We start from the raw sequence: 72,089 nt of genomic DNA, 5'->3' as shown, positions 1-72,089 counted from the left end.
ACAATTGCAGAAATATTTTAAATAACAATTACAGGTCTACATATATACATATATATTAAATCCTGTTTACTACTTTCTATTCCACGCAAGCACCTACATGGAAGTCTTGTGAAACAGAGATTTCTATTAAATAGTGATTTGTGTCATGACTGGACATACAGTAGACTGCTAATAAACATCACCATAAATCATCACTGCCGCATTTTGCTATAATTGGCACGCGACACTTCAGGAACTCAGATAGCAAATAGTTCCATTTTAGTAAAATTTCTTTAAGGATTTACATGTATCAAGCACTTGTTTATGAATATTTATCAGATTGTGCTTGATTCAAGCAGAACACTGAAAAAAAAGCGTTTGAAATGAGAATATGATTGACAGTACTTTGACAGACATCCTCTCCACATCTGACATTAGTTTTACTTTTGGTATATAAAGAAACTAAAACTACTATTTGTACAGATTAGATAAGTCTAACTGATTATATATAGATAAAGGCGTGATGTAGTGCTTCTACAGTTAACCAATGTTAGTCATGATTATTATATATTAAAAACTTTCATGTGGACTCCCACCTAACTCACACTCACTGTTTTATGTGTGCAGATTAATTATTACTGAGAGCATCATGCTTTTTTAGAGTGATTACTATTGCAACACTATTGCAATAATACTCTCTAAATGTCAATCTATGTAATAACACAACATTATTAAATAATATGGTGCATTCAATGAGAATCCAATTGAAAATAGAGGCTTAATAAACCTAAATAAAACAGCTCCCAAAGCGCCACTCCTACCACACTATTCGCAATGCACAATGCATTTATCTTGTTAGCCTTTCTTTTTCCACCAAAGTTCCTTTGATAGGAGTAGAGTGCAGATAGCATAGGAGCAGTTTGAGCAAGATTTTTACTCCCCACTAGTTCGTGTTTAATAATTTTTTTTTATTAAGTACTCACTGGGTCAATACTCGATCTTCCAATGTATTGTATTATAGAATTTGGTCGGTTATTGAAGCTAACGCGTCATTATAACATCGACATATCATTAGATCCATTTTCAAAATATTTATATCAAATTTGCAATAGAAAGACATACTTATTATACAGCTAGTCAATAAAATATAGATTTTTTATTCATATCATAGACTTATCAACTATACATGAATACATATAGTTAAAAGATCTTCGATCAACATGCAAACTGGGAATTGTATCAGCATTTTAGCTTTATAGAGCCTTATTCACTAAATCCGGAGATTCCCAGAGCAAACTAAGGCATCATATTCCAAGCTGTCACCATGGATGTAGTTATTATTCCAGTAATTAAACAGGTTTCTGTCTTAGCCCCTAGAGGAGTTGTTCATCCATGTTTCTAAGTATGAAAAATGTAGCACAACTCTTATACCGGATCTACACTGCAGTTAGCGGCTAAGCATCTTTTTCATGTAAAGCAAAAAGTTCATACTGATTAAGTGACAAGCACTTTACCTGCAAATCAGAGCTGGTTCCAACTAAGAGCACTAACGCACTTGATCAGTTGATGAGAGTATGAAAACGAAAAATAACGACAACAATTCTGCGTTTTTGAGAAATGACCTACATGTGATACAAACTTTACCTCCAAAATAAATTGTTAGTTGCACCTTTTTGGAATCGTGCTCCCTCCAATTTATTTTATATTGTCTCGAACAACTTTCATTTACACTAAAATTTGTCAATTCCTGCTGGCAACTATTTTTTCAATAACCAGCAAGTACTCTTTCTTTTTTCATTATCACTTTGGTCATGGGCTCTATGACAGGGGAATTTCTAATTGTATTGTGCAAAGTTTAGTGCATCTTATAAAACTTGTTATGAGTTCTGACATATCATAGAAAATACATTAATCAACTGATCATTGATTTTTTTTAAAGATGAATATTAGGCAACCCTAGAATGTCTGAGTAATTAATACCATTACATTAATAACATATTTTATATAATCTAAAAGCACCTCAATTATTTATTATCCTCTGAAAGCTCATACATGGAAGTCTTGCGTAACAGTGGCAACCTTGTTTGTTGTATTATTAGTTAGGTTAGGGTTAGATATGATGAAGAAAACTGCAAAGTCAGAGTGACAACTAAAGGTTTACAACAAACCACCAGTACTGTATTTGACTATGATACAAAGGGTATCATTTAGTCATTCGTGTAATTAACTTTTGGAACTGACATAGTTATTTTATAAACTGCATCTGTGAATATGTATCTGCGTCTGTCTTTGAATCTGTGTCTGCATCTGTATTTGCGTATGGATCTTGATAAATATTTATATTTGTGTATGGGTGTGTATCTGCATTGGTAGATGTATATGTGTATCTTTATATCTACTTGTCTGTGTATATACATACATATACTTATACGTGCACATATACATATCTACATATACATGTATGTACATATACATCTCTCTCTACATATATAGTATAAACATGAGCTATTGGAAATAAATACATTTGCAAAGTTTGTGTGTGTTTCTGTGTGTGCGAGCGTATGTCCAGCTATAGCTATTCAAATGTTGAGTTAAAAGCTTGCTTTTGCGGTATATGAACTCACTGGGATTACAACCGCAATCTTCTAATCCACCCGCTTAACCAATGAGCTATACAGACCTTACAAATGTGATGCACTTACCATATAGTGTATACTGGACATACACACATACAGTGTAAATGTGCATGCCAAATGTGCATTTTTGATTATTAGCAAATATCACTTTTTGCATTTGTTATTTCCTGAAATTGTTTAAAAACTAAGTTTTTGCTACCATTACTAATTTTTATAGTTTGTATTTTTAAATATTTCGTTTCATTTTCAAATGTGGGTTACACTTCTATTTCTGGTATTTTGTAAGGTTGGTTGCTAAATCAGTAAAGAGAAATAGTTTTCACGCGGAAATCGTATTATCTCGAGAAGCAATAGGAAAATTCTCTCTCTGTTTGGTCAGATAAAGTACCAGACAAAGACAATGCGACAGCTTATATTTATATTTATACCAGTATTGAGAGGTACTAGTATAATCATCTTGTATTGTAATTGTAGCAAACAGACCTAATTTAGCTATTACTTGCTAATTATTTCACATTTACATTTAAACACTTTTATAGTTGTTTAATGTTGTTTCTTAATTTAATTAATCTGCACAAAAAGATTTTCTCATGATAGAAAGTTTAAAAGTTACAGTTGTTTGACAAAGTTCGAAAACTTTCACAGTTATTTTATTTTGTCTTCTAATTTATTTAAACTGCACAAAACACCTTTCTCATGATATGAAGTTTGAAAGTTAGAATGACTATCAGACAAAAAGAGACACCTGTTCAACTGACTAAGCTTTCAAAGAGATAGTTAATGCTCTTGCACCTTTGGGAGGCATGTTGCAAGTGAAAAGAATCTACTGTAACATATTCCTAAATCAAGAACGATTTAAGAATTAAGAGCTTTAGCACTCTATTTAATAAAGTGTCAAGTTGATCTGATAGATTAATGAATATTAGATGATTTTGGTATGTCTGAATCATGAAGACCATTATAGAAGAGTCTTAAATAACAATCACAAGTCTACATACCTAGATATATAGAGATATCTTAAACTCCGCTAAATGCTTTCTGTTCCGATCAAGCGCCTACACGGAAGTCTTGCGAAACAGTTATCTTTATTGAATAGTCATTTCTGTCATGACTATGAATAGTTATAATATGCAGTAGACTGTCTATAAATCTTGCTATAAATCATCATTGTCACATTTTGCTACATATAATTGGCACACGACTGAAGGAGCTTATATGTTAAATAGTACCATTTTTAGTAAAACCTCTTTAGACAAGTTGTACCAAGGACTTGTTTTTGAATATCTATCAGGTTTTGCTTGAATCAAGCAGAAGGCTATAGGAAAGTGCGTTTGAAATAAAAACAACATTGATAGAGCTGATCACATTCGGCATTAGTTTTACTTTTTACAAATAATCTTAAACTACTATTTGCATAGATTAGATAAGTTAAATTGATTATATGTAGATAAAGGCATGATGTCTGAAATACAAAACTACTACCGCAGTTAACCAATTATTATTTGTCATGATGAGTATATACAAATACACATATGTGGATTCCTAACTACTATTTCAGAATATCTATTCAATAATCTGATAAATATTATATATTATTAGGAATAATAATTCTTTTTTATCTCATTAGTAAAAGTAGCTGGTTTATACCTTAGCTTTGAAATACATATTAGTTGTCTGCTCAATATAATGTGCTAAGATTATACATCATAAGAGTGTCAAATGTCCGTCAACTGGTTCATAAATAATATCCCCGTATCAAGGCAGAACTATTTAACAACTTGTTTAAGCCTATCTGACAGTCAGTTGGCCAAAGTAATGTGAGTCTAAAAGATTGAATCAGCCAGTTTATATAAAGACCATCTCGCACAAGATCACCAACCAGAGAATATTATTGTTATATTCAAACATTTTTAGGCCAGTGAAGTTTTATGTCCTTTTACCATCGCTGCTGAAAATATAAATATAATTCTACATCTCACTGCAACCATGTAACAGTTGTTTTGAAAGACATTTAGTATCATAAGCATGGTAGGCTATGTAATAAATAAAACAAGATAACAATGAGTTGAAAAAAATGTAGAACAATATGTAATACCTCAGGGCATGATTTAGTGCATGACCAGTAATTAAAAGGTATCGATAACGGTATAAACTGAATAGTTTGTTACTTTAGCAACTCATATGGTGAGAGAAATATTAAATTGCTTGTACATGTGATAGTTTATTTAGAGAGTTAAGTAGTCTCTGTTTATTGCCCATTCTGTAACAGGTCCTGAATACAAATATTACACCACTTTGCCAGTAAAATCAATTCATTCAACCTTGCTAGTTGGAATTTTTGTGTGGTGGATCAGCAAAATACAAAAATGGCAATAGTTAGTTAAGAACAGGGATAGCCAAATAATTGTGGTCATGATCCGCTACAACCAAATCAAACAAATTAAAGATCCACAACGAGCTGCAGATGTGCCTTTTTCGTTTTTACCATACATAAACATGCAAATATTTGTGTACATTTTAAAACAAAGCATCAAGTATGATATGTAATCAAATTTGTATATACATAATGTGACTAAAAATCAGTGAATGAATGTGATGTAATAAATATGCCTGATATCAGTGAGAAAAATGGTGAGCGGGCTTTGACTTTACAATTCTATCAGAATGCAGTTTCTTGCTACTTACAGCGACTCTTAAAGTTCACGAAGAGTAGTATTTGTGAGTCATGTTCTATGATTGTTTTTCACAAAATTCATTCCTGAAAACAAAGAATTTACAAAAACTCTAAGAAAAGTGTGCAAAAAATTTTCTAAAACCAAATTAAAAAGATACATTAAAAATATTTTTTGACAGCCAAATTTAACAATCCACAAAAAAACTACACAAAGCTGCATCCGGATCTAAATCCGGCATTTGGCAATAGCTGGTGTAAAGCATCTGTCCTTGCAATAGTATAACCATTATGTTTTCTCATGACTTTTGGTCATATATATGGATTAAAATGATGCATGAGAGATTACGAATATCTTCGTGCTACTTGCAAGCATCTGGAATGTTTAACCACAAAGTTGTCAATCTAAATCACTAAATGATTGTCATGGCTCATATATACTTCTATAATCTTTCAATAACTTATTAGATGAGATTCTAGAGCTTGATTAGCAATAACTGGACCTTTCCTAAAGTTACATTTTTCAAGAACTTTTAAACTCTTTGAGACAGTGATTCAGAGTATTTTATATCCGATGATAAAGCTAGAAGTTTAGTTGTCATTATTTGTAAAACAGGGCACATGACTGAAATAGATCTTATATATAGATAATCTATGATATTCATCAAATATATAGATCTGACCTGTCTTCATAAAGATGCCTAAGTTGGTTTACTGGGTTGAAATTACCCAAAATGTTCAAGAACTTTGCGATGAAGAAGATGACCTGCCTAATATTTTCATAGGTTGTTTTAGATTATAGCACAGCAACTTGAGCTACATTTAAGTACCACATCATAGAAATAGTGTCTTAAAGGTTTTAAGTATGACTTAAGCTATGACACATTCTTTTTTCATTCATTTTGACCTGACTTGTACTTACATGTACCAGAATAAGTCACCTGGAAATATTAGACCTTTTATGAAAACCTTAAACATAAGGTCTTTATTTTATTAAGTCTCATTAAGATCTTTTATTAGTGTAACATATGGTATACTTTTGGTTAACTTCATTATTATATATATTTACAATAATCTTCTGTAATAATTTTTACAATTATTACAGAAAATTTTCAAAGTTTTAATTAATTACATCGACAGGATATTTAATATTTTGGACTTACAGTAATGCCGTTACCGGTTACTATACACAGTTCTGAAACATATTTTACAATTTCACCTAAAGTTTGTTTTTAAATTCATCAAATTTTAGAACTAAACACAGAAACTAAAAAAACAAAGTTCATATTTCGATTTAATAACTCATTTGTTATTTAGTTGATTTAAAACTGCCTTTGTTATTTTAGATAGATCTTAGTTTTGAGCTGAGAAAGGAGCTTCGATAATACCTAAAACTCTGTTGAGATTTTATAAACTCAAGTAATAATCAGCACCACTATAGTCATTCGTATCTGACAAGGCAGGTAAAACTCTAGTTTTTATCATTAGTATAACAGGGTTATGAACAGAAGCTTTATGAAGAAGTCTATGTCAATTTTCTTGGTTGTAAATGCTCCAAAAGTTCTTAAACATTGCTGTAAAAAGGAAGACCTGCTTAAAATGTTCATAGGTTTATATAGAAGAGCAGGACAGCAGAGTAAGCTACATTCAAGGGACACAACCAAGAGCTAGTGTGTTAAAGATGTGACCCAACTTGTATTTACCATAATATGTCATCTGGTAATATGGAGACATTTATAAAGACTTTAAGTATTATATCGTCATGTTATTAAGACTTATTAAGATTTTTCAATTGGTTAACATTGTTATTATATATATTCAAAGTACTTTTGACACACCAACCCTCAGGTACAAACTTATACTAGCTAGTTTTACTTTCAACTTTATTCCAAAAACTTTGTGAAGTTTTGGTCAGCTGCATAAAGATATTTGTTATCATTTTACAATCAGCACAACTCAACAACTCACTACATATCTTGAACACCCCGATATAAATGTTTTCAAGTTTATTTAGATTGATGACTTCACTGATTGTTTATCAGAAAATTGGGTTTAAAAACACAGTCATGATTTTGTGCATTCAAGCATGATTAATGAGAGTTTATTTATATAAATAGAGGCTCATCAGTCTCAGAAATCAGTTCATCTTCAACAGCCGAAGTATCTGTAAGTAATATATAATTTAATATACTACTTCTATTCATTTCATGCATTTACATGTGATTAATGAGAGTTTATTTGTATAAATAGAGGCTCATCAGTCTCAGAAATCAGTTCATCTTCAACAGCACAAGTATTTGTGAGTATATAATTCAATACGCTGCTAATTTTCCTGAGGCTGTGATACTCGCGAGTAAAAGTTTTGCAATATCAATAATGTATTAATAATTGTAGCCGCCAGAGATAAACTTAGACTAACATAGTGTAGCAGTCGTACCATTCTGCATTATCAATTAAATAACAAATTAGTTATTAAATCAAAATATGAACTTTGTTTTTAGTTTCTGTGTTTAGTTCTAAAGTTGGATGAATTTAAAAACAAACTACAGGTGAAAATGTCAAATATGTTTCAGAACGGTGTGGTAACCAATAACGGCGTTACTATAAGTTCAAAATATTAAATATCCTCTCAACTTAATTAAAACTTGGAAAATTTAAATAAAGGAGTTTTTATTTTATACAGTACATTTTCTAAAGTTATTTGAATTAAACTAAAAGTAGCAATCGGACTTTAAACTGATGATGATCATTCAGCTTAGTGTTAAAGTGAAAATTGATAACTGCAGCATTTTCTGAATACTACAATGTTAGTTTCTAATAGCATTAATCAATAAATAATATTTAAAAAGTGGTATATTCTTTTAGACTATCACTGTCCAATAAACCAATCACATTATATTCAATATAAAAATTATGGTTCTGTAAGTAGCTGAAGCCTGGCATTAAGAAGAGGCATTGAGTTATTGTGCCATGTTTTAAATACTTATTCACATTTTAGACATATACACAACACTGCTAACCATCAATATGAAGTTCTTGGTAATCCTTGTGGCTCTCTGTCTTGCTATCCACCAAACCGTCGCATCTGGCTTCGGGTATGTTTTTTACTGATTCTCATCACATAAAAAGAAAGAGTTAATATTAAAATGTTGTAACATTAAAATAATACCATTTCTTATAAGATTTATTTATAATCTATTTCAGAGGCGGGTTTAGTAGAGGAATTGGTGGATTTGGGGGAGGTTTTGGAGGTGGATTTGGAAGAGGCTTTGGCGGTGGATTTGGACGAGGTTTCCGAGGTGGCTTTGGAAGAGGATTTCGAGGTGGATTTGGCGGTGGATTTGGCAGGGGATTTGGCAGGGGATTTGGAGGATGTGAGTATAAATAATAGTTATTTTCTCTTAAAATATGAATAAACTTTTTTATACTCTCCAATGTTGCTTACAGTAAGCTTAATACCAACTGTAAGGATTAAAATAGATGCTGTATAAACAATTTTAAAATATATATCGTATTATGAAAGTGCGCAATGTTCTTTATAACTTAATAACACTTATGAAAAATATATAAACTTAAATTGGTTAACATCAAAAGATAGGATTTCTGATTCCACAATACAGATTGGTTACTATAATAATACGCATACTGTTACAGATTAGACACATGGACCCCCAACATTCTTCAAAAGTATCTATCTTCTGGAGAAGCCAGCCTTGAGTGAAGGATTCTGACAAACCTCTGTCTGGAGTTTTACAAAAACATTTGGATGATGCATTTATTTGTGTGCCTAATTAAAGCAAAACTATCTTATTTATCTTTTTTAAAGTTTGTTAAGTTTAAAACTTTGTTCTGAATAATTAATATTGGTATAAATATAATTTATATTAAATATTAAACCCAACATGCCTGCTCGGTCCAGTATACATGCCTGTTTTGCCAACAACATTAAACAATGATTTCTCAAAAAGCACAAGCTCTGAAAAAGTATTGAACATGCGCACTTTAAGAATTAGCTACTTTTGAGTACCAAGCATGACAGCAATCATTGAAGTACACAACAAAGGCATTTTTAAAAAAGTTAAAAAAAACAACACAACCTCAACTGAAAGTACTTGCATCAGCAGAAAAAAAACAAATATCTTTGAGATGGTGATTGAAGGATAAAGAAAATAAGATATCAAGCAACAGTGACTTAGTAATTAGGACAACTACATAAATGAAACGTGTAGCACCCTGTGAAACTGATTTTAAGGTAAGTACAACCACAAAGCATCATGGAACCACACAAGTAAAAATAACCAGACCAAACTTACCAACCGCATTTGGAGACAAAAAAGACCAAAAGGTAGCCTACATAGCTAAATTAAAAAGCTAAGCGATTTACAGCCTTCTCAAAGACAAGCAAAGTAAGCAATATTTCCCTTTTTGTGATAAGTTCATGAATAGCTGCCATCTAGAACAGCACACATTAAAGAAATGCGAGAACACCTCAATTAGTTATCATTGATTGATGGTAATTTCACATTGACCAATGAGGTATGATCGATGATTTATTCTCATACTCAGTGGTGGCCAGCTTGAATCCAATCATCCTGAAGTTATCACCCGATGAAAGCAGATCTATATCTGCTTGAAACAAATTTGTAGCTATTGCATAACGGTTAAGTGTTCTTTATACTCTGCTCTATAACTCATGCGGCATTTACTACATACCTTGATTGCTTCCTGCTTATCATTCATAAAAAAGTTTGTATTTTCTGTTCTGAGACTAATTAATTGATGACTACTGTAACAGCTGTTTAATCTACAGCAGGCGGAATAACACCAAATGTGTGAAAACAAAATTTGTTGAAATGGGATTTTGCAATGTTTAACGCTTGTGCTTCAAACCTGTATATGACTCTGTAAATATAACCTGTATATGTTCACTCAGCATGTGTTTGTTTCTATTACCACTATTACTACCTCTTAAACTTTGTTTTTGTTCTAACTCACAAGCTACGTGTACGTTGGCTCATCTATACACACGCACACGCGCATACGCACATCGGCTCACACACATGCGCACATACACACTTACAGACACAACCACACATGCAAACAAGTGCACACATACACCAATGTCAGTAACACTGCCATGAGCAAAACTTCAAAACCGTAGTTTATCATAGCTTTTTAATTAATGTACTCTATAAGAAAAACACCATATTTTGTGACTAATCCAGCTTCCAAGCAAGAATGTCTAAACTCTGCTACGAGTTTTTTTTGTGTAGAAAGAATAGGTAATGACAACTTCTGCCATGTTTATGACATGTATTTTCAACAGTTTCTTTATTAGTTTTTTTGTGTCTGCTACATGTGTCTTAGTAAAGTTAGTTATTATTATTATCAATCCCTATATATTTATTTGTTCCAAACTAGTTTCTCTGGTTCTTCGTTTCTCAAAGAAATTTAAATCTATCATCAAATTTTTGACTCCAGCTTGTCATGGTCTTGTTGTGAAGTACCAAACAATTACAAATTGGTACTAACAACCAACATATCTCCTTAAGGTAATTTTCCAAACAGTGTGCAAAATTTCGGCTCTCTATGTCCATTTTGAGCGAAAATAGGTTTTAAGGTACAAAATGACCTTAATTAATATACTTTATTAGGTTTGGTATTATGTCATCTTTACTCTTGATTGCTTGAAAGTACTTTTCATATTTAAGGAGAATATGATTAGCCAAGCCTTTTTGCTCAAAATCGTTTACAAATTATTCCGTGCTTCTTTCAAAATATTAAATTAAACCATAAGATTTATTTGATATTTTCAGGAATTTTGATTTCTTACTTTAATTATACATGTAGCTAACTAAAAGTCATACCCTGCTTATAAGGGTACCAATTAGCCAGTACAAAGAGTTTCATAATTTATCTTAGAAGAAACTATGATTCCATCTATTAATAAAGAAAATGAATCACATCATTGAGAGCAAAGGGCTGATAGCTTTAAAGAAGCTCAGAGTGCACAACTCCTACTACAGTATTTACAGTTTATTTTGCCGGCCTCTTTTTTCCACTAAAGTTATTTCAATAGGAGTGCAGTGCAGACAGCATAAGAACAAGTTGAGCATAGCTTTACTCCCCACTAGTGCTTGTTTAATCAATTTTCAAATTCAATACTCACTCACTGGGTCAATACTTTACTTTCTAAAGTACTATATTAAGAAAATTGTCAGATTTTTTAACAAACACTTCATTATGACATCGTCATATTAACATTATTCTATTATTAGAATATTTATGTCAAATATCCAACATAAAACATACTCAATCGACTAGTCAAAAAATTCAAATTCTCCATCCTTGTGCCAGGTTGGGCTGTATAAGAATGTTAGAATCAGAAAGAGAATTCTTTCATCATATGTCAGTTTTGGTAGATTCAACTGAAGCACTATATCTCAAGTTGTAGGCATAAATGTAAATGAAGGAGTTGAATGAGTTGCTGTTGAAGGAGTTGCTCACCCATGCTGCAAAAAAAGGAGCAAAACTCTTATATCAGTTTTCCACAGCAGTTAACTGCTACGGTTTTTCTTGTCTACAATAAGCAAAACGTTAATATTGACAAAGAGACCAACACTTAGCCTGCAAGTTAGAGTTGTTTCTCCCTAACAGCACCAAAGCATTCAATCAGTTTAGGAGAACTAACAAAGGAAAGGAATAATAACAACTTGGTCTGCTCTGGAGAAATGGCCTACATAGGGTAAAAATCTACAATTGGTTTGTTTAAAATTGCATACGGCTTACCAATCAAGTCAAGTTTCAGCATATCATAGGAGATAAAATGATCAATTGGTCTGGTCATTAGTATAGTTTTATAGACAAATATTAGGTGACCCTGAAATGTCTAAGTCAATAGTACCATTACAGTAATAAAACATTTCATATAATCTGAAAACACCTCAATTATATATTATCATCTTACAACACCTACATGAAAGTCTTGCATAACAGTGACAACCTTGTTTGTTGTATTATTAGTTAGGTCAAAGCTAATTTTGATGGAAAAAACTGCAAAATTAAAGTGACAACTATAGATTCACAACAAATCATCAGTGCTGTATTTGACTACAATCATTAGAGGATCCTCTAGCGATAATTAACCCTTGGGATGAAAATAGTTATTTTGTCAATTGTAGCTGTTTAGACATGTATTTTTTATTGCTATTAGTGTATCTGTATTTGTGCATATGTATCTGTATCTATATATGTATCTGTGTAGGTATCTGTCTCTCTCTCTGTATTTTCGTCTGTGTATGTACATGTATCTGCATCTGTGTAACTGTATATGTGTATGTATCTGTATATGTGGTTGTTGTTGTATCTGTACCTGTACATCCATCTTTGATTCTATATGTATGTGCATTGTACATGCATGTCTCTCTGTCTGTATTTGTGTCTGTGACTGTATATGTATATGCAGTGGTTTTTGTATCTGTGTCTGTACATGTATATCTATCTCTATATGTATTTGTATCTGTACATTCGTATCTGTATAAGTATTTGTATCAAACTATGTATTTTCTCAACATTCTTACAAACTGCTAACATATCTTGTCCCATGCGGCAAATTCTCAGCTGGTAGGTTTCATGTGCATGTTACACTGAACTGAAGAGTAACTATATTGAATAATATTTCTACCTCGGACAACTACATGTACTTCAAACATGTTTACATACCAAAGGTGAACTCAAATAATACTGATTGGATAGCTTGATTGGCAGCCATAAATTAACTACTCATCAGCGTATATCAAATATTCTTCTAATACTCTTCATAGATGGTCACATCTGCTGAATTGCCACAGTGTTTTGCGAAAACTTAAAATACTATATGCAGAGGTATTCAAAATAGGCTCAAAACCCAAAATACACTTAAAAGGACAATACCATGATTAGTGTACATTAGTATATAAGCACAGATGGTCATCCCTCCTTGATGACTTACATTAGAGTCAGTTTAACGAGTCTGAATTATCCTCTCTTTGCAGATACGTGGCACCTGATGAACTGAAGCAAGCTTTGAAAGAGATACTTAATGTTTAGGTATCCTTGGGAAACATATACTATTTAGATGGCATCCACTACAACATAGTCTAAAATCAAAAACAATGCAAATGTCATGTCATTAGTTTTGGCATGCAATAGGGATTAAAGTGATAAATTGGTCCTTTTATAGATACATAAGTATTAGAGGACTTTGGAATGGCTGAATCATAGAGACTATTACGAAAGCGTTTTAAACAGCAATTAGAGGGCTACAAATATAGATATATAGAGATATCTTAAAACCTGTTAACTTCTTTCTGCTCCAATCAAGCAACTATACGAAATTCTTGCGGAACAGTAATTTCTATTAAATAGCCATTTGTGTCATGACTGGATATATAGGAGAGTGCTAATAAATATCATTATAAATCACTACTGCCACATTTTGCTATAATTGGCACGCGACACTGAAGGAGTATATATATTAAATAGTACCATTTTAGCAAATATATTTACATATTAAATTATTTTGGGATGTTTGAATCATGGAAACCATCACGAAAGTGTCTAAAATAACAATTGCAGGTCTACAAGTACATATATAAATATATAGATATATCACAACTACTGTCTGTTCTATTCAATAACCTACATGGAAGCCTTGTTGAACTGTATTTTCCATTAAATAGTAATTTGTGTCATGAATGGACATAGAAAAAAACCACTAATAAATATTGCTATAAATCACAACTGCTGCATTTTGCTGTAATTGGCACGCGACACTGAATGAGTCCATATGTTAAATAGTATCGTTTTCAGCAAATTTTTTTAAGCTGGCAGTACAAAGGACTTGTCTAGGAATATTTATGAGATTGTGCTTGATTCAATCAGAACACTAAAAGAAAATGTGTTTAAGATCAGGGCAACATTGATAGTTTGTTGACAACTTTGCTCGTCAAATCTAAAACTAGATCTATGTTTTTATGAGCTATAAAATATAAAGTAAATATATATAGAAATTAAAACTACTATTTGCCCAAACTGGCTAAGCCAGACTGATTATGCATTTATCAGGGAAAAATTAAATCAAGACAGTTCTCCAACCGCTTGTAGTGAGTGAGTCATGATGATTATAACTACAGATGAGTCATGGTGATTATACATAACAACAGGTATGATGTACAGCTGATCCTCTAATACTATTCTAGAATATGTATCTAATACTCTGGCATATGTTATATATTACTCAAAAAAAAGAATCTTTATAATCCGACTAGTACATTTAGCTGGCATAAACTATGTTGACTCTAAAATGCGTATGAGTTGTCTGCTCAATATTAACAGCTAAGATTATATATCTTAAGAATATCAAGTGTCATTCAATTAACCTATCAATAGTATTACAGCTGCAAGGCAAAACCCTTAACAATTTATTCATGACTATCTGACAGTCAAACAGATATGAGGTCAATGATGTGAGCCAGTCTATATAAAGATTGTCTCATGTGTGTCAAGAAAAGAAAATGATTGATGAAACCAAAATTCCTTAAAGTGAGTTGAATTTGTTATGTCTATTTGACAGGGCTGTTGATAATACAGACATATTTATACATGATTTGGTGTAGTGATAAACAATTTAAGTTAAGGTGTATTCAGCATGATAAGTATGCTACAGAATAAGACAGAAGGTAACTGCAGGAGATAACAGGAGTTATGAAAGCTTCAAATCTAAAAAGTTTTGGTTCATGACAGCATGATTTGAGGCATGAGCAACCATTAAAAAATCATTGAAAAGAATTGATGTGTGAAAAGAAAGAATTTGTTACATTGGTAGCTCACGTAGTAAAGGAAATATCAAATTGTTTGTGAATGTGATGGTTGATTGATTGGTTTAAGGCATTTATTATAAGACACATCATTTCATAGTTGTGCATTCAATTGACAGAAGGAAAAATAGATGTAGATTTAGAAAGAAATGAAAGAAGACGAAAAAGTAAAAAGATGAAGATGCAGAAAATAAAGAGACAGAAGAATAAACCAGTAAAAAGATAGAGATATAAAAAGACAGAGAGATAGGGAGATATAGCGCTATCGAGAAGTAGAGAGATAAAGAGAGAGAGAAACAGAGATAGAGAGATAGAGAAATAAAGAGATAGAGAGATAGAGAGGTAGAGAGGTAGAGAGGTAGAGAGGTAGAGAGGTAGAAATGTAGGGAGATAGAGAGATAGAGAGATGAAGAGATGGAGAGATAGAGAGATAGAGAGATAGAGAGATAGAGAGATATAGATATATAGATATATAGATATATAAATATAGAGAGATAGAGAGATAGAGCGATAGAGAGATAGACAGATAGAGAGATAGAGAGATAGAAAGATAGAGAGATAGAGAGATAGAGAGATAGATAGATAGAGAGATAGAAAGATAGAGAGATAGAGAGATAGAGAGATAGAGAGATAGGGAGATAGAGAGATAGAGAGATAGAGGGATAGAGATAGAGATAGAGAGATAGAGAGATAGAGAGATAGAGAGATAGAGAGATAGAGAGATAGAGAGATAGACAGATAGAGAGATAGAGAGATAGAAAGATAGATAGATAGAGAGATAGAGAGATAGATAGATAGAGAGATAGAGAGATAGAGAGATAGAGAGATAGAGAGATAGAGAGATAGAGAGATAGAGAGATAGAGAGATAGAGAGATAGAGAGATAGAGAGATAGAGAGGTAGACAAATAGAGAGATATGCTGCTTCATGGTGCTTATCAATTATGTGGGTTAGAATGTTCCATGAGAGATTACAAATTTTTTGTGTTCCGTTGCAAACATCTGAAATGTTTTATCCACAAAGGAGTTTGTGTAACTCATTAAATGACTGTCTCACCCTATATATACCATTATAATCTTGCGATAACTTATCAAATGGGATTCTAGAGATCCACCAGCAATAACAGGGCACTTCCTAAAGATGAATTGTTAGAACTTTCAAACTTTTCAAAACAGTGACCCAAGAGTCATTCGTATCTGACAATGCTGGTGAAAGTCTAGTTGTCATAATTTGTGTACCAGGGTTATTAACAGAAACTTTATGAAGAAGTCTATGTCAATTTTCTAGGTTGTAAATACTCAAAAGGTTCTTGAACATTGGTGTAAAAAGGATGACCTCCCTAAAATTTTTATATGTTTATCTGGAAGGGCAGCACAGCAGCGTAAGCTACATTCAAGTGACACAACTCAGGCTAAGCTATGACACGTACTTTTCATATTTACCTTGACCTAACTTGTTTTTATCATAATATGTCATCTGGTAATATTCAGACATTTATAAAGACCTTAAATATTATATCGTTATTTTATTGAGATTTATTAAGATCTTTTATTTGGTTAACATTGTTATTATATACATTCAAAATACTATCAATACATTAATACTCAGGTGTTAATTTATACTAGCTAGTTTTACTTTCAACCTTTTTACAATTATTCCAAAGACTTTGTAAAGTTTTGGTTGACTGCCAAAGGATATTTATTATTTTGGTTTGTAATAGTAAGAGGTGTTACTAATTATTCAACAACTCTGAATACATTTCACACTCTTACTTGATGTTTCGTTTTTAAATGTATCAATTTCTAGAACTAATAATTAAACCAAAAAAGAAACAAATTTCATATTTCAATTGAATAACTCATTTGTTCTTAAAATTTGCATTTAAAAATTTCTTTATTATGTTATAGATAGCTTGGTTCTGAAGTCAGAAAGAAGTTTTTCATAGCACCTAAACTTTGATTAGAACTTTTATAAGTTGAAGTAACATTCAACACCACAATAAAAACTTTATAGATTATTTATTTATTATTATTTATTTCAGATATTTTTGTTTGAGTCGCTTACTGTGCTGTATTGAGTAGGCTGTTCAATCAGCATAACTCAACAATTCATTATATATCTTAAACGCCCGGATATAAATGTTGTCAAGTTGATTTAGATTGATGACTTCCCTGATTGGTTATCAGAAATAACGGTTTAAAGACGGGATCATGGTTTTATGCATTTACGTATGATTAATGAGACTTTATTTGTATAAATAGAGGCTTCATCAGTTTCAGAATTCAGTTCATCTTCCACAGCAGAAGGATCTGTAAGTATATAATTGCATACACTCATTTTATTCATTAAACTGAGGACCTCAACAGTAAAAACTTTACAATGGCAATAATTTATAAATATTCTTAAACATTAGAGAAAAGCCTATATTAACATGGTCTATCAGTTTTACTGTTGTGCATTTTATAACTAAAAAAGTGTTGATTTTAGGCAGCAAAAGGTTTTTGCTATCATCTGATTTAAACTAAAAATAGCAATCAAGTTTTAAACTGTCATTCAGCTTAGTTTTATAGTAAAATTTGATGTGTGACATTTTCTAAACATTAAACTGTTTGTTTTTGTAACATTCATTCACTAAACAATATTTAATAAGTTGTATATACTTTTGGACTGTCACTATCCAGTAGGCCAATCCCATAACATTATTAAAATAAAAATTTTTGGTTCTGTAAGTGGTGTAGCTCACAATTAAGCCAAAACATGTAACTCATCCTGGAATGTGTTTAAGACTTATTCACATTTTAGATATAAACACAACACTACCAACAATCAATATGAAGTTCTTGGTAATCCTTGTGGCTCTCTGTCTTGCTTTCCACCAAACCGTCGCATCTGGCTTCGGGTATGTACTATTACTGTTTCTCATTACATAAGAAGAAAGATTTAAGCTTTCGTAACAATAAAACAATGCCCTTTATTTTATAAGATTTATTTATAATCTATTTCAGAGGCGGGTTTGGTAGAGGAATTAGTGGATTTGGAGGTGGTTTTGGTGGTGGATTTGGAAGAGGCTTTGGCGGTGGATTTGGACGAGGTTTTAAAGGTGGATTTGGACGGGGTTTTGGTGGTGGCTTTGGAAGAGGATTTGGAAGTGGATTTGGAGGTGGATTCGGCCGAGGGTTTGGAGGATGTAAGTATAAATATTTTTTATTTCTTCTTAAAATACATACAAAACATTGTTATACTCCTAAATGCTGCTCACATAAAAGTTAATGCAAAGTGTAATGATAAGAATCCATGTTGTATAAAACAATGAATAAATATATATCATTGTATGAAAGTGTGCAATGTTCTTCATAACTTAATACCACCTATAAAACTGTGCAAACTTGAATTAGTTAATACTAATAGATAAAGTTTCGGATTCCAAAATGCAAAATACATGTATTGATTATGATTATACTCATACTGTTACAGATTAGACACACAGACAAATGAAATTCTTCACTTTCTCATCCTTTACAATTCTCCACCTTCTCACAGTTCAAACCTTGAGTGAAGGATTCTGATAAACTTCTGTCAAGACTTTCACGAAAACATGTTGATGATGCATGTATTTTTGTGCTTGATTAAACTGAAATTATCATATTTACCTTTTTCAAAGTTTGTTAAGTTTAAAATTTTGTTTCCTTTTTTTAATATTTGTGTAAATATAATTTACCGGTATACCAAAAAACCCAACATATATGTTCTGTTCAAAACATGCACATTTTACCAACCACGTTAAACAATGATTTGCTACGAAGCACAAGCTCTGCATAATATTGAACACACACACTTTAGGACTTAGCTATTTTTGAATGCCATGCATGACAGCAATAATTGAAGTACACAACAAAAGCGTATTCAATAAAGCCAAAAAATAATACAACCACAATCAAGGTATTCAATTGTGAATACCTACTTGATGGTGATTGCAGGGTAAAGAGAATAAGGTATCGAGCAACAGTGAAGTAGTCATCAAAACAACAAAGTAAATGAAACATGTAGCACCCTGTGAAACTGGATTTAAGGTAAGTACAACAACAAAGCATCATTGAATCACACAAGTAAAAACAGGAAGACCAAACTTAGCAACTGCATTTGGAGACTAAAAGACCAAAAGGTAACCTACACAGCTAAATAAAAAAGCTAAGCAATTTACAGCCTTCCAAAACACAAGTAAAAATTGCAATCTTTGCCTTTGTGAAAAGTTCATGAATATCTGCAATCCAGACCAGTGTACATTAAGTAAAAGAAATGAAGAAACACCCCAAATTGTTCTCATTGATTGATGGTGATTTCACATTGAACGATGAGGTATGATCAATGAGTTATATGTATCTCACCCCCAGTGGTGGCCAGCTGAGGTAGCCATCCTGAAGTTATTACTCGATGAGAGCAAATCTATATCTGCTTGAAACAAATTTGTAGCAAATGACCAAAAGCTAAGTGCTCTTTGTATTCCATATGATTATGTTATATATTAGACTCATGCGGCACTTAGTACATATATTGAGTGCTTTCTTTCTATTACTTTTTAAAAAATTTTGTATTTCCTGTTCTGGGGCTAATTAGTTGACGACTACAACTGTTTAACCTACAACAGGCAGAATAACGCCATATCTGGGAAAGCAGAAGTTTTTCACATGGTGTGTTTAATGCTTGTTCTTAAAACGTGAGTATGAACAAAATATGTTCACTCAGCATGTGTTTGTTTCTATTACCACTATTACTAGCTCTTAAACTTTGCTTATATTTTAACTCACAAGCTACGTGTACTTTGGCTCATTTATACATCTGAGCTCAACACCAGTAACTTCTTACAATGCACACGCACACACGCACCTGCAAGCTCTGGCTTACATGCCTGTGTGCGCATGGGCGCATGAGCGCAGGTGTGTGTGTGCGTGAGTGAGTATGTGCGTGCATATGTGCGTATGTGTGCGTGCGTGCGTGCGTGTGCGTGTGTGTGTGCGTGTGTGTGTGTGTGAGTGCTCACGCACACACATGCACATGTGCTTACACAGACACACATACACCCATGTGCACATACGCACAGATGAACAGACATCCACACATGCAAACAAGCGTACACATGCACCAACATCACTAACACTGGCATGAATAAAATTTTAGAGCCATAGTTTATCATAGCGTTTTAATTACTCTATAAGAAAAACACCTCATTTTGTGACTAATCCAGTTCACAAACAAGAATGTTTAAACTCTATTATGAGTAATTGTTGTTTTTTGTCTACAGCGAGAATATGTGACGACCACTTCTGCCATGTTTATGACATGTATCTTTAACAGTTTCTTTATTAGTGTCACTGTGTCCACTACATGTGTTTTGGTAAAGTTAGTTATTATTATTACCATTGCCAATATATTTATTTGTTCCAAACTATTTTTTTTGGCTCTTCATTTCTCAGAGAAATAGAAATTTATCTTAAAATTTTTAGCTTTAGCTTGTCATGTTTTTTGGTAAAGTATGAAACATGCAGTCACGAATTGGCACTAACAACCATCATATATCTTTAATATACTTTATTAGGTCTGGTATTATGTCATCTTTACTCTTGATTGCTTGGAAGAATTTTTCATTTTCAGGTAAAAATGATTAGCCAAGCCTTTTTGCTCAAAATTGTTTACAAATTATTTCATGCGTTTTTCAAAGTATTAACTTAAACCATAAGTTTTATTTGATATTTTCAAAAATTTTGATTTATGTTACCATAGCTAACTAAAACTCATATCGTGTTTATAAAGATGCAGAGTAGCCAGTACAGAAAGTATCATAATTTATCTAGGAAGAAAGTATGATTACATCTATGAACAAAGAAATTGTACCACATTATTGAAAGCAGAAGGATGATAGCTCTAAAGCAGCTCAGAGTGCACAATTCCTAATACAATATTTACAATTTATTTTGCCAGCTCTCTTTTTCCACTAAAATTATGATAATAGGAGTGCAGTGCATATAGCATAAGAGCAGGTTGAGCTTAGTTTTTCTCCGCCCTAGTGCTTGTTTAATCAATTTTCAAATTCATTACTCACCCACTGGATCAATACTTTATTTTCTAAACTACTGTATTAAGAAATTGGTTAAGTTTTTGAAAGAACACTTCATTATGACATCGTCATATCAACAGATCCATTATTACATTATTTATATCAAACATCCAACAAAAAATACAAATCAACTAGTCAAAAAAGTTAAAATTCTTCATTCTGGTGCACAGTCGGGCTGTATAAACATGTTAGAATCAGAAAGAGAACTCTTTCATCATATGTCAGGTGTGGCAAATTCAACTGAAGCATCATATCCCAAGTTGTAGGCATAAATGTAGTTATTAGCCTTGGAGTTAAACAAGCTGCTAAAAAAGTTTTAGCTGCTGATAGAGTTGCTCACCCATGCTGTAAAAAAGCAATTAAGAAGCACAACTCTATATCAGTTTTCCACTGAAGTTAGGTGGTATGCTTTTTTTTGTCTACAATAAGCAAAACGTTAATATTGACGAAGCTCTTGGCCCTTAGCCTGCAAGTCGGAGTTGTTTCCCCCTAACAACACTAAAGCATTCAATCAGCTGAGGTTAGCAAACAAAGGAAATAAATAATAACAAGTTGGTTTGCTCTTGAGAAATGACCTACATAGGGTAAAAATCTACGATTGGTTTGTCTAAAATTGCATACGCCTTACCAATCAAGTCAAGTTTTAGCATATCATAGGGGATCAAATGATCAATTGGTCTGGTCATTGATATAGTTTTATAGATAAAAATTAGGTGACCCTGAAATATCTAAGCCAATAGTACCATTACAGCAATAAAACATTTCATATAATCTGAAAGCGCCTCAATTATACATGTATATTATCCTCTAAAAGATCATACATGGAAGTCTTGCATAACAGTGACAACCTTGTTTGTTGTATTATTAGTTAGGTCAAGATTAGATATGATGAAAAAACTGCAAAGTTATAGTGACAACTATAGATTCACAACATATCATCAGTGCTGTATTTGACTTGCGTCAAAAGAGGATCATTTAGCTATAATTAACCTTTGGGACGGAAATAGTTATTTTGTCAATTGTAGCGGTTTATAAATGTATTGTTATTGCTATTGGTGTATCTGTATTTGTTCATATGCATCTGTATCTACATATGTATCTGTGTCTGTGTAGGTATCTATCTCTCTCTGTACTTTTGTATGTGTATGTACATGTATCTGCATCTGTGTAACTGTATATGTGTCTGTATCTGTATATGTGGTTGTTGTTGTATCTGTATCTGTACATGCATCTTTGAATCTATATGAATGTGCACTGTACATGAATGTCTCTCTGTCTGTATTTGTGTCTGTGACTTTATATGTATATGCGGTGGTTTTCTGTATATGTGTCTGTACATGTATCTTTATCTCTATAATATAAATCTGTATCCGTACATTTGTATCTGTATACGTATTTGTATCAAACTATGTATTCTCTCAACACGCTTACAAACTGCTAACATCTAGTCCCGTGCTGCAAATTCTCAGTTGGTAGGTTTTAAGTGCGTGTAACACTGAACTAAAAGTTGCTAAATTGAATACTAATTCTACCTCTGACAATTATTGCTTTACAAATTTTTACATACCAAAAGTGAACTCAAATAATACTGATTGGATAGCTTGATTGGCAGCCATAAATTAACTACTCATCAGCGTATATCAAATATTATTTTAATACTCTTCATAGATTGTCACATCTGCTGAATTGCTACAGTTTTTATGGGAACACTTGAAATATTATACGCAGAGGTATCCAAAATAGGCTCAAAACCAAAAGTATGTTGATAAGAACAATACCCTTAGTGTACATTAGTAAATAAGCACAGAAGGTCATCCCTACTTGATGACTAGCATTAGAGTCTGTTTAACGAGTCTGAATTATTTTCACTTTGCAGAAATCTGGCACCTGATGAACTGAAGAAAGCTTTGAAAGAGATACTTAATGCTTGGGTATCCTTGGGAAACATATAGCATTTAGATGGCATCTACTACAACACAGTCTAAAATCAGGAACAACTCAAATGTCATGTCATTAGTTTTGGCATGCAATAGGGATTAAAGTGATAAATTGGTCCTTTTATAGATAAGTATTAGAAGACTTTGGAATGGCTGAATCATGGAAACTATTACAAAATTGTTTTAAACAACAATTAAAGGTCTAAATATATAGATACATAGAGATATCTTAAAACCCGTTAACTTCTTTCTGCTCCAATCAAGCTTCTATACAAAAGTCTTGCGGAACAGTAATTTCTATTAAATAGCCATTTGTGTCATGACTGGATATACAGTAGAGTGCTAATAAATATCCCTATAAATCACTACTGTCACATTTTGCTACATGTATAAGCGGCATGCGACACTGAAAAAGTATATATATATTAAATAGTACCATTTTTAGCAAATACCTTTACATATTAGATTATTTTGGTATGTTTGAATTATGGAAACCATTGTTAAAGTGTCTAAAATAACAATTGCGGGTCTACATGTACATGTACATATATAAGTATATAGAGATATCACAACTACTGTCTGTTCTATTCAATAACCTACATGGAAGCCTTGTTGAACTGTAGTTTCCATTAAATAGTAATTTGTGTCATGACTGGACATAGACAAAACCACTAATAAATATTGCTATAAATCACAACTGCTGCATTTTACTGTAATTGGCACGTGACACTGAAGGAGTTCATATGTTAAATAGTATCGTTTTCAGCAAACTTTTTAAAACTGGATGTACGAAGGACTTGTTTAGGAATATTTATGAGATTGTGCTTGATTCAATCAGAACACTAGAAAAAAGAAAATGTGTTTAAGATAAGGGCAACATTGATAGTTTGTTGACAATTTTGCTCATCAAATCTAAAACTAAATCTATGCTTTTATGAGCTATAAAATATAAAGTAAATATACATGTATATAGAAACTAAAACTACTATTTGCCCAAATTGGCTAAGCCAGACTGATTATGCATGTATCAGTGAAAAATTAAATCAAGACAGTTATCCAACCGTTTGTAGTGAGTGAGTCATGATGATTATACATGTAACTACAGATGAGTCATGGTGATTATCCATAACAACATGTATGATGTACAGCTGATCCTCTAATACTGTTCTAGAATATGTATCTAATACTCTGGCATATATTATATATTACTCGAAAAAAATAGTCTTTATAATCTGGCTAGTACATTTAGCTGGTATACACTATGCTGGCTCTAAAATGCGTATGAGTTGTCTGCTCAATATTAAGTGCTAAGATTATATAACATAAGAATATCAAGTATCATTCAATTAACCTATCGATAGTAACACAACTGCTAAGCAAAACCCTTAACAATTTATTTATGACTGTCTGACAGTCAGCTGGCCAAAGAGATACAAGTTCAAGGAGAGATAGTGCGATAGAGAAGTAGAGCAATAAAGAGAGAGAGAAAGAGAGAGAGAAATAGAGAGATACGCTGCTTCATGGTGCTTGATCAATTATGTTGGTTAGAATGTTCCACGAGAGATTACGATTATTTTGGGTTCCGTTGCAAACATCTGAAATGTTCTACCCACAAAGGAGTTCGTGTAACTCATTAAATTACTGTCTCAGCCTATATATACCATCATAATCTTGCGATAATTTATTAAATGAGATTCCAGACATCCACCAGCAATAATCTATTATTGCTGGTGTGTACTTAGTGTTGATTAGTTATGTACATAGTGTTGACAGAAAATTTTGCATAAAACACGCAAATAAAATCACATGGAAAATGATAGCAAGTAGGCAAGCAAAAACCAAATGTGTCGACAAGCCTGAACAATGATGTTGTGTCTTCTAATATACAACCCTGATTCCTAAAGCTAAGAGCTGTCTGATGTAGACTACTGAGCCGTAGCGATACTAACTGCTAGTCTAAACATTTTACTTGAACATTATCTTTATGGTAAATGGATTATGATATACCTTAAATGCACAAACCCTATTACCCAAACAGACAATAGAAAAACCATTTGTGGTTGCATTGTACTATAGCCATTTTGCTTAGTATCAAATCTATATATGATGTATTTTAACAATTCTAAAGCCAAATTAATCTAGCTTATCCTTCAGGGTCCTATTGGGATCTGAACTGCCCAACTAACAACGACATTTCTGGGATGTTCCGTAACGTTACGCTGAAATAACGTTCCAAACAAACATTGTCATAATGTTCTACAAACGTTATTTGATGATCATTGTAGAATTATGTTCCAACAATGTCGCAGGAACGTTGCATAGAATGTTGTGCAAAAATATTATCATAACGTTCAGCGGAATGTTACAGGAATATACTTTGCTCACGTTATCATAACGTCGTTAGAGAACATTATTAATGAATGTCCCAGGAATGTCCCAGGAACGTTACTCTGGAATGTTCGAGTGCAAACATTCATGTAACATTGGCTTGCAATGTAACTAGAATATTATGGGGTGACATCATATTTAACTTCAAATGAATGTTCCAGGAATGTCCCAGGAACGTTACTCTGGAATGTTCCAGTGCAAACATTCATGTAACATTGGCTTGCAATGTAGTTGGAATATTATGGTGTGACATCATATTTAACTTCAAATGAATGTTCCAGGAATGTCCCAGGAACGTTACTCTGGAATGTTCCAGTGCAAACATTCATGTAACATTGGCTTGAAATGTAGTTGGAATATTATGGTGTGACATCATATTTAACTTCAAATGAATGTTCCAGGAATGTCCCAGGAACGTTACTCTGGAATGTTCCAGTGCAAACATTCATGTAACATTGGCTTGCAATGTAACTAGAATATTATGGGGTGACATCATATTTAACTTCAAATGAATGTCCTAGGAATGTCCCAGGAACGTTACTCTGGAATGTTTGAATGAAAACATTCATATAACATTGGCTTGCAATGTAACTAGAATATTATCGTGTGACATCATATTTAACTTCAAATGAATGTTCCAGGAATGTCCCAGGAACGTTACTCTGGAATGTTCGAGTGTTAACATTCATATAACATTGGCTTGCAATGTAGTTGGAATATTATGGTGTGACATCATATTTAACTTCAAATGAATGTTCCAGGAATGTCCCAGGAACGTTACTCTGGAATGTTCCAGTGCAAACATTCATGTAACATTGGCTTGAAATGTAACTGGAATATTATGGGGTGACATCATATTTACATTCAAATAATTATCCCAGCAATGTTTCAGGAATGTTACTTTTGAATGTTCGAGGGTTAATGTTCATATAACATTGGCTTGCAATGTAGTTAGAACATTATGGTGTTACATCAATTGTACTTTCAAATGAATGTCCTATCAATGTTACAGAAATGTTGCTTTTGAATGTTCAATGGTTAACAATCATATATTATTGGCTTGCAATGTAACTAGAATATTATGGTGTGACACCATATTTAACTTCAAATGAATTTTGTAGCAATGTTTCAGGAATATTACTTTTGAATGTTTGAGTGTTAACAATCATATAACATTGGCTTGCAATGTAACTAGAATTTTATGGTGTGACACCATATTTAACTTCAAATGAATTTTGTAGCAATGTTTCAGGAATGTTACTTTTGAATGTTTGAGTGTTAACATTCATTTAACATTGGCTTGCTATGTAACTAGAATATTATGGTGTGACACCATAATTAACTTCAAATGAATTTTGTAGCAATGTTTCAGGAATTTTACCTTTGAATGTTTGAGTGTTAACATTCATATAACATTGGCTTGCTATGTTGCTATGACATTATGGTGTTATATTGTTTTTACTTTCAAATAAATGTCCCAGCAATGTTACAAAAACGTTACTTTGGAATGTTGGAGTGTAAACATGCGTATAACATTTGCTTGCTATGTTGCTATAAAATTATGGTGTAACATATATACATAGTTGTATAACTGGTTTTTTTAGAGCTTTTGTTGGTAGTTTAATAAATACGCGGACAACAAACCATTGAGAAAAAAGTTAATTTTAATTTTACCCATTTTGCCATCCTCCTATGCAAATATTGTTTTGACTAAAACCAATTGATAACAATCATTTGTCTTTTTCATCATAACAGCAATCATTTTACTTTTCTCATTTTTGCATGGGAATTATTAAGAGCTTTATGGATATTCATTATTTTGAGAAATCGAGCACAATGGTACAGAGAGTTTTAGACATTAGCCAAATGTGATTAAATTATGAGTTGAAATCAGGAACATTAAGGTCAGGCAAGTATATCCTGACCCTGACGGTTTCCACCGCTAGTGATCACTTCTAGATCACAAATTTTCAGCTGGGAGATATGCAATAATATTTAGAAAGAAACATATTTAAACAAATTATGAACTTGCATCTAAAAGCAACAACGCTGTTGACATATTTGCTTGGAGCACGCCACACAATATTTATATTCCGCATACAAAATTACATAGAAGTTACCTTCTCATTTTGCAGCAAGATACATTAACTTCAAGTGATGTTTTAAGAATTTGGGAGTTGTACCACTACGCTTTAACAGAAGGACAACTTTTAGTTTCACATTAACTCGTTTTTATTAAATTGCTATAATAATTGATGCTTGCAGTTTCCTGAAACTAACAATGTTAAACTGCAGTAGTCAATAAAATGGAAAGTAAGAATATTGACTTGCTAAAATTTACGAAAAGAAAAACACTGTATTCACTTTACATACAGTTTATAGATGCTATTAACTGAATATCCTAAATACTAGGTATGTAAAATAATACTACAAAGTTTATAGCAAGAATGACAGGCTATCGTTGTATGCGTTTTGACCATAAACTCATTAGTAATAGTTACCTGTTAAAAATTTGAGATAAATGCAAAAGTAGTTGAAAAGAGCAAATTTCAACAATAATACCAACTGGTACTGGTACTAACTTCAGAGAGCGCTGAAAAAGTAAAACATTAGCTAATTTGATAACAGGCCAACGCAAAGAAGTTTGAATGCAAACAAAGAGTTTCTAAAGAGGAAAGTGTAGCAGTAATATAAATGTAACGAGGTTATAAAGCTGCAGCACTTACTAGTTCACAGTAGTTGCATCTGTTTAGACTGTTCTACATTTACATTTGGTAAATAGGCATAAAGCATTCAGCTACAATTGTAGTTCTTAGAAGTAATGATGATGCAAAAAACAGTCTTTATATAAATTGACAAACAACATTTTATTAACAAGTACTTTGATTCTATGTGTGTAACATCAACTGATATGTTTTAGAGAAATTAATAATACTACAGCAAGGTTTTAAAAATTGTAGCATTAAGTACTAAAATTCCAAAAATGATAATTCAATTGGCTTGCCAGATATTTGTTTTTTAACATTAAACACTTTTACAAATTATATAGACGAAATACAAGTAAGTTTAATATGTGTATTAGTACATTTTAAACAAATTTTTCATGTTTACAATTTGTTTCGTAAGTTAAATGTTTTCAACCAACTAACTAAAAATGTATTTTGTTGAAACTATTTCAAAAGACTTGAGTCTGTTGTTGTGAGCCTGTGCAATATTTTTAAACATTTTTGGTTTGAGTTTTGATTTATTATACAAAAACAGCATTGTTTGAATACTTTCAAGTTACTATTCAATACTCGATTTATTCATACATTTTATTTGCATAACATAGTACCAAAAGTATATACCTTTCATTCAGCTAAATAATTTAGTTCTGTCATAATGTTAAAATAATAATAAATGATGATTTTACCAAATATGGCAGTTTTCATCCATTTAGTAGTTATACTAAAGACCGTGGTAAGGAGTTGTTATACTGTGGTGTGTTTTATCAGGATGTTTCGTAGCTTCTGTTGTTGTCAGGTTTCAATTCTTTTGCAGCATCGCATGGTACTAAGCATAAGTTTTAGGGTGCAGTAAGAGAAATTACTGTAGGTTGTATCAGATAATTGCGAGTAATTCTAGAGAAATGCTATGAGGCATGATTAACACCTCATAGATGCAACTTTCCAAGGAAGGAAAACTCTAACTGGAAAAAACTGGGTAATCTGTTAGAGTCAAGCGTAAGTTTTTGCAGCAAATTATTGAAGTAGATTGCAGCTGAGTACATGCTTGAACTGAATCAGTGTTTTTGCATTACATAGAAAAATACATGTGCATGTAGAGAGCTCCAAGTCAAGTCAAGAAATGTTTATGAAAATCTTTAACAAGTTCACATTAAATTAGTTTAAAAAAATTCATTTTTATCATGTTGCAGTTCAGATCCCAATAGGACCCTGAAGTATATGCTAGATTACTTAGGCTTTAGAATTGTTAAAATACATCATATATAGAATTGATACTAAGCAAAATGGCTATAGTACAATGCAACCACAAACGGTTTTTCTATTGTCTGTTTGGGTAATAGGGTTTGTGCATTTAAGGTATATCATAATCCATTTACCATGAAGATAATGTTGAAGTAAAATGCTTAGATTAGCAGTTAGTATCGCTACGGCTCAGTAGTCCCCATCAGACAGCTCTTAGCTTTAGGAAACAGGGTTGTATATTAGAAGACACAACATCATTGTTCAGGCTTGTCGACACATTTGGTTTTTGCTTGCGTACTGGCTATCATTTTCCATGTGATTTTATTTGCCGTGTTTTTATGCAAAATTTTGTGTCAACACTATGTACATAACCATAATCTGCAAATGGAGCGTTTATTTTCTTTTTTTTTGCATTTCTGGCTAGTTGATGTTCTAAACCAGTCAATCACAGATGTTTGTAAAATAATAGACAGGGGCTTACATGTGATTCTTGATAGACTAAAAAAGTAATCTGAGCCTAATGAATAAACAACAGTCTATATATATATATATATTATATATATATATATATTATATATATATATATATTATATATATATATATATATATTGTGGAGGACTGGGACATATACCAATTATTACGCACATATATACATTATATCCTTACTAGCACTTGCCTGAATTTCCTGAACTTCCCATCCATTATATAATCGTATTCCTGAACTGCCTTTCTATTATATAACCGTATGCTTATCCTGTGTGCAAATCCTATTATATCCTGTGCATCCTTTGTGTTATAAATAGACTGGTGGGCAGAGCTAGACCGCTACATAAGCCAGCGCAGTGAGTAGACAAGTCGTGCTTGATATCACTGGAACTTGTGAACGCATGTTGTTAAAGCTATCATTAATAAAACTATTACATACTCACAAGAACTGATTATATTGACGCCTGCCTGGTTGGCTCACCGATTACACAAGCAGGCTCATTGTAACCATCAGACGGAACTGCCAGGGTGGCTCTAGAAGGTTAGGGATCGATCCACGGCTTTGTCTAGACTTGATCGGGTGTGCCATGGCATAAGAAATCAAGTCCTAAGGCAAGCCGCTAGTGGATCCAGACTAGCCTGAGATAGAGATCCAGAGGGCAGGCCGGGGTTTGGTTTCGGAGCAAGCCTGACTACCAGGTTCTTGTCTTGGACTGACTTGACCGCTCTAGGCAGGTCAATCAGGCCTCAGAAAAGGCAGGCCAGTAGCTCAGGTTGCGTCTCCCTTGTTAGGAAGTAAAGCTGACTCAGCTACCGGGGTCAGATCCTTTACAATATATATATATATTAATCTGTGTCTAAGTGTATGTCCTGTTATAGCAATGCTAATAATTACCATCTAGCTTCAGGGCTCATAGCCTCACTAGGTGAATGCCCGGTATTGCAGGGGTAATAAAACAACTTATAAACAGTTGCAGATGATGTACTGTAATTGTAATGTAGTAGGTAATGTAATGTTTATAAGCAGTTCTATGACCCTTGCAACGCAGGGCATTCACCTAGTAATAAATGAAGCGTTGCGCATGTCCTGACAATGTTCTAATGAACTGGAATGTTTTGCAGAGATAAATTAATCATATTAGCAATAAGCATATTAGTCTTATTAGCAATGAACGAGATGAATGTTTGAAATATGTGACATATTATCTGAAAACCTACCTCAAAGAAGAATAACGGCGAATTTTGTGAATCTTTTTACAGAAGCAGCGGACTATTTTAACCTTAGCTCAAGTGTTGTTTTTGTTGGCCCAAATTTATTTTGGCTTCGTTTAACTTTAACTTAAGTGACCTCATAACACCTTTTAGAGGTACATGTAAATGGTTTCATCTGATACCATGCCTTCAAAGTTTGCTCCATAATCGAATTAAGGGCAAGTCAGTTAATGTCAACTCATGCATACCTCAGATGTTTAGATTTGTCACTCTGTAGCTTTTAAATGGAGTAGGCGTATTGAAAATGATTGTGAAATATCCCTACCATAACTTTGCTAGTAGATGAACTAGGAAGCCTCATACTAAGTCATACACTGTGAAAAGAAAAGCGATGAGACATGATCAAAGTCAACTAGCATTTCCAATGCTTTGTGAAACATGTTTATTCATATAGAAGAGCAATAAAGGTGAAAAATTCAAACAGCAAGCAATAAGCAAAATAAGTAAAATAGTCAGTTTGTCTGAGGTTGGGTACACAAAATTCTCCATAAAATGACAAGAGCAATCAAAAAGATTCTGTTATAAATTCTGCTGATGTTCCAAGTTTTAGCTGTGGGTAACAATATCTGTAAAGGCAAAGGCTTACAAAGATGTTTGAAGTCAAGGATAGTCATTGACTCCGCCCAATGCACTCGTGCAACTGCATCAAGCTTCAAAAATATAAATTCTAACCGTTTACATGTTTCAAAAAACAAAAAAGTCTGGTAAATCTAAAATTTTACTGTGCAATCATCAGTGGAGTTGTAGGAAGTTGCAGCTATGTGATTGCAGCCAATTTCATGTGGAACTAAAATTGATAGTTAGTAGTTGCTGCAGTGTAAACACATCGTAAGACATTTCCACTGTAAGCCTATTGAGTGATGTCATAGCAAAGAGGCAAACTGGTAAACATGACTAAAATAGTAAACTTCTGATTGATTACTGTTCATGCAGTCATAGAGCTTACTCCATGAATAATACGGAGAATGATGGCGATGTGATGCACATGAGACTTGTGGGTTTAAATATACCATAGTCATCTATTTTGGCAGCACAACTAAATGTCTGGCCAGGTGTTTAGTTGTTAAAGGTTGACTTGCAACAAAATTCACATTACCGTTATTTGATATGAAAAGATTCACCATGTCTTACTCTGTTGTGTTGTAGGTGCAAAATATGTGGAATTGTGTTTACAAGCTCTTGAAAGCTCAAAAACGAACATAAAATCGCAGCCCCACGAGACCGCCGTAGTTTGGATTCCCTTTCCAAAATGGCTCAAATGGGATCTAGTTGTGAGAGATAGATTCTGTTTACACTTTTATGCAATCTTATTCGTCAAAATATTTTCGCAAATATACTTCACGCATTCAATCAAACTATGTCTATTGTTCTTACGCGTCAGTTTTATCGTCATTGTAATGCTGTCACTTTTAACAATGATATCTTATAACTTACCGCAAAAGTTCATTAAACATTTTAACCTTACCCCAAAGGAGTACATATCATTGTCTGATAACCATGACGATGATGATCGAAAAGTGCTGCAAAAATTATTTGCGAAGTGTTGGGTCATATGATCAGATTATGACTTGCCAATTAGACCAGGCCGAAACAAAACTGTAAAGTAGCGAGCATCTATATTTGATAGCGGTCTTCGGGAAAACCTGAAGTGTTTGTCATAAACTAATACTACGATAAGTTTTATATTGAGCTTTGTATTGGCCTTTCAATTCACGTGAGAACATACATGACAAGACGCTAACCAAATTTCGTCGTTACGTCATCGAAATGAAGAGATTCTAAGCTATGGCGGCTTTTTGTTTTTGAGCTTTTAAGAGCTTGTAATCACATTTCCACATATTTGGTACCTACAACATAACAGAGTAAGACATGGTGAATCTTTTGATACCAAATAACTGTAATGTGAATTTTATTGCAAGTCAACCTTTAACACAGCTGCAACTATAATGGAAGAGAGCTTCAAAACAGTGCCATTATACATGTATATTGTAGCCACATCAGTATCAAAATAATTAATAAAAATTTGTGTGTATTTCTATTTTCAGAATGGCTGTAACATATATGCTACATTCCAAAACACTAAGGTGGAGATGATGGACCATGCACGCGCACGGTGAGATGGCATAGATAGTCAACGCACAGATAGTCAAAGGACTGAGCTCGTGTTAGCAGTCAGACATCCTCAGCCTGTGTAACAGTCCTTGACAGTGAGACCGTCTACTGTAGTGCTATTTGAAGGATGTGATTAATTCGCTCATCTCTTAGAGCTCAACTAGAGAAGAGTTCAACATGCCAGAGAATTAACAGACAATAGCTGCGTTTCCATGACGCGCATAATTCGCAAACTGAGCCAATCCACAAGTTATCTGTGCCATGGACACGGCATAAGTCCGCAAGCTAAGCGAGTTTTGCGATCTACAAAACTTTATCGAATCCATTGTGCTTGCGAATTATGGAAACGGCACTAATGTTATTAATGTGCATTAGAATATCGATGACTATTGCATTAAAAACATTTTCACGATTCAGTCGTTTTTATTTCCATTTCAGCAGTCTCAATGCGCCAACCTTCTGAATCATTGCTGCTAAGCTTAGCGGCAACAAGACTGCTTAGCTATTTATTGAGTCATTAATTAGGCTAGTACTTGACCTATGAGGTCAAGCCTGGTGTTAAATCGACATCAGCAGGTGTTCATTGAAACGCTCGATTGCAGAGTACAGTGTGTACATAGCAAAACGCTTAATTATTCATATTCTCTGATTGTAACCCGCAGTCACTCATACTAATTCCCCATTGAAGTTGAGAGCAATTTTGCAGGAATTTATTACATTCAAGTTAGTCTTTTCTACATTTCAAGTGAACTTAGGTACAATACACCAACATTTTACTCAATCGAGGCCTGCATTTGTTTCACCTACGTTGTCATTTAAGTTCCTTCTATTTTATTGTTTGCATGCAAAACTTTAGCGCAGAATAGAGAACCAATTTAATATTTAACAAGGCTCTTTAAAACACAAACAAAATTATTATTGATGAAGTATCCCTATTCAACTTTAGTTTTGCTTCATGCAATGAAAACAACTTCTCTGTTAGATATCACTGTTTTTCTGCAACAATGCTTTATTCAGTTGCAGAATTTTTAAAAAACTTTAGATAGGTTATTTTAAAATCTAAGCAAAAATCTTTAGCTGTTTTATGGTTATAAAATACCTGCAAATTTTCCAAATGTACAAAAGCAAACCTTATTGCAAATATTGTTCACAATAAACGAGCTGCTCTGTTTAAAGAACGGTCTATTGTTAGGGCAATGTTAAAAGGACTATAACTATGTTTCCATGGTGCGCAGTACTGCGATTCAGCCCCCTCCAAAGTTGAGGGGATTGTATGTTTCCATGCTGCGCAGTGGTTTTCAGCAAATTAGCCAGAGAAGAGACATTGTATAAATCGAATCGCCTGATGGAGACATTGAATCGATCATGGATACCGAACGTCAGAAACGGTCTTTTCATGCTTCTGTCATCATTATACTTTTATTTACAATACACATTCACAATGTTTTACAGACCTTAACACAATTTTTACAAATAATATATTTTTAATAAGTATTTTTAAGTAATATATTATTTAAACGTTATTTAGGATGTGCCCACTGTTTTTCAAAAAGTGTTGGCATCGATGACAAAGTCTAGGAAAGTAATCACCTCATCATCCTCGTGAATGCAGACCATAATTAAATTTAGGTGAAAGAAGATCAGAAGATTAAAAAAAACAAGATTAGCGGGATAGCATTTGTACTATTTCATGGCCCTCGAAGAATCCGTTTTCACGGCATGAGAGCTATGCACAGCCACTGTTTCATTGCTGCGAATTTGCACAGGCTTCGCACTGATCAGTGCGCAGTGATTTCAGTGCGAAGACGCCGTTTCAATGATTCGGAGAGGGCGCAACTCCGAAGCACTGCGCATCATGGAAACATAGTGTATGTCAAAAACCCTCCTAAAAAGGTTGAATTGGCTAATTTTGAGCACCTAATATTAATGCTGCAATACTGGGGTAGTCCTTTTGCTAGATTAATTTAACGCTCATGCTCAAATATTGTTCGATTCATTTTGGTTCAGTAAATGTTTGTTCCAGCTGTCTCAAGCCATTTTTAGTCCTAATAGTCAATATAGTCCTATAAAACCATGGGTACCCTGTTAGCCTCATAAGGACACAACAGAGAACATTTAAATACAAATTGCTGATTACGGCTGATGTCTGATCAGAACTTTGCAGGATAAAAAATAAACTAATTTAAATTACATTTGCAAAGTTCTCGCAAATGTATTCACGTAGTAAAACAGCTGTAAAATGGCTGAAGACTGTTTTGCCATAGATATGTTGGAGATTATACTCATGGCCAGGGGAGTGTCCTACTCTTAGATATAGTAAACCCACTACTCATAGATATAGTTTACTATATCTATGGTCCTACTACATGACTGACCCTGGCACTATATTACACTCATGAGTGATGTTATCACTTATACCCCATACAGAGTGAAGGGGCAGGGATAGCTCAATATGTATGTGTGCCTGTGTGTGTTGGTCTGCGTACTGCTACTCATGTTTAATTCTCAGCTTGACCTCTGGTGTTTTTCAAATGTGTTGGTCTGCGTACTGCTACTCATGTTTAATTCTCAGCTTGACCTCTGGTGTTTTTCAAATGCCAATGCACTGGCTGAAGGTGACATTTACGAGCGTAGACCTATTAGCTATAGGAGACTGGGCAATGCAAAGCGGTGGTGTGCTACATAAATAGCTGCATGCTTTGTGATAGAAGGGCAATGCTTTGTTCACTCACAGCAGGTCAGGCAAGTGAGTCATCATTGTTTACACTGAAAGAATCAAGAGTCATTGTTGTTGCTACTTGTAATTTGACATAACTACTAAAGTACACAAGATATTTGTTTCAAATTTTAGATACAAAGCTTATACACTATGAATTTCCTACTCTGCAAATTTATAAACATAAAGTTGAATACTTCAGATGAAAAGTGCGAGTAAAAGTGTATATTGATGTAGTACATGTATTCCCAAAAATATTGCAAAATTATCAATGCTGCCATATGCTATGGGCTAACATGTCAGATAGCTAGGTGTACAAACCGATTTCAAATGCATACACCCTGGTACATCGTACGCTGATTGCAGTCTGCCATGAATATAAATGTTGGGCCTTGGGTGTTATGCAAACAGCATCAGCAAATTCGTAGAAAACAAGCGACAAATGGTACACTTTTTTAGATATACTGTGAAAGGCTAGTCATGACTAAAGACGACCAGTCGGCTGAGCCTTGATCTGAGATTACTCTTGTTAGCCGCTACCTTTGTAGTCTCCTGCTGAATTATAATCCTGAAATATCTGGAGGTGATATTTTAACTAACGTTGCGCTGCGCAGTGGATCGAGCATGGAAATCCCTGATGCAAATTGCTTTGTAAAACCGATGAAAGAGTCTTAGTGACCACCAGCTTGTGTATGTCTGCAGTGATTCCTTGTAAGTCGACACCCTGCCATATGCTCAGTTCTGAGCCTAGACATATCTTTATGATGACAGGATGAGGTGTAAACAGACCACCTCTATCTTTTACACTGATTAGTATCACATCATCGTAAACCTGGACAGGAGGATATAAAGCTGGTGCAGTCATTGCAGTTGAGTTTTACGCTCCGTACCACATAACCTGCTAAATAAATATATGCTAATATTATTATAAAAAGCATATGTACCAACCATAAAATAAACTTAACTACATTTCACTGATCTGCTGCAGTATTATTTCAAGCCACTCTGCTTTCTGTATATCTGCTTTATACACTAACAATAAGTGAAAGTAGCTAATACCAAAATACATTTATATACCCAAATTATCCACCACAATATGAGCAGCCATGCAGTTTAGCATATGCAGCAAGGCTGCAATGTGTGCCAGATATTTTGTTTTGTAGAAAACCTGGATATATTGGTCATATTTACCTACCGATGCACTCCACTATGTCCGAGCCAGACCTTGACAGTTCGAATTCCAGATGTTCGCTTGATTCCAAATCATCATGGAAGTCATTGTCACCTTCTACATGACTTTTTCTTGGTTTAGATGAGAGAAGTAGGGGCAGGAGTCATCTGTGTCATTAAAATCAAGTTTTAATTGCATAACACAATTGCAAATAAAGCTAATTTTAATAAATTTGGGTAAGTCTCAGGATCTTCTCATGAGTGACATCAGAATACTGTGCCAAAATTTATCCAAAGTTTCTAAACCAGCCATTGTACCTACCACTTAGATTTAATAGCAAATACTTTTAAAAGTATTATTAAATTCACATAAAAGCCTTGCATCCATAAAGCTGATTGACGTATGACATTAAATAATACTCAGCATTTAGGCGATTAAAGAGTGATACAAGAGCAGAGTAATAATTAAAGCGTGAGTAAAATATGGAATTCGAATTGTTTCTGATCTACACAGGCTTATATATGTTTGCCTAATCAGTCAGGCAATCGTCACATCCGTAGATCACAGACGATTGGGCGCTGCAAAGCTTCCTAGGCAGTAAGCGAGTAAGTACAAAGAAGCAGATAACATTTATGCTAAGCAGTAAAATAGCAGGTGCTAGGAAGTTGGAATAACAAATCTGCATGTCAGGCTACCAAGAGTCCAGAAAGCTGTTTCCTAATCATATTAAAAATGGTTAAATAAAAGGGGATGAGTGGTTATGTAAGAGGTGTATAATACTATTATGACAGGATGCATAAATACTAATATAGAAGTTGAATAACTTGAGTTCCTTTGTTTCACAATGACAGGTATTCATGGGCTGTGTAACTAAAGATTACAAATGCTGGTCGCTTCGCAAAATGGCACCACGATGTACGATTATATTAGCTCAAAATTCAAAGGCAGACACTACCACTGAAGCTGCAATAAATTAGAACTGGAAACAATTGCCAAAAATGAACTAAAGTCAGATATATGCTTCTACTGAGAATACCCTCTAGAGAAGAAAAAAACATCAGTTTCTATAAAGCTCCTACAACAAACTAATAAGCATTAAACCTGACACCACTGCCCTACTAGAGCAGATACACGATGTGACCAACCAACAATATTCGTTATAATAGCTTTTGCATAACATAAGTTTCCTCCTAAAAGCAGAAAGCTAAATCTAACAGACTAAAGCTGCGGTCACAGCAGCCGATTTTGGGTCAATTTTCTGACCAATTTTTTTACTGACCAAGAATCGTATCGTGTGAACAGCGCAAACAAGCCTGATACCGATATAGTCCAAAAAGAAAAAAATTTTTCAAAGCCGATATTTTATTTGAGTAGCCAATGACATCTTTTTTACCGTGAGTCACAGTGTCATTAAAGCCTGGTTTCCATATGACAGCACAATGATCGTGCGCAGCCCAGTGATCGACTATATAGATACGTGTGTATACAAAGGTTACTGCTGCAGCAGAAGCTACTTTGAAAAAGTATTGAAAAAGTTTTTATGGACGATACCAGTACAAATGTACAGCAATGAAGCGCACCAGGTTACTTTGTAGATTTAGCAATTGCTTTATAAGAAACCGAAAATAGGAGTGTAGTGGGACATCTGAAATTGAAGTGGCACATTAAAAGATAGGTAATGGATTTTAAAATGACTTTATAAAAACGAAACAAATGGTGATATTAGTTAATAGTAAAAATTACATATACATTTAGCTAGAAACCTACAATCGCAATAAGGATACTGAAAAAAAGATGGCCGAAAATCACAATCTTGTGGTTAGGTATGCATGTTTGCAAACTTGCGGTTACAGTCTTCGCAAGTTTAAATCCTCTACGAAGCAAATTTTTTATTACTAAAACTATCCGTATACAACTGGACCGACCGACAAACGCTCACATTTATATATAGATTGAATGTCATCCGCTGCTAACAGTATTACATTGTAACATATTGCGCAATTTATTTTACCATTGCTTTAACTTATTGAATAACTATATTAATTACACTAACTATCATGGTTGTTTTACTTTAAGTTTGGTCAGCTGCCAATGACATCTTCGATAACAGAACGACTTTGGAGAGACCTCTGCAAAAGGCTATGTAATATTGTATAGCCCTTCGGACCTCTATAGAACCTCTCAGCTATGTATGCATACATGGACCAAGTGGTGTAATGGAAGGTGTACCAGTAATATATTTGCTTACTTGAAACACAGCCTTTTAGTAATGTTGCAAAGGTGACACGCTAAAGCCGTGGTCACGCGATGACCGAACTGACTTAGGTTTGGAGGTTAGTTTACTTCGGGTCGGCTAAGCCACATGTCACATGGCATCCGAAGTCAGTTCGCCTTCTAGATACCATAACAGCTCTGAGAGTGAATTTTAAAAAGCTGAAGTTTTTGTTGTTGATGGAAGGCAGCTTAGCCTCCAAAGCTTTAGTTTTAGTCTTAAAGGTTGACTTGCGACAAAATTCACATTACAGTTATTTGGTATCAAAAGATTAACCATGTCTTACACTGTTGTGTTGTAGGTGCCAAATATGTGGAAATGTGATTACAAGCTCTTGAAAGCTCAAAAACGAAAAGCTGCCGTAAATTGGAATCTGTTTATTTCTCTGACGTAGTTCTGACAGTTTGGTTGTCTTGTCACGTGATGTTCTCACGTGAATTGAAAGGCCAATAAAAAGCTCCATATAAAACTTATCGTAGCACTAGTTTATGACAAACACTTCGGGTTTTACCGAAGACCCCGTATCGAATATAGATGCTCGCTACTTTCAATTTTGTTTCGGCTTGATCTAATCGTCAAGTTTTAATCTGATCATGTGACCCAATACTTTGCAAATAGTTTTTGCAGCAATTTTCGATTATCACATGTGACCAACAGGCTCGTCATGATTATCAGACAATGATATGTACGCCTTTGAGCTAAGGTTAGAAAGTTTAACAACTTTTTACGGTAAGTTATAATATATCAGTGCTAAAAGTGACAACACTACAATGACGATAAAATAGACGCGTAAGAACAATAGACCTGGTTTTATTGAATGTGTGAAATATATTTGTGAAAATATTTCGACGAATGAGGTTGCATGAAAGTGTAAACAGAAACCATCCTGTAACAACTACGTCCCATTTGAGCCGCTTTGGAAAGAGAATCCAAACTACGGCGGTCTCATGTGGCTACGATTAACTGTTCGTTTTTTTTTAGCTTTTAAGAGCTTTTAATCACATTCCCATATAATTTGCACCTACAACACAACAGAATAAGACATGGTGAATCTTTTGATATCAAATAACTGTAATGTGAATTTTGTTGTAAGTCAACCTTTAACAATAAGTCATATATAACAATCTTATTTTTTGTTCATGAAATGATGAGAACACCTATTGTAGGTTTTCGTAAACAGTGTTAAATAATACAGTGTGATATTCACATTTCTTTTGAAACCTTTGGCTCAGTTTTTGTTGTTGCTTGTCACAGTAGATATTACAAATAATTAACAAAACAATGAAGTGTTCAGTTAATGTTATTAGCTTGCTTATATGACATTGTCAATTTACTAAACAAATCTTCCATTTGCAATTACAAAATAGTTTGCGACCATCTGGGGCATCGGTCAGTAATGACACAAGTAACAACCTTCGTAACCGAGCCTGTCAACTTGCAGAAAATTCTCACATAGATGATTTATACAGCTTAAAGGCAATTACGCGGCTATATCAAACAGTCAGTTCACATACCCGTTGAAATGATTGTTGTATTGTCAGATTTGCTCTTTACAAAATAAGAAAAAGGGGGATGAACCTTCAAAAAAATCTCCAAACCTTTATGCAATCTTGTTGTTGAATTTAACTCGAAGAGATATTATCTAATTTATATCAAATTGTAAAAATTACAATTAGATAAACTACGGAAATTAAAAATTACAGTTACTACATGGTCATGTCATAATAATTAGTCTACATGTATTTGCTAGAATAGACCATGGATCCGCATAAAGTTACTTCCACTTGGCGATGCTTAAATAATTTTGGCAAAGTTAAATTTTCTTAGAATTGTGTAACATATTAGCAGACAAATCACTGAAAATTATGTTTTTTGCAAGGAATGTTAGAAGTGAAAAGGTTGCTTTGCTTGTTGTCTGATGGATTATTTTTGGACTCAACAAAGTTTCACGCTGTAAATAAAAAATGATTATTGAGTCTTGACTGACAACTTGCAACTTCGTTTTTCTTTTCAGTCAGTACAATAAATAGTTGTGTAACATAAACATGATGTACTGCTAACAAAAAATTCACCTCAAAATCTCTTTCTCATAAAATGTTTTCAACTTATTCGCTACGTAATTCATTTTAGGTTGAACATAATTAATTTGTATCAACATAAGCCCTTCAAACAGCCACTCACAAAATGGGCCAGGCCAAACAAAGCAAGTCTTCGTCAGATGCGATGAAATTCGTAAGCTCTCTACGAGCGCGTTTCAGAGCTTTTGTGCTTATAGATGTTGGGAATCATCCGCAGTTAACGTTTCACATGAAATGAATACAAATGCTATATATATATATATATAATACTTATAAGAATCCTTTACTGTCAGTTTCACATGAACACACACTACAATAGTCTCCATACTAAGCATTTGAACCAAGAAAATCTGAATCCATTCACTTGTAGCAACAAAATGAGAACCAAACCACATAATATAAAAAAGCCCCAGTGAGGGGCTCTCCGTCTGATTTAAATTGTAAGCCCCACAGAGGGGCTGATAGTAGTGCATGAGTTAAATCGGTCACTACAAGGCAAATATGGTATTCATTATTCGATATCAAGTTGATTTCAACCCTTCGGGCACCATTTTCGCGGGTCTGCGAGTGTGCAGTGGCTTTGTGTAAGACAGTTTTGTAACTGATCAACAATTTGAGGTTTCTTACCAAATAGCGTCAAATCACGTCCATTAGTAGTGAATAAATCACTCGGGGATATCCATTCAGAACTCTTTTAGCAGTTTTAACACAACATCGTGAGTATAGGCAGCGGTAACCACATCGGTAGTTTCAGAAAAAATCCCCAACTTCTCGGAATCTCCAACAGGCATTCGGGGTTAAGTATGACTCGCTTGGTCTTCCATAACCGTGGTTTTACGACGTTTTGTCAGTTTACGTCTATTAAATATTTACAAAGAGATTAAACACTCTTTTGTATTACTGTATAATGAACCAAAATATCAACCGATGTTGTTTGTGGGCATATACATAGAATTTAGTGATAATTTTTTGAAATTTATGAAGTTCGATGCGTAGGAGAGCTGAAAATCCGCATCGTACTTCTTCGAAAGATTTCGAAGGTATGCATTTACATCGTATTATGCCTTAAAATATCGGACAGGGCAAAACTGGGAGGAGGAAATATCCGCCATGTTGATTTATTTTTCCTGCGGTTGTAGTTTAATTAATGATTTAACGATGCTTAACTCATCTGCAATACTTGCAATAAAATTCACAATATAGTAATAATTGATATTGACGCTTTTTGCGATCGTTATTGCAGGTGAGTAAAGTTGTTTGCATTGGTACAAATTCAAGTTTTTCTCTGTAAATAAAACCGAGTGTTAAAGACGTTGTTTCTAAATAATTGCACTCCATGGTGGTAAACTGCAGTGGATTATCGTTCTTGGATGTGTTTGACGTTGGAAAACAGCTTGAAAAGCATTTGCGGGTCATCGAATGGATATAATTTGTCTTTAAAATGTCACGTTTCTGTAAACAGGAATTCATTAAAAAGAGTAGGCCTATGGCACTAAAAGGGTTACATATTGCTTTCGTTCTTTAACTGTACCTCTGTGCTTCAAGAGAAATACAACTTTTAATATGATTTTTTCACGTATCACAGCGATGTTATCGAATGTCTTAATAACTGATAAAAACACCTTTGCTGGTTGAGTGAGCTTTTGCTAATAGAATTGAAATGGCTTTGAAGCCATATATGCGTGGAAAAAGGTGTAAAGCATGTTACCGAGTAGTAGTATGTGTCTTTTGATTTCATTACCTACTTCAGAGGCATTGTTGGTAATAAATCTCATTACGAGAGACTGTGTGTTGTGGACAAACGGAGTAATGGTGAATCATTAATAGTTTTTTACTGCCACAAAATAGAGAAGACAACTCTGATGTGACAAATTCATACAAGTTTGAACGCCATTTGCTAAACTTAATTTGAAGAATTCTTTCTTTGCCATTATTTTTGTCTCTAAAATTTCATAAAGATGAAGATCTATACGCATATATCAAATGAGTAAAGACATGGTTGTTAGTCACTGAGCTACTAAACTTGTTATTCAGTTGGAAAATGTTGAGCAATATTAGTAGTGACCAACCAGCAGTTTTTAGTGGCCAGATTTAGGGTTTGCAACTACAAGGTTATCGGTTCAATCTCAGTCCAAGTCCATCTGATTCATTACCATATAGATAGTTTATCGATTTGTTGTTTGCAAGATCTCTAATGTGGTTTGTTTGCGATTTTTTAGAATGAATCTCACAAGATCTGGCCATTATCCTTGCAACTAATCGTCTAATCGCTATCTAGTCAATCACCACTACTATGGTCAATTTGCCAACCATACACAGGTTCAGCTCAACAGTGAATTCTCCATAACCAATTGAATCGGTATCAATAAGTGTGGGACAGGTGAGATCTAGACATATTTCTTGCATTTTTCCATCACTATTCCAAATTTTCCATGTCTGTGTTTTTATTATACATGTTGTAGGCTTACTAATATGTTATCAATATGCTTTAATTCAGCTACATGGAAAGTTTGTTTATTTGTGCCCTAAGCCCTTAACGTCGTGACAACCATATCAAATTCGATAGACATACCATATAATATTCAGTACATAAGACCAGTCCTTCTACTGCAATGTCGCCTCGCGCACTGACCAGTGCGTTTTTATGCTACACCTACAAGCTTCCAGCTCGCTGCGCTGGAAGATGTTACCATAGAGCATTTGTGTTTGAATCCCAACAGTGACTTCATTTCTTTCATGAATTTAAATAGTATTGCTGTGGTGTCTGCACAAAAATACGACGGTAATGTAATTCATGGCACGATTTCTAGTAAAATTCAACTTCAAAAAACCGTTGCAAATCAAAATTACATGATATCACATATAGGAATTTATTTATAAAATAGTGAAATACCAGTAATCCTACTCAATGTGAGCTGATTGGAACACCAGGTCCCCATTATTCACCATTCGAAATGTCATCACTAGGATTCTCTTCTGGAATTACGTGATATGTTTTGAATTTGATGTTGGTTTTTGTAGTATCTGCCTACAAGGCCACACTTCAGTAATCCATTTGACACATCCACTATTGGGCATTCACACCTTTTTCTTGTACATGAATCACGATTTCTGACAGAAATCTGTCTTGCGGCATTGCTACTCTGTTGAATACCTATTATCCGAGGTAGCGGTTTTGTTCTTGTATTGAGGTGAACCAGTACGTTGGTTAAGTGCTTGTTTTTTGTTCTCTGTGATCTTCACTATAACATGCTACTCTCAGGCTTTTGTTAATTGTAGTATTCCCGACGGCGCCAAAAGAGGCGTCCTTACTGATGGTGTTTTGAATGCCATTTCCTCAGCTACGCATTGCCCGCCTCTGATCCCGATTGAACTATTAGCGAATAAAAGATTTGGGCCATGGAAGAGGTCACGGTATGTACATGTCAAAACCAGGATTTTTGAACCAAACTTCAGATCTCGACTTGTACTCTGGAATTTACGATAGATCTATAGTTACTCTCCCTTTAACTGTGATTTTTGTTATTGAAAGTTGGAAAAATTATTTTCAAATTTAGAAATGCTGTAGTACAAAACGTAGATTTTTTTGGCAGATTGGAAGCACATTTCAACACTAACTACCTAGCACATCAGAATTTTAAGCAGAGAAAATATGGAAATCTAAGAGTTGTGTGCACATGTACATAATTAAGAAAGCAACTCTTGAAAGTTCGCATTGTGTTAGATTATGTATAACTTGTGATGAGCATGTTAGGTTGAGAATCGTGCTGCCTTTTACTAAAACGTCAACTTAGAGCTAGTAGTGCGATGTAATTTCTTTTTCTCTTTTTATGAAATGGTTTTCAGCTATTTGATTGTGATATAAGATAGGTATGATTGAAGAATTTGACAATATGTAAGAGGCAACAATAGCCGATTGACTATGTATTTTTAAAAGAGTGTACGCGCTAATTCAAACAAGCTTATAAAGGAAATTGAAAAGGCAGGCTGCTCGCATACTTCTAGATCAACTAAAACTTAAAAATCTTATCGTTTAATTTTTCATTAAATATCTGCACGGCGTTTCTTAAAGCTTTGGAACAATCTGCAATAGCATTAGCAGTGCTTCTCATTTACCTGCGTATATAGCTGTTTGCACATATAGCGTCTCATCAGAAAGGTTTACTCCAAGTGAATAACTCGACTAATGCGGAGTTGTTAGCTTACAGTTTGTTATTATTTTTTAATGGATATGTCCAAGTTCGTGTTTTTGGCTACATGAGATTTACTAATTAATTTACCGCATTGCTATTCTACAACAACTCTTTTTAAATTTCAAATTATTAAAATGATAATTCAGCATAAGAACAATGCGACTAGGACATTAGTTGCTTCTGAAGAAACTTACTATTAGCGCAACCCTAAATATGATATGCTTGTGCATTTTTCATAATATGCCAATATGAAGTTGCAGCCTTATAGAAAGCTCAGTTATGAAGCCATTAAATAAAAAAGCTGATTAGGATGATTTTGAAAATATGGTGGTTGTGCACTCTTGTATCCACCTGTGTCTATTATGAGGAATCGCGATTCCAAAAACTTGAATGAGTGGACAATATTACCCATAGATATAGTAAACCCTAGATTGGCGAATAGCTATCATTATAATGGAGTAAAAGTGAGGCCTATAATTGGCTGTTGTTTTCACGACGTTACGTCGTAGTGATGTGCATCACAGCATCAGAGCCTTCTATTGAGCAATAAGTTTAGTAGTGGAAGCACGCTTGTCTTGCTAGTTTTTAAGTCATAAACGTAACAATAAGACCAAATTCTTAGTGAAATGTCATCAGAAGAGACCAAAACACCCCAGGTATATCCTGAATTGCCCATAACAAGACAAAACTTCAACTCAAAACAAGAAGTTCTCAACAATATCATAAGCTATCTATGCAGATTAAAGACACCAAGCTGAAAGCTGCTAGTGGAAAATAATAGGAAAATCATCATCATTTCGTCATTGGTTTTGAGTCAGCAGCCAAATCTGTACATGGCATTGCTCAATATCTTTTCAGCAACTACCCTTACATCAACTACTTCCTAACCTTTAAGATCAACCAGGATCACATTGAGTGATCCTGGTTGATTGGTGACCAGATTGATAGGCCGAATATGTATTGCTACAGAAAAGTGCCTACGTTCACACATGGAGAGCTATGGTATCACACAGAGAGCTTTTAAACGAGTAACATCACAGACAATAACATATATGTCTTATTACATAACCTCAATCAAGGTTTTACATGTACAGTGCATGCCAACAGTCTACTCAAAACTATAGTAAATCGCTATACTAAAATCAGATTACACTATGCCGCTTCAAAGCAGGAATCTAGTTCAACCAACCATAGACAAAGACTATCTGCTTCTAACTGCATCCAACTACTTGTAACTGCTTCTAAATCTCATTTGATTCATTAGTTTGTTATTAGTTTAATTTCTATTTGGTCACTCTTTGTATTATCAATGATATAGAAGCTTCTGAATCATTGGTATTATTCATTACCATGTGTGTAAGATTCTTGCCTTTCTCATCCAAAGGCATTACAGTCATACTTTGACTTACAAGCTTAATGCATTCAGAGACTGAGCTCATATGTCAATTTACTCGCATGTTGGTGCAATTTATTTATATATAAAACAATTAAATATATATTGATTGGTTACCATACTCTAAAAATGCAAATAAAACACTCAAAACAATATATTGTAACAGAAAGAACATGTTGGTTATTGTCCTAACTTACCACATGCTTTCAAAAAGCAACAAATAAAAAATAATGCAAGAAATGTGATAAATTAAAATGTAAAATTAAATACATACAATAGCAGCTAACGCTAGCATTTGCCAGAGAGGGAGAAATCAGTTATTCTTCATTACAACAGTTGACTTTGATAAATTAGGATTTTATCCAAGTCTTATAAGACAAACTTAAAAACAAACATATCTCAAAAGCAATATAGCTCAATCACGCATACATATTTTGCATATTTTTCAATAATTTTCCGTTTAATATCAATTATCATTCGCTTTTTCTTTGCATTATCTATCCTTTTACTGGCAAACTTACGGTCTACGCACGGTACTTTTAATTCGCATAATTCAGCACTGAAAATCGCGCACAAATAACATGGTACAAAAATATAATCTGAGCAGTTGAAAAATACAGAGTGATGCTGCTCTCATAAAACACCTCCGACATACTTGGCAACTGATTCATGTGCTCGTATCTCAAACATGGCTTGTGGGGGTCCTACCACACAAAGTTGTCGTCAGAATAGTCACTTTTAAAATCACTGTTGTCACTTTTAAAATCACTGTCGTCACTTTTAAAATCACTGTCACCCTTTTCAATTTGGCAACCAAATCAACTTTTTTCTTCACATTCGTTATTTTAATACAAATATCTATTCTGGTGGCACTGGGTTGCGTTAAAAATCTGAAACTCGCTCAGTTTGAACTTCTGCTAACCAAAAGCATGGCTCAACCAGCGACCTTCACAAACTTATTAGTGATGTTTGGGAGCGTTGCCGATTACTCCGCGAAAGGTGACAGCCGTGTTAGGTTTTTTGGGCTATATTTCTTGTACTGAAATTAGACCGAGATTGTCTTTAATAATCACTGTCAGTCACAGACTTGGAAACGGATTTGCTATCAATGTCGTGGCATTTCATTGCTTTAATTTTTTGGCAGTCTATAAATGCTGGGCCAGATGCTTCAAACCAAAACTTGACCAAACTCGGTTGACCGTGGTGATTTATGAACAAATAAAAAGTTAGTTAAGGTACGGCTACAGTAACAAAATTTCTGTTGGTTCTAACCAAAATCACGAAATGATTGAAACACAGAATTATTCTGCGCTGCTAGAATCGTGCTAGCGAGCACGATTCCAGCAGCTTTTGCAATTAGAGAGAGACGTATGATGACGTCCAACAGACGTATAATGACACACAATAAAAGTATAAGTGCAATTCAACATAGTACACACGATGCAACTGCTTAGATTGCGTTATTGAATGTATTTATTGTTTGGACGCTATAGCTACAAATTGTTTATTCTTTAATTATATTTCCTTTTTAGCAGCAAAAGTTTTGCGGTAGAAAATGTTGACATCTCTAGCGCAATCAAGTCGGTTGCATCGTATTTACTATGGTAACTTTTTGTAATATTTTTCTTGTGTGTCGCATTATGTTCTCGGACTACATATATCTTAAAATTTGCTAGAGTCGTGCTCGTTAACCAACAATAGCGCGACCTAAACAGTTACATCGTGTGTTCTATGTTGAAATACTTATGTATTTTTATTGTGTGTCGCGATATATGTCTTGGACTATACTAATTGCTAAAGTTGCTAGAATCGTGCTCGCTAATAATTTGTTTAATCTGTTAATTAAAATTAAAAGCGTTTCGTCGACGAACTCGGTGGGCATGCACAGCTCAAATAATTCTTTGAATTTCGACCGATTAATTCTGCGTTTTTCGTGATTTCGGTCAGAACTCAGAACCGACGAAAAATTCGTTACGTGCAGCCGTACCTTTAGTAATCCTACTTACAAAATCATCGTCACCTACATTGAAAAATGGTCGTCTCGTCTGTCACTTTTTAAATATCCCTGTCGTCGGGTCGTCAGAATCGTCCCAAAACATGGGAGGACCCCCGCTTGTGTGTTAAAACCTGCTTAAAAGCTGGCTCGTACCTCAAGTTTCTCGTATGCTAGGGCACTCGTAAGTTAAAGTATTACTGTGTATAAGTTTTACATATTTTCAGTAAAATATGCAGTCTCAGATGCACAAACTATGGAAAAATTGAGCAGTTTTTAGTGCTAAGTCAATAGGAGTTAATAGATCAGCTGATTCGCTTTGCACATCACCATGACGTTGCGTCATGCTAATTATAGGCCTCACTTGTTTTGATTATTCGCATATCTAGGGTTTACTATATCTATGATATTACCTTATTATAGAGTGCCCACAAATAGTGAAAAGAAAAGTATTGCTGATACTATTTCATGTATCTAGCAAGTGACACTGATGTGGCAGATCAACCTCGATGTTCATAATTACTTTGTTAACAGGTTGTTGCCATATTTACTTTATACTCATATTTGCTTTGTTTGTATTCTGTACATTTTAGCAGTTTTCATCTGCTAATATAAATGCTTCTTCACATTTCAGGCCTTAAAGGATTGTACTGTAATCTGAATTGTTGGATGAAAGAACAGCCTTCGCCACCACAATCCAAGGACGAGCTGGAAAAACTTTAGTCCAATGTGGTAAAGCATTTGGTGGACTGTAGCATTATTCACAAATATGATCATAGCTTTGCTTGTTTGTCTCTGTGTATCATTGATATATAATTTATTCTGGTGTAAAGGTTGTGGTATTTTTCTGCCATCTTTTGATGATGACAATATATATAGAGTTTAGTCATTTTATAGCTATATTTTTATTGTGTTTCATATTATTTTCTGTTATTATATCATGCAACTGTTTGTACCAAAATATACAGCTTCGGAACCATGCCCTAACTATTGAGATGCTCACAAAGATTATTTTAAGAATAATCTAGTAATAGTCTTCGTATATATCTAAGGTGCAATATTTGTTGAATGTCCGTCAGCCTTGAGAAGAGATGTTGTGTGAAGGTTAAGCATGGTACATTATAGAAAAATTAGGTTGCTTCGGAGACGTAATATTGGTGGAATGTTGTATAGCTTGAGGAAAAATATTGTCGACGGTTATGCTCGGTACATTATAGTAACATTGTACGCAATTCATTAGAGGAACATTCTGTGAAACATCAAAATGTTAGAAATTGTCTACACAGTTACACCCCACTAATGTTCTGCACGAAAACGTTCCTGGGATGTTAGCTAATATCTTTGAGGCAACATCATGAAAGGCATGCTTGTGGAATATTCTGTAACATTCTCCCCATGTCGCAGGAATTTTGCACCAGATCATCTGCTGAATGTTCCATAATGGTGAAAAGCCATACTGTTCCGAATATACTAGAAGACAATATTATGTGAATGTTTATACCCAAACATTTCAAAGTAGCAATCCTGTAACACTGCTGGGACATTCGATAACAATGTTTTGTAACAACGTTATAATAACGTTAGCAAACCTTTTCCTCTAACGTTCTAGCTAGAATTGTACAAAAACGCTTGATTTAATTTTTGGAAGTTGTCACCCTTTCATAACAAAAAATTATTTAAAATGAAGCAAATTAAAAATTTTATAGATTTTTCATTACAGATATAAAAAGAAACAAAATAATGAAAACAAATAATGATAAATCTGAATGATTTATGTAAATGAAATAAAAAGTCACTACAAATTTAAATTTTCGCACTTCATTAGACATATCGTAAAAATGACTAGGGTCCATTAGGCTCTGGTAATCCGTAATAGAGGGTCAATATAACGCGATAGGGGGACCACATCGCAACTGACCAGGTCACCACATACACATTTTGTGTCAGACGTATGGTGATAGTCTATCTACCGATTGATTAACGCTACGTGTCGTCTGACGAGCTGACGCGTATGTAAATCATTTCGTTAGAAGAGTGAACCCAATGCCCACTAACTTGTATGCCTTTAAATTTCTTCTTAGCTCAACGAGATTACCGCGGCAAGGAAAGCAATGCGCAGTAGCTAGGAATATTGTATAATAATGATGAAAAATCCCTACGCATGTCCCACCAATGTTCTACGCGTAACCTTCCTGGGATGTTAGCTAATAGCCTTGAGACAATATTATGGAAGAAATGTTCGTGGAATATTACGCAATGTTCTCCCAATATTGTGGGAATGTTATGCGAGATCATTTACTAACATTCCAGCAACGTAATTCCCACAACGTTGCTGGGACGTTGTGGGAAATATGTTATAGCAACGTATTTCCCACAACGTTGTAGGGACATTATGGGAAATACGTTCCAGTAAAGTATTTCCCACAACATTGACGGAACGTTGGGAGAGTTACGTTCCAGCAATGTTTTTCCCACAACGTTGCTGGAATGTTGAAAATGTGTCTACAAATAATCTTGTGGCAACGTTACGATGAAACGTTTCTGGGACTTTTCGGAACATCCCTGGAACGTTCTGGGAACGTAAAATTGTTAGTTGGGATATACAACATGATAAAAATGAATTTTTTTAAACTAATTTAATGTGAACTTGTTAAAGATTTTCATAAACATGACTTGACTTGGAGCTCTCTACATGCACATGTATTTTTCTATGTAATGCAAAAATACTGATTCAGTTCAAGCATGTACTCAGCTGCAATCTATTTCAATAACAGATTACCCAGTTTTTTCCAGTTAGAGTTTTCCCTCCTTGGAAGGTTGCATCTATGAGGTGTTAATCATGCCTCATAGCATTTCTCTAGAATTACTAGCAATTATCTGATACAACCTCCGGTAACTTCTCTTACTGCACCCTAAAACTTATGCTTAGTACCACGTGATTCTGCAAAAGAGTTGAAACCTGACAACAACAGAAGCTATGAAACATCCTGATAAAATACACCACAGTATAACAACTCCTTACCAGGTCTTTAGTATAACTACTAAATTGATGAAAACTGCCATATTTGGTAAAATCATCATTTATTATTATTCTAACATTATGACAGAACTAAATTATTTAGCAGAATGAAAGGTATATACTTTCGGTACTATGTTATGCAAATAAAATGTATGAATAAATCGAGTATTGAATAGTAATTTGAAAGTATTCAAACAATGTTGTTTTGGTATAATAAATCAAAACTCAAACCAAAAATGTTTAAAAATATTGCACAGGCTCACAACAGCAGACTCAAGTCTTTTGAAATAATTTCAACAAAATACATTTTTAATTAATTGGTTGAAAACATTTAACTTACAAAACAAAATGTAAACATGAAAAATTTGTTTAAAATGTACTAATACACATATTAAACTTACTTGTATTTCGTCTATATAATTTGTAAAAGCTTTTAATGATAAAAAAACAAATATCTGGCAAGCCAATTGAATTATCGTTTTTGGAATTTCAGTACTTAATGCTACAATTTTTAAAACCTTGCCGTAGTATTATTAATTCCCCTAAAACATATCAGTTGATGTTACACACATAGAATCAAAGTACTTGTTAATAAAATGTCGTTTGTCAATTTATATAAAGACTGTTTTTTGCATCATCATTACTTCTAAGAACTACAATTGTAGCTGAATGCTTTATGCCTATTTACCAAATGTATATGTAGAACAGTCTAAACAGATGCAACTACTGTGAACTAGTAAGTGCTGCAGCTTTATAACCTCGTTACATTTATATTACTGCTACACTTTCCTTTTTAGAAACTCTTTGTTTGCATTCAAACTTCTTTGCGTTGGCCTGTTATCAAATTAGCTAATGTTTTACTTTTTCAGCGCTCTCTGAAGTTAGTACCAGTACCAGTTGGTATTATTTTTGAAATTTGCTCTTTTCAACTATATTTGCATTTATCTCAAATTTTTAACAGGTAACTATTACTAATGAGTTTATGGTCAAAACGCATACAGCGATAGTCTGTCATTCTTGCTATAAACTTTGTAGTATTATTTTACATACCTAGTATTTAGGATCTTCAGTTAATAGCATCTATAAACTGTATGCAAAGTGAATACAGTGTCTTTCTTTTCGTAAATTTTAGCAAGTCAATAATCTTACTTTCCATTTTATTGACTACTGCAGTTTAACTATGTTAGTTTCAAAAAACTGCAAGCATCAACTATTATAGCAATTTAATAAAAACGAGTTAATGTGAAACTAAAAGTTGTCCTTCTGTTAAAGCGTAGTGGTACAACTCCCAAATTATTAAAACATCACTTGAAGTTACTGTATCTTGCTGAAAAATGAGAAGGTAACTTCTATGTAATTTTGTATGCAAAATATAAATATTGTGTGGCGTGCTCCGAGCAAATATGTCAACAGCATTGTTGCTTTTAGATGCAAGCTCATAATTTGTTTAAATATGTTTCTTTCTAAATATTATTGCATATCTCCCAGCTGAAAATTTGGGATCTAGAAGCGACCATTAGCGGTGGAAACCGTCACGGTCAGGATACACTTGCCTGACCATAATGTTCCTGATTGCAACTCATAATTAATCACATTTGGCTAATGTCTAAAACTCTCTGTACCATTGTGCTCGATTTCTCAAAATAATGAATATCGATAGAGCTATTAATAATTCCCATACAAAAATGAGAAAAGTAAAATGATTGCAGACAGCTGTTATGATGAAAAAGACAAATGATTGCTATCAATTGGTTTTAGTCAAAACAATATTTGCATAGGAGGATGGCAAAATGGGTAAAACTAAAATTAATCTTTTTTTAATGGTTTGTTGTTCGCCTATTTATTAAACTACCAACAAAAGCTCTAATATAACCAGTTATACAACTATGTACATATGTTACACCATAATGTTATAGCAACATAGCAAGCCAATGTTATACGCATGTTTACACTCCAACATCCTAAAGTAATGTTTTTGTAACATTGCTGGGACATTTATTTGAAAGTAAAAACAATATAACACCATAATGTTCTAACTACATTGCAAGGCAATGTTATATAAATGTTTACGCTGGAACATTCAAAGGTAATATTTTGGGAATATTCCTGGGACATTCATTTGAATGTAAATATGATGTCACCCCATAATATTCCAACTACATAGCAAGCCAATGTTATATGAATGTTAACACTCGAACATTCCAGAGTAACGTTCCTGTGACATTTCTGGGACATTCATTTGAAGTTAATGATGATGTCACACCATAATATTCTAGCTACATTGCTAGCCAATGTTATATGAATGTTTTCACTCGAACATTCCAGAGTAACATTCCTGGGACGTTCCTAAGACATTCATTTGAAGTTAAATATGCCGTCACACCATAATATTCTAGTTACAATGCCAGCCAACGTTATGTGAATGTTTTCAATTGAACATACCAAAGTAACGTTCCTGGGACATTCCTAAGACATTCATTTGAAGTTAAATATGATGTAACACCATAATATTCTAACTACATTACAAGCCAATGTTATATGAACATTAACTCTCGAACATTCAAAAGTAACATTCTTGAAACATTGTTGGGACAATTATTTGAATGTGAATATGATGTCACCCCATAATATTCCAGTTACATTTCAAGCCAATGTTATATGAATGTTTTCACTCAAACATTCCAGAGTAACGTTGCTGGGACATTCCTGGGACATTCATTAATAATGTTCGCTAACGACGTTATGATAACGCTTCCAAAGTATATTCCTGTAACATTCTGCTGAACGTTATGATAATATTATTGCACAACATTCTATGCAACGTTCTTGCGACATTGTTGGAACATAATTCTACAATGATCATCAAATAACGTTTGTAGAACGTTATGACAATGTTTTTTTTGGAACGTTATTTCAGTGTAACGTTACGGAACATCCCAGGAATGTCGTTGTTAGTTGGGAGGGCACTTCCTAAAGATGAATTGTTAGAACTTTCAAACTTTTCAAAACAGTGACCCAAGAGTCATTCGTATCTGACAATGCTGGTGAAAGTCTAGTTGTCATAATTTGTATACCAGTGTTATTAACAGAAACTTTATGAAGAAGTCTATGTCAATTTTCTAGGTTTTAAATACTCAAAAGGTTCTTGAACATTGGTGTAAAAAGGATGACCTCTCTAAAATATTCATAGGTTTATCTAGAAGGGCAGGAGGAAGCAGCGTAAGCTACATTCAAGTGACACAACTCGGAGCTGGTGTGTTAAGGATTTGAAATACGGCCTAAGCTATAACACGTACTTTTCTTATTTACTTTGACCTAACTTGTACTTACCAAAATATGTCATCTGGTAATATTCAGACATATATAAAGACCTTAAATATTATAATGTTATTTTATTAAGATTTATTAAGATCTGTTATTTGGTTAACATTGTTATTATATACATTCAAAATACTATCAATACATTAATACTCAAGTGTTAACTTATACTAGCTAGTTTTACTTTCAACTTTTTACAATTATTATTCCAAAGTCTTTGTAAAGTTTTGGTCGACTGCCAAAGGATATTTATTATTTTGGTTTGTAATAATGGTGTTACTAATTATTCAACAACTCTGAATACATTTCACACTCTTACTTGATGCTTCATTTTTAAATGTATCAAATTTTAGAACTAATAATTAAACAAAAAAAGAAACAGATTTCATATTTCAATTGAATAACTCATTTGTTCTTAAAATTTGCATTTAAAAATTTCTTTATTATTTCATAGATAACTTGGTTTTGAACTAAAAAAGGAGCTTTTCATAGCACCTAAAACTTCATTAAGACGTTTATAAGTTGAAGTAACATTCAACACCACAATAAAAACTTACATATATTATTTTTATTTAAGATTTTTTTGTTTAAGTTGCTTACTGTGCAGTATTGAGTAGGCTGTACAATCATCATAACTCAACAATTCACTACTTATCTTTAACGCCTGGATATAAATGTTGTCAAGTTGATTTAGATCGATGAATTCCCTGATTGGTTGTCAGAAATAACGGTTTAAAGACAGGATCATGATTTCATGTATTTACATACGATTAATGAGAGTTTATTTGTATAAATAGAAGCTCATCAGTCTCAAAATTTAGTTCATTTTCAACAGCAGAAGGATATGTAAGTACTATATAATTTAATATACTACTTCTATTCATTAGACTGAGGTCCTCAACAGTAAAAGATTTTCAATGGCAAAAATTTATTAATATCCTTAAACATTAGAGAAAAGCTTATATTAACATGGTCTATCAGTTTTACTGTTCTGCATTTTATAACTAAAAAAGTGTTGATTTTAGGCAGCCAAGGTTTTTGCTATCATCTGATTTAAACTAAAAATAGCAATTAAGTTTTAAACTGATCATTCAGCTTAGTTTTATAGTAAAAATTGATAAGTGTGACATTTTCTAAATATTAGACTGTTTGTTTTTATAACATTCACTCACTAAACAATATTTAATCAGTTTCATATACTTTTGGACTGCCACTATCCAGTAGGCCAATCCTATAACATTTAATATAAAAATGTGTAGTTCTGTAAGTTGTGTAGCTCACAATTAAGCCAAAACATTTAACTCATCCTGGTATGTGTTTAACACTTATTCACATTTTAGATACAAACACAACACTACCAACAATCAATATGAAGTTTTTGGTAATCCTTGTGGCTCTCTGTCTTGCTCTCCACCAAACCGTCGCATCTGGCTTTGGGTATGTTCTTTTACTGTTTCTCATTACATAAGACAAAAGATTCAAGCTTTCGTAACAATAAAATAATACTCTTTTTTTATAAGATTTATTTATAATCTATTTCAGAGGCGGGTTTGGTAGAGGAATTGGTGGATTTGGAGGTGGTTTTGGTGGTGGATTTGGAAGAGGCTTTGGCGGTGGATTTGGACGAGGATTTAAAGGTGGATTTGGACGGGGTTTCGGTGGTGGCTTCGGAAGAGGATTTGGAGGTGGATTTGGAGGTGGATTTGGAAGAGGGTTTGGAGGATGTAAGTATAAACAATACTTAATTCCTCTTAAAATATAGATAAAACTTTGTTATACTTCTAAATGCTGCTTACATAAAAGTTAATGCAAAGTGTAATGCTCAGACTCTATGTTGTATAAAACCGTGAATAATTATATATCGTTGTATGAAAATGTGCAATGTTCTTCATAACTCAATAACACCTCTAAAAATATGTAAACTTGAATTAGTTAATTTTAATAGATAAAATGTCTGATTCCAAAATGCAAAATACATGTATTAATTATGATTATACTCACACTTTTACAGATTAGACACACAGACAAATGAAATTCTTCAAATTCTCATTCTTTACAAGTCTCCATCTTCTCACAGAGCGAACCTTTAGTGAAGGATTCTGATAAACTTATGTCAAGACTTTTACAAAAACATGCGGATGATGCATGTATTTTTGTGATTGATTAAACTGAAATGATCATATTTACCTTTTTAAAGTTTGTTAAGTTTAATATTTTGTTTCATTTTCTTAATATTTTTGTAAATATAATTTACCGGTATATCAAATAACCCAACATATCTGTTCTGTCCAAAACATATGCACATTTTAGCAACCACGTTAAACAATGATTTACCAAGAAGCACAAGCTCTGCATAAGATTGAACACACACACTTTAGGACTTAGCTATTTTTGAATGCCATGCATGACAGCAATAATTAAAGTACACAACAGAAACATATTCAATAAAGCCAAAAAATGATACAGCCACAATTAAGGTATTCAAAAACGAATACTTACTAGACGGTGATTGAAAGACAAACAGGATAATATATCAAGCAATAGTGACTTAGTGATCAGAACAACAACAAAAAGGGAAACATTGAACACACTGTGAAATTGGCTTTAAGGGAAGGAACAACAACAAAGCATTATTGAACCACACAAGTAAAAACAGGAAGACCGAGCTTAGCATTTGCATTTGGAGACTAAAAGACCAAAGGGTAGCCTACATAGCTCAATAAAAAAGTTAAGCAATTTACAGCTTTTCCAACACACAAGCAAAACAAGCAATATTTCCCTTTTTGTGATAAGTTCATGAATATCTGCAATCCAGACCAGTGTACATTAAATAAAACAAATGAAGAAACACCCCAAGTAGTTCTCATTGATTGATGGTGATTTCACATTGACCAATAAAGTTTGATCGATGAGTTATATGTATCTCACCCCCAGTGGTGGCCAGCTGAGGTAGCCTTCCTGAAGTTATTACTCGATGAGAGCAAATCTATATCTGCTTTAAAAAACACTTGTGGCAAATGACTAAAAACTAACTGCTCATTGTATTCCATACAATTATTTTATATATTAGATTCATGTAGCACTTAGTACATATATTGAGTGCTTTCTTTCTATTACTTTTTAAAAAAACTTGTATTTCCTGTTCTGGGGCTAATTAGTTGACGACTACAGCTGTTTAACCTAGAACAGGCAGAATAACGCCATATCTGGGAAAGTAAATGTTTTTTCACATGGAATCCTGCTGTGTTTAATACCGGTGCTTAAAACGGGAATGTGAACATGTCAAAATATATTCACTCATTATGTGCTTGTTTCTATGACCACTATTACTAACTCTAAAACTTTGCTTATATTTTAACTCACAAGCTACGGGTTTGTTGGTTCATTTATACATCTGAGCTCAACACCAGTAACTTCTTAGAATGCAAATGCACACACATGCGCATGCAAACTCTGGCTTACATGCGTGTGCGCGCATGGGCACGTGAGCGCATGTGTGTGTGCGTGTTTGTGTGAGTGCTCCCGCTCACACATGCACATGTGCTTACACAGACACACACACACACCCATGTGCACATACACCCATGTGAAAATATGCACATATGCACACGCACGCACGCATGCACGCACACACACACATGCACGAACATCACTACCACTGGCATGAGTAAAATTTTAAAACCGTAGTTTATCATAGCTTTTTAATTACCCTAAAAGAAAAACATTTCGCGACTAATCCATCTCCCAAACTAGGATGTTTAAACTCTGCTACGAGTTATTGTTGTTTTTTTGTGTAGAGATAATAGGTGATGACATTTTCTGCCACGTTTATGATATGTATTTTTAACAGTTTCTTTATTAGTTTTATTGTGTCTGCTACACGTTTTAGTAAAGTTAGTTATTATTATTAGCAATCTCCATATAATTATTTGTTCCAAACTATTTTCTTTGGTTCTTCATTTTTTCAGAGAAATAGAAATTTATCTTTAAATTTTTAATTTTAGCTTGTCATGTTTTTTGGTGAAGTATGAAACAGTCACGAATTGGTATTAACGACCATCGTATCTCTTTAAAATACTTCATTAGGTTTGGTATTATGTCATTTCACTCTTGATTGCTTGGAAGAACTTTCCATTTTTAAGGAAAAAATTATTAGCCAAGCCTTTTTGCTCAAAATCATTTACAAATTATTCCATGCTTTTTTCAAAGTATTAACTTAACCCATAAGTTTTATTGTATATTTTTAAAAAATTTGATTTATTACTGTTACCATAGCTAACTAAAACTCATATCATGTTTATAAAGATGCAGAGTAGCCAGTACATAAATTATCATAATTTATCTAGGAAGAAAGTATGATTAAATCTATGAACAAAGAAAATGTACCACATTATTGAAAGCAGAAAGATTATACATGTAGGTCTAAAGCAGCTCAGAGTGCACAACTCCTACAACGTAATTTACAATTTATTTTGCTAGTTATCTTTTTCCACTAAATTTATTATAATAGGAGTGCAGTGCATATAGCATAAGAGCAGGTTGAGCTTAGTTTTACTCCCCACTAGTGCTTGTTTAATAAATTTTCAAGCTCAATACCCACTCACTTGGTCAATACTTTATTTTCTAAACTACTATATTAAGAAATTTGTTAGATTTTTGAAAGAATGCTTCATTATGACATCGTCATATCAACAAATCCATTATTACATTATTTAAAACAAACATCCAACAAACAATACAAATCAACTAGTCAAAAAAGTTCAAATTCTCCATACCTTGTACACCGTTGGGCTGTACAAGCATGTTAGAATCGGAAAGAGAACTCTTTCATCATATGTCAGGTTTGGCAGATTCAACTGAAGCAACATTACCCAGGTTGTAGGCATAAATGTAGTTATTAGCCTTGGAGTTAAACAGGCTGCTAAAGAAGTTTTCGCTACTTAGGGAGTTGCTCACCCAAGCTGCAAAAAAAATAAGGAGCACAACTCTATATCAGTTTTCTACTGAAGTTAGCTGGTACGCTTTTTTTGGTCTACAATAAGCAAAATGTTAATATTGACAATACGACTAGCATTTAGCCCCAAGTCGGAGTTGTTTCCCCCTAACAACACTATAGAGCATTCAATCAGTTGAGGAGAGCTGATAAAGGAAAGGAATAATAACAAGTCAGCCTGCTCTTGAGAAATGGCTTACATAGGGTAAAAATCTACAATTGGTTTGCCCATCAATGCATACACCTTACAAATCAAGTCAAGTTTCAGCATATCATGGGGGATGAAATGATCAACTGGTCTGGTCATTGATATATTCTATAGATAAATATTAGATGACCCTGCAATGTCTAAGTCATTAGTACAATACCATTACAGTAATAAAACATTTCATATAACCTGACAGGACTTCAATTATATATTATCCTCTTAAAGCACTTATGTATAAGTCTTGCATAACACTGACAACCTTGTTTGTTGTATTATTAGTTAGGTCAAGGCTAATTTTGATGAAAAAAACTGCAAAATCAAAGTGACAACTATAAATTCACAAAAAATCATCAGTGCTGTATTTGACTACCGTCAAAAAAGGATCATTTAGCTATAATTAACCTTTGGGACGAAAATAGTTATTTTGTCAATTTTAGCTGTTTAGAAATGTATTTTTTATTGCTATTAGTGTATCTGTATTTGTGCATATGTATATGTATCTACATATGCATCTGTTTCTATGTAGCTATCTGTCTCTCTCTCTCTCTCTCTCTCTCTCTCTCTCTCTCTCTCTCTCTCTCTCTCTCTCTCTCTCTCTCTCTCTCTCTCTCTCTCTCTCTCTCTGTATTTTCGTCTGTGTATGTACATGTATCTGCATCTGTGTAACTGTATATGTGTATGTATCTGTATATGTGGTTGTTGTTGTATCTGTACCTGTACATCCATCTTTGATTCTATATGTATGTGCATTGTACATGGATTTCTCTCTGTCTGTATTTGTGTCTGTGACTGTATATGTATATGCAGTGGTTTTTGTATCTGTGTCTGTACATGTATCTATATATGTATCTATATCTGTTCATTCGTATCTGTATATGTATTTGTATCAAACTATGTATTTTCTCAACATTCTTACAAACTGCTAACATCTTGTCCCATGCTGCAAATTCTCAGCTGGTAGGTTTTAAGTGCATGTAACACTGAGCTGAAGAGTAACTATATTGAATACTATTTCTATCTCGGACAACTACTTCAAAAAATTTTACATAACGAAGGTGAACTCAAATAATACTGATTAGATAGCTTGATTGGCAGCTGCAAATTAACTACTCAACAGCGTATATCAAATATTCTTCTAATACTCTTCATAGATGGTCACATCTGCTGAATTGTCACAGTGTTTTGCGAAAACTTCAAATACTATTTGCAGAGGTATTCAAAATAGGCTCAAAACCCAAAATACACTTAAAAGGACAATACCATGATAAGTGTACATTAGTAAACAAGCACAGAAGGTCATCCCACCTTGATGACTTACATTAGAGTCAGTTTAACGAGTCTGAATTATCCTCTCTTTGCAGATACGTGGCACCTGATGAACCGAAGAAAGCTTTGAAAGAGATACTTAATGTTTGGGTATCCTTGGGAAACATATAGCATTTAGATGGCATCCACTACAACATAGTCTAAAATCAGGAACAACGCAAAAGTCATGTCATTAGTTTTGGCATGCAATAGGGATTAAAGTGATAAATTGGTCCTTTTATAGATGAGTATTAGAGGACTTTGGAATGGCTGAATCATGGAGACCATTACGAAAGCGTTTTAAACAGTAATTAGAGGGCTACAAATATAGATATATAGAAATATCTTAAAACCTGTTAACTTCTTTCTGCTCCAATCAAGCAACTATACGAAAGTCTTGCGGAACAGTAATTTCTATTAAATAGCCATTTGTGTCATGACTGGATATACAGGAGAGTGCTAACAAATATCACTATAAATCACTACTGCCGCATTTTGCTATAATTGCCAGGTGACACTGAAGGCGTATATATATTAAATAGTACCATTTTAGCAAATATATTTACATATTAGATTATTTTGGCATGTTTGAATCATGGAAACAATCACGAAAGTGTCTAAAATAACAATTGCAGGTCTACAAGTACATATATAAATATATAGAGATATCATAACTACTGTCTGTTCTATTCAATAACCTACATGGAAGCCTTGTTGAACTGTATTTTCCATTAAATAGTAATTTGTGTCATGACTGGACATAGACAAAACCACTAATAAATATTGCTGTAAATCACAACTGCTGCATTTTGCTGTAATTGGCACGCGACACTGAAGGAGTTCATATGTTAAATAATATCGTTTTCAGTAAACTTTTTAAGCTGGCAGTACAAAAAACTTGTTTAGGAATACTTAGTTGTCATAATTTGTGTACCAGGGTTTTTAACAGAAGCTTCATGAAGAAGTCTATGTCAATTTTCTCAGTATTAAATTATCAAAAGGTTCATAACAATTGGTGTAAAAAGGATGACCTCCTTAAAGTTTTCCTAGGTTTATCTTGAAGGGCAGGACAGCAGCGTAAGTTACATTTAAGTGAAACAACTCAGAGCTGGTGTGTTAAAGATTTAAAGTACGGACTAAGCTACGACACGTACTTTTCTTATTTACTTTGACCTAACTTGTACTTACCATAATATGTCATCTGGTAATATTCAGATATTTATAAAGACCTTAAATATTATATCGTTATTTTATTGAGATTTATTAAGATCTTTAATTTGGTTAACATTGTAATTATATACAGTCAAAATACTATCGATACATTAATACTCAGGTGGTAACTTATACTAGCTAGTTTTACTTTCAACTTTTTACAATTATTATTCCAAAGACTTTGGTCGACTGCCAAAGGATATTTATTATTTTGGCTTGCAATAATGGTGTTACTAATTATTCAACAACTCTAAAACACAATTCACACTCTTACTTGTCGTTTCGTTTTTAAATGTATCAAATTCTAGAACTAATAATTAAACCAAAAAAAACAAATTTCATATTTTGAAAGAATAACTCATATGTTCTTAAAATTTGCATTTAAAAATTTCTTCATTATTTTATAGATAGCTTGGTTTTGAACTTAGAAAAGAGCTTCTTATAGCACTTTAAACTTGATTAAGACTTTTAAAAGTTGAAGTAACATTCAACACCACAATAAAAACTCACATATATTATTTTTATTTCAGATATTTTTGTTTAAGTTGCTTACTGTGCTGTATTGAGTAGGCTGTACAATCAGCATAACTTAACAATTCATTACATATTTTAAACCCCCAGATATAAATGTTGTCAAGTTGATTTAAATTGATGACTTCCCTGATTGGTTATCAGAAATAACGGTTTAAAGACAGGATCATGATTTCATTCATTTATGTATAATTAATGAGGGTTTATTGGTATAAATAGAGGCTCATCAGTCCCAGAATTCAGTTCATCTTCAACAGCAGAAGGATCTGTAAGTACTATATAATTTAATATACTACTTCTATTCATTAGACTGAGGTCCTCAACAGTAAAGATTTTACAATGGCAAAAATTTATTAATATTCTTAAACATTAGAGAAAAGCTTATATTAACATGGTCTATCAGTTTTACTGTTCTGCATTTTATAACAATAAAAGTGTTGTTTTTAGGCAGCAGGGGTTTTTGCTATCATCTGATTTAAATTATAAATAGCTATCAAGTTTTAAGCTGATCATTCAGCTTAGTTTTATAGTAAAAATTGATGTGTGACATTTTCTAATTATTAGACGGTTTGTTTTTATAACATTCACTTGCTAAACAATATTTAATAAGTTGTATATACTTTTGGACTGTCACTGTTCAATAAGCCGATCCCATAACATTATTAATATAAAAATGTGTGGTTCTGTAGGTAGTGTAGCTCACAATTAAGCCAAAACATGTAACTCATCATTGTATGTGTTGAACACTTATTCACACTTTAGATATAAACACACACTACCAACAATCAATATGAAGTTCTTGGTAATCCTTGTGGCTCTCTGTCTTGCTCTCCACCAAACCGTCGCATCTGGCTTCGGGTATGTCCTTCTACTGTTTCTCATCACATAAAAAGAATGAGTTAATATTAAAATTTTGTAACAATAAAATAATACCATTGTTTCTTTTAAGATTTATTTATAATCTATTTCAGAGGCGGGTTTGGTAGAGGAATTGGTGGATTTGGAGGAGGTTTTGGGGGTGGATTTGGAAGAGGCTTTGGTGGTGGATTTGGACGAGGATTTAAAGGTGGATTTGGACGAGGTTTCGGTGGTGGCTTTGGAAAAGGATTTGGAGGTGGATTTGGAGGTGGATTTGGCAGAGGGTTTGGAGGATGTAAGTATAAATGATATTTATTTCCTCTTAAAATATGAATAAAGTTTTGTTATACTGCTAAATACGGCTTACGTAAAGATTGATGCAAAGTGTAATGATCAGATTACATGTTGTATAAAACGGTTATTAAATATATATCATGGTATGAAAGTGTGCAATTTTCTTGATAACTTAATAAAACTTGTAAAAAAATATGTAAACCTGAATTAGTTAATATTAATTGATAAGATTTCTGATTCCGCAATACAAAATAGTAATTATGAGTATACTCATACTGTTACAGATTAGACACACAGACAACCGACATTCTTCAAAAGTCGCCACTTTCCCACAATGCCAACCTTTAGTGAAGGATTCCGATAAACTTCCGTCAAGACTTTTACAAGAAATATGCGAATGGTGCATGTATTTTTTGTGCTTAATTAAACCAAAATTATCATATTCATCTTTTTTGGTTTGTTAAGTTTAAAGTTTTGTTTCATTTTCTTACTATTTGTATAAATATATTTTATATCAAATAACCCAACATATCTGCTCTGTCCAAACACATATGCACATTTCACCAACAAAGTTAAGCAATGATTTACCAAGAAGCACACTCTCTGCATAATATTGAACACACACACTTTAGGACTTAGCTATTTTTGAATGCCATGCATGACAACAATAATTAAAGTACACAATAAAAACATATTCAATAAAGCCAAAAAATAATACAGCCACAATCAAGGTATTCAATTGTGAATACCTACTTGATGGTAATTGCAAGACAAAGAGAATAATGGTATCCAAGCAACAGTTAAGTAGCCATCAAAACAACAAACATGTAGCACACTGTGAAACCGGCTTTAAGAATTAGGTACGACAACAAAAAGCATCATTGAACCACACAAGTAAAAACAACCAGATCAAACTTAGCAAGCACATTTGGAAACTAAAAAAACAAAAGGTAGCCTACATAGTTCAATAAAAAAGCTAAGCGCTTTACAGCCTTCCCAAAAAACCAAAATTTGCAATCTTTGCCTTTGTGAAAAGTTCATATCTTATCTGAAATCCAGACTAGTGCACATTTAATAAAAGAAATGAAGGAACACCTCAAGTTGTTCTCATTGATTGACGGTGATTTCACATTGAATACTGAGGTATGATCGATGAGTTATTCTCAGTCTCGGTGGTGGCCAGCTTGAATTATATCTTCCTGAAGCTATCACTTGATTAGAGCAAATCTATATCTGCTTGAAATAAATTTGTATCAAATGACTAAAAGCTAAGTGCTTTTATGTTCTATACAATAGCTCATGTTGCACTTAGTACATATATTTAATGCTTTCTTTCTATTACTTTTTTAAAATAATATTTATTTTCTGTTCTGGTGCTGATTATTTGATGACTCCAGCAGTTTTACTCCTGTTTAATCTTCAACAGGGAGAATAACGCCGTATCTGTGAAAGCAAATTTTTCCGCATGGGATTTTGCGGTGTTTAATGCTTGTCCTTAAAATGTGTATACAAACATGTCAAAACAATATCACTCAGCATGTGTTTGTTTCTATTATTGCTATTACTAGCTCTTAAATTTTGCCTATATTTTAACTCACAAGCTACATTGGCTCATCTATACATTTGAGCTAAACACCAGTAACTTCTTACAACACACACGCGCACATACACACACGCACACATGCGCTAATGCACACGCACCAGCATCACTAACACTGACATGAGTAAAATTGTGAAACCATAGTTTATCACAGCTTTTAAATTGCTCTATAAGAAAAACACCTCATTTTGTGACTAATCCTCTCCAAACTCTACTATAAGTAATCGTTGTTTTTCTGTCTACAGAGAGAATTGGTGATGACTACCTCTGCTATGTTTGTGGCATGCATTTTTTACAGCTTCTTAATTAGTGTAACTGCGTCTGCTACATATTTTTTAGTAAAGATAGCTATTATTATTATCATTCTCAATATATTTATTGGTTTCAACATAACTTCTTCGGTTGTTCATTTCTCAAAGAAATATAAATCTATTATAAAACTTCTAGCCATAGCTTGTCATGGTTTTTTGAAAAAATATGAAACGGTCACAAACTACATGTAGTAATAGTAACCCAAGTATCTCCTTAATATACTTTATTAAGTTTGATATTATGTCATCTTCACTCATGGTTGCTCGGAAGTATTTTCAACTTTTAAAGAGACAAGGGTTAGCCGAGCCTTCTTGCTCAAAATTGTTTGCAAATTATTCCACGCTTATTTCAAAGTATTAAATTGAACCATAAGATTTATTTGATATTTTCAGAAATTTTAATTTCCTTATTTTGTCATAATTAACTAAAACTCATAGCTTGTTTATAAGGATACAGATTAGCCAATATAGAGAGTACCATAATTAACTAAAACTCATACCTTGTTTATAAGGATACAGATTAGCCGATATAGAGAGTACCATAATTTATTTAGGGAGAATATTATCTATGAACAAAGAAAATGTACCACATTATTGAGAGCAAAGGGTTGATAGCTCTAAATCAGCGCAGAGTGCACAACTTCTACTAGGTAATTTACAGTTTATTTTGGTAGCCTCTCTTTTTTCACTAAAGTTACTTCAATATCAGTAGAGTACAGAAATACCCAATAAAAACATACTCAATCAACAAGTCCAAAAAATTCCAATTCTCCATCCTTGTACACAGTTGGGTTGTATAACTATGTTAGAATTGGAGAGATAATTCTTTCATCATATCTCAGGTTTGGCAGAGACAGCTGAAGCATCATATCCTAAGTTGTAAGGATAAGTGTAGTTATTTGCCTTGGAGTTAAACAGGATGCTAAAAAGTTTTAGCTGTTGAAGGAGTTGCTCACCCACGCTGCATAAACAATAAAAAGGAGCACAACTCTTATACCAGTTTTCCACTGCAGTTAGCTGCTAAGCTTTTCCTTGTCCACATTAAGCAAAACGTTTAATATTGACAAAAAGACTAGTACAGCTTGCATGTCGGAGTTGTTTTCCCCTAACAGCACCAAAGCATTCAATCAGTTGAGGAGAACTAACAAAGGAAGTGAATAATAACAAGTCAGTCTGCTCTTGAGAAATTGCCTACATAGGGTAAAAATCTACAATTGGTTTGTCTAACCTTGCATACGCCTTACCAATCAAGTCAAGTTTCAGCATATCATAGGGGATAAAATGATCAATTGATCTGGTCATTGATATATTCTATAGATAAATATTAGGTGACCCTGAAATGTCTGATTCAATAGTACCATTACAGTAATAAAACATTTCATATAACCTGAAAGCACCTCAATTATATATTATCCTCTTAAAGCACCTACATGGAACTCTTGCATAACAGTTACAGCTCTGTTGGGCATTATTAATTAGGTCAGGGTTAGATATGATGAAGAAAGCTGATAATTCAGAGTGGCAACTAAAACTTCACAACGAGTCATCAGTGCTGTATTTGACTACAGTCAAAGGAAGATCGTTTAGCTATAATTAACCTTTGGGACAGAAATATTTGTTTTGTCAATTGTAGCTGTTTATAAATGTATTTTTGTTGATATTGGTGTATGTGTATTAGTGCAAATGTATCTGTATCTACAATGTACATATGTACATGTATCTGTGTCGGTATCTGACTCTATGTCTGTATTTGCGTCTGTGTAACTGTATATGTGTCTGTATCTGTACTGGTTTTGTATCTGTACATGTATATTTATTTCTATTTGTATCTGTCTCTGTAAAATTGGAGATGTATATGTATGCGTATGTGTATATGTATATGTATATGTATATGCATATGTATATGTATGCGTATGTGTATATGTATCAGTCTATGTGTTCTCTTAACATTTTTACAAACTGCTAACATCTTGTCCCATACTGCAAGCTCTAAGCTGGTAGGTTTTAAGCGTTTGTAACACTGAACTAAAGAGTTGCTATATTGAATACTATTTCTACCTCTGGCAACAGCTTTACAAATCTTTACACACCAAAAGCAAACTTAATTTATACTATTTGGATAGCTTGATCGGCAGCTGTAAATTAACTATTCATCGGCTTGTGTTAAATATCCTTCCAATGCTCTTCATAGATTGCCACAACTGCTGAATTGTCACAGTTTTTTGTTTGAAAACCTAAAATATTATTCGCAGAAGTATCCAAAATAGGCTCAAAACCAAAAATACATCTAAAAGGACAACATCATTAGTGTATATTAGTAAATAAAATGCAGAAGGTCATTCCTACTTAATGACTAGCATTACAGTCAGTTAAACGAGACTGAATTATCCTCTCTTTGCAGTTATGTGGCACCTGATGGACTGAAGAAAGCTTTGAAAAAGATACTTAATGCTGGGGTATCCTTGGGAAACATTCAGCATTTGGAAGGAATCCACTACAACAAAGTCCAAAATCAGGAACAGCTCAATTTTTATGTCATTAGTTTTGGCATTCAATAGGGATTAAAGTGGTAAATTGGTCTTTCTATAGATACATTTCATATCAATTTGGAATATCTCAATCATGGAGACTGTTGCAAAAGTGTTTTTAATAGCAGCTAGAGGTCTGCATATATGGATATATAGAGTTATCCTAAATCCTTTTAATTTCTTTCTGCTCCAATCAAGCGCCTACATACACGGAAGTCTTGCGGAATAGTAACTTCTATTAAATAGTCATTTGTGTCGCGACTGGATATAGAACAAACCGCTAATCAGTATCGCTATAAATCATTACTGCCGCATTTTGCTATAAATGGCACGCGACACTGAAAGAGTTCATTTATTAAATAGTACCGTTTTTAGTAAATATTTTTAAATGTTAAATGACTTTGGTATGTCTGAGTCATGGAGACATTATCAGAGTGTCTTAAATAACAATCAAATGTCTACCTCAATATGATATATCCTAAATTCTGTTCACTCTCTGTTGGATTCAAGCACCTACATGGAAGTCTTGTTGAACTGCTTTTCTACCAAATAATCATTTGTGTCATGACTGGACATAAAACAAACCACTAATAAATATCGCTATAAATCATTACTGCCGCATTTTGCTGTAATTGGCACGCGACACTGACAGAGTTCAAATATTAAACAGTACCGTTTTTGTGGCTATTTAAACTGGTTGTACCAAGGAGTTGTTCGTGAATATTCATGAGAATGTGCTCCATTCAATCAAAACACTAGAAGAAAATTTGTTTGAAATAAGAGCAACATTAACCATTCTTTGACAGACTTGCTCGTCAAATCTAAGCTAGATCTATATTTTATGAACTAAAACTTAAATGTGATATATATAAAAAATAAAACTACTATTTTCCCAGATTAGCTAAGTTACACTAATTACGCACATATAAAGGTTTACTGTATGTAGTGAAACTCAACTCAACTCAGTTATCCAACCGTTTTTAGTGAGTGAGTCATGATGATTATAACTACAGATGAGTCATTGTGATTATAAATAACAACATATATGATCTACAGCTGATTCCCTACTCCTATTCTAGAAAATGTATCTAATAATTTGGCATATATCATATACTAGAAATTTCACTGTCATACTGCCCACGACCAAAGAGATACTGGAAAAAAAGAAAGGGTACTGATGGTTGAGAAATGCACTTTTAGCAGTCAAATGGCACTGCAGTGCAATAGGAAAACTGCAATGGTAGCTGTAATGTACTGGGTGTGGGTGATATTATATACAACAAATAGCAATAATGAAAGGAAAAGATTATATGTTTATAGTTCTCTCCCTGCAATAATAAAAATGCAATATTGGCCAATATTAGAAGTAAAATGCACTGATATTATTAGAATAACCAATATTATTAATATAGTAATAATATAAAACCAATGCACAATTTTGTTTACATTTCAAAACGTCATAGTTAGCAATATCAAGAAGTTGTGATATTTATATAGATTTTTAGAAATTCTGTACTACGTAGTCATTGTTCTGTAGTCATCCAAACTTAAAATTAAATATTGTAATAATCTCATAAAAATTGATAGAAAAATATCATCGCCATTTCCTTTACTTACACTGCGTTGGACATCAGTTAGAATACCAAAGTACTCAAAAGTGTACTCCTACGTTAATTACAGAAACCTTCAGCAACTTTACAATGCTATAGACTGGTGAAATGGGCAAGTTATTTTTTCGTGAAATACGCACTACTTAGGCGTTCTATTCTCTGTCGCTCGGCGTTTCAATTTCCAGTCTTAACTTTGATAAAAGTAAGGCTTAGCAAGTTTTAATAACAATTTTCGGCCAAATAAATTTGTCTATTTATGTATAATCCATTCAGATGGGTAAGTTTTAAGAGACTGTTGACAATTTACAAAGACTTGGTGACATATTTAAATAGGCTTATATGTGTTTTGTATCGTTATTATACTTTAACGACTCTACAAAACGATGGTTAAATTTGTTGATGAGATTTCGAGACAAGGGTTTGCAATTTTGTTGATGAATAATTTTCGTAAGTTGTGTGCACATGCACTTATCATAAAAACTCTCAAACTTCGCTCCCGCTCGTTTGGTCATGGGATTACTAAGAAGAGTTATTTTATGGTCTGACTAGTGCATCTAGCTGGTATATACTATGTTGACTCTAAGATGAGTGTTTGTCTGCTCAATTTGAAGAGCTAAGATTATAAATCATGAGAGTATCATGTGTCATTCAACTAACCAATCAATCGTATCGCAACGGCAAAGCAAAACCATTAACAATTTATTCAGTCCTATCTGGCAGTCAGCTGGCCTAAGAGATATGATTCCAAAAGTGTGAGTAATCTGTATAAAGATCTTCATGTGTGCCAAGAAGAGAACTATTGATAAAACCTAAAATCGTAAAAGTAAGTTCATTGCATTATGCCTATTTGACAGAACTGTTGAGAACACAATACATGCATATTTATAAATTATTTTAGTGTATTCATGTAGAATTTAATTTAAAGAACATTCAGCATGATAAGTATGCTACAAAATAGCACAGAATATAACTGCATATACATGTAGAAGAAATTATGAGAAGGCAAAAATCTAAAACAATTGGGTAAATGAAAGCATAGTTTGGTGCATGACTAACCATTAAAAAGTAT

The 72,089-nt window shown here is 33.5% G+C and overlaps 2 protein-coding genes and 1 long non-coding RNA gene across 5 annotated transcripts; all 3 read left to right on the top strand.

Annotated features, from left to right (window-relative positions):
* Nucleotides 1–17,952: 17,952 nt before the first annotated feature.
* Nucleotides 17,953–57,839, top strand: LOC137393684 (neuropeptide-like protein 29). 3 transcript variants are annotated; one of them, XM_068080326.1, is made up of 3 exons: nt 17,953–18,041; nt 57,113–57,294; nt 57,582–57,839. In XM_068080326.1, the coding sequence occupies exons 1-3, from the start codon at nt 17,974–17,976 to the stop codon at nt 57,584–57,586; spliced, it is 255 nt and encodes an 84-aa protein (XP_067936427.1). In that variant the 5' UTR covers nt 17,953–17,973; the 3' UTR covers nt 57,587–57,839. The 3 variants fall into 3 exon arrangements, with proteins under 3 accessions (XP_067936427.1, XP_067936428.1, XP_067936426.1); XM_068080327.1 differs by lacking the exons at nt 57,113–57,294; nt 57,582–57,839 and adding exons at nt 18,148–18,329; nt 18,617–18,893 and having other exon boundaries at nt 17,962–18,041; XM_068080325.1 differs by lacking the exon at nt 17,953–18,041 and adding an exon at nt 56,917–57,007.
* Nucleotides 44,938–50,214, top strand: LOC137394837 (uncharacterized). Its single transcript, XR_010978386.1, has 2 exons — nt 44,938–45,068; nt 49,868–50,214. It is a non-coding gene; the product is annotated as an uncharacterized lncRNA (long non-coding RNA).
* Nucleotides 57,840–64,073: 6,234 nt separating the features above from the next.
* Nucleotides 64,074–65,498, top strand: LOC137393683 (neuropeptide-like protein 29). The gene is made up of 4 exons (XM_068080323.1): nt 64,074–64,087; nt 64,582–64,677; nt 64,791–64,972; nt 65,256–65,498. Exons 2-4 carry the CDS (start codon nt 64,610–64,612, stop codon nt 65,258–65,260), a joined length of 255 nt encoding a protein of 84 aa, XP_067936424.1. The 5' UTR covers nt 64,074–64,087; nt 64,582–64,609; the 3' UTR covers nt 65,261–65,498.
* The last annotated feature ends 6,591 nt before the right edge of the window (nt 65,499–72,089 follow it).

The sequence above is a fragment of the Watersipora subatra genome, chromosome 4 (genome assembly GCF_963576615.1).
Source record: "Watersipora subatra chromosome 4, tzWatSuba1.1, whole genome shotgun sequence".
Classification (NCBI taxonomy): Eukaryota; Metazoa; Bryozoa; class Gymnolaemata; order Cheilostomatida; family Watersiporidae; genus Watersipora; species Watersipora subatra.
This window is presented reverse-complemented; position numbering and strand designations above follow the sequence as displayed.

Bases quoted from the DNA above. Each gene is read 5' to 3' on its own strand.
- LOC137393684 (XM_068080326.1), top strand. From the start codon at position 17,974: ATGAAGTTCTTGGTAATCCTTGTGGCTCTCTGTCTTGCTTTCCACCAA. The intron at 18,042-57,112 runs GTATGTACTATT...AATCTATTTCAG, and splicing joins ACCGTCGCATCTGGCTTCGG to AGGCGGGTTTGGTAGAGGAA.
- LOC137393683 (XM_068080323.1), top strand. From the start codon at position 64,610: ATGAAGTTCTTGGTAATCCTTGTGGCTCTCTGTCTTGCTCTCCACCAA. The intron at 64,678-64,790 runs GTATGTCCTTCT...AATCTATTTCAG, and splicing joins ACCGTCGCATCTGGCTTCGG to AGGCGGGTTTGGTAGAGGAA.